General features: G+C 43.4%; 1 protein-coding gene, 1 long non-coding RNA gene, 1 other non-coding gene and 1 pseudogene across 5 annotated transcripts in view; 3 read left to right on the top strand and 1 right to left on the bottom strand.

Annotated features, from left to right (window-relative positions):
• TOMM7 (translocase of outer mitochondrial membrane 7) overlaps positions 1–12,806 on the bottom strand; it is a 29,786-nt gene extending 16,980 nt beyond the window's left edge. The window contains exons 1-4 of one of the 3 annotated variants that reach the window (XR_003118535.1): positions 12,617–12,796; positions 8,030–8,078; positions 2,536–2,691; positions 787–795 (exon numbers count right to left, since the gene is read on the bottom strand). Coding sequence is in view for 1 of the 3 variants with exons in the window: in XM_025379143.1 (XP_025234928.1) it covers positions 2,676–2,691; positions 8,030–8,078; positions 12,617–12,719 (168 nt within the window). In the remaining 2 variants the exon portion in view is untranslated. Of the gene's footprint in view, positions 1–786; positions 796–2,476; positions 2,692–7,442; positions 8,079–12,616 lie in introns of those variants that run through there. The other 2 variants (XR_003118536.1, XM_025379143.1) reach the window with 2 other exon arrangements.
• Positions 12,807–43,416: 30,610 nt separating this feature from the next.
• Positions 43,417–50,352, top strand: LOC112621094. Its single transcript, XR_003118658.1, has 3 exons — positions 43,417–43,481; positions 45,687–45,721; positions 49,858–50,352. It is a non-coding gene; the product is annotated as an uncharacterized LOC112621094 (long non-coding RNA).
• On the top strand, positions 45,778–45,851 carry LOC112621957. The gene has a single exon (XR_003118877.1). It is a non-coding gene; the product is annotated as a small nucleolar RNA SNORD93 (small nucleolar RNA).
• Positions 50,353–70,943: 20,591 nt separating the features above from the next.
• LOC112621460 lies at positions 70,944–71,499 on the top strand (annotated as a pseudogene).
• The last annotated feature ends 590 nt before the right edge of the window (positions 71,500–72,089 follow it).

The raw sequence follows: 72,089 nt of genomic DNA, 5'->3' as shown, positions 1-72,089 counted from the left end.
ACCAGCTCAGTGTTTTTCCATAAGCTAATCAAGGTCAGGAATAATCTCAGTCATAACGACTCTCTAGTGTCTACCACAGAACAGAAATCAATAAATGCTTGAATTGTACTGTCCTAAAAACTAAAACTCATAAAATGTGGGAGCTTAAACATTTCACAAACTTTACAATATATATATACACATTAAATTGTGTAGTAGTCTCAGCTCTTAGGCTGTACCCTGAAGAAGTGCTTAAACTCTGTTCCTTAGCTTCCTTAGATGTGAGATCAGGGAGCTGGTTCCTTCCTAATTCTGGATGCCTTATTTTAAAATTTCTGAGGTTTTATAGACAGCTATAAGGTATGAAAGGAAAATAAATCTCAGGACCCCTCAAATCACTAAGCCAAAAGAAAAGTCAAGCTGGGAACTGTCAGGCCAACCTGCCTCCCACTTTATTCCTAAATGAGACAGCCACAAAGAAAAGAAGCTACATACCTCCCTCACAATTTGCCCACAGGAAATTCCCTGTGGACAAAGGATAGACAGAACTCAAAGTCATCCCTCTGAGACTCACCTGAGACACATGCATTATGATTGCTTCCTCTGCGCTATTTATGTAAAAAATGCAGACTCACTAAGCCAGACTAAATTGCGTATTCAGGCTGATCAAGGACTCAAAAGAATGCAACCTTTTGTCTAGGAAGCCCCCACTTCGAGTTGTCCCGCCTTACCAGACCAAACCAATGTACATCTTAGACATATTTATGTCTCATGTCTCCCTAAAATGTATAAAAGCAAACTACATACCCTGACCACCTTGGGCACACCGCCTCAGGACTTCCTGAGGCTGTGTCATGGGAGCATCCTTAACCTTGGCAAAATAAACTTTATAAATTGACTGAAACCTGTCTCAGACATTTGGCGTTCACAAAGGTCATCCTTAAAAGAACACAACCAGACCAGGCGTGGTGCCTCACACCCGTAATCCCAGCACTTTGGGAGGCCGAGGCGGGCAGATCACAAGGTCAGGAGATCGAGACCATCCTGGCCAACACGGTGAAACCCCATCTCTACTAAAATACAAAATATTGGCCAGGTATAGTGGCATGCGCCTATAGTCCCAGCTACTCGGGAGACTGAGGCAGGGGAATCACTTGAACCAGGGAGGCGGAGGTTGCAGTGAACCGAAATCACATCACTGCACTCCAGCCTGGCGACAGAGCGGGACTCCATCTAAAAAAAAAAAAAAAAAAAAAAAAAAAAACCACAACCAGTTATGTTTACCATTCACATTACTATTTAAACAAAACAGATACCTGACACAGCTTTCTCAATTTCTGAAAATCCCAAGTGAGAAACAGAAGAAAAACGTATAAACAAAATACTAAAGTTCCCTGACAATGCACTTGGCAAAAAGGATTGGGGGGAACCACAAACTTAAGCAATTCCATGGAATTTTAATACTGTGCTCAATTTTCAGCAAAATTACACACGCCTAGATTCACAGAGATGCTGAAGCAATTACATTAAGTACTTACCAAACTGATTTCCTGCAGTTAGCTCTCAAGAATTCCACTTTAAAATCCCCTTATGCAACAAGACACCACAATAGTCTTCTACGTCTCCATGGCAAAAGTAACAAGCCTTGAGGAAATAGGCTTAAATAGCTAAGAGGGTTTTACATTAGAAATAAGAACTTTCTGGTGATGGCAGCTCCCAGCACCTGAGAGGGATTATAGTCATGATCATGCCTAAATACTGGATGCTTAAAATATTCAACCCAATAGGCTCTTTCCAAACTGTTTGTTTCAGGTTCTGCTTTCTTGTATTAGTAACAATGGCCAAACGTAGTAAATAATGCTATTTTGTTAGAAGAATGGAAAAAAACTAAATAAAAGTAGGATTTAAATAGAGGTGAAGGTCCCAGGAAACCAGTATCTAGAACTGAAAACTAGTTTCCATTCATTAGCTGCCTTTCTTTCTACCAGAAAACAGTGCTACTATTCCATGTAGCTCTCCACGGGCTCTTGCCCAGCCAGCTCTAGTTTCCTAATATAACTGAGGGAAACTTTAGACTCACATTTAACCTACAAATAAATCACACAACTCTCCAGTGCCATTCCATCCCCTAGCAACAGAGCCACCAGGACCTTTATTTCTTGCGCTCAGAACTTTAATGCAGAGGAGGAAGTGACAGTTTGGTTTGTCACAAACTGAGAACTATCTGTGTTCTTACTACCTCGGAATACCCTAGAGGGAGTTATTAATTCACTGTAAAGGGAAACTGTAATCCATATGTTAGGTCAATGGGCAGGAATTAACATGGAAAATTTTTTTTATGTCATGATCCACCCACCTTTGTCTCCCAAAGTGCTAGGATTTACAAGTGTAAACAGCACCTAGGTACATACACAAATTCCCTGTTTTAAAAAAGTACCAAAAGGCTTAATTTTTACCTGATAATCCTAGCATGTTCAATTCAAAAAAGACTCAAGCATAACATTGTTAAAAACATTTATTCTGATACATTCTATCATAAGTTAGTACAAGTTCCACTCTGCTACAGATGCATCTGTGAAGAGCCTTGTGCCATCCAACTAGTGACTGAACGATGTCCCATCGCTTATCCAAGCCAGAGCACACATCTTCCATGCTGTCCGCTGATTGCCTCCAAATCCAGAAGACCAATTAATCCTTTATCCCCAAAGTAGGCTAAAATGTTTGTGAAGAGGAGAAAGAAATTAAATTCCAAAATAAAAATCTTCTACACATAACCTAAGACCTAGAAAATTTTATACATTTATGTTTGTTTCCTCATCTATCAAATTCAGAGTTATGAAAAGACAAGGATCAATCGCACCAAACAAACAAATTAAACATACAGAACTGTATTAAAATACACTTTACTTCTGAGTGCAGTTACTTATCATAAACAAAAACAAAAATGTGAACAGACACAAAATGAAGTCAATCAAAAGGAAAACGATTACTGATTTCCATTAACAGGTAAGCCTGATAAACCCAGAAAACAAAGCTATCTCATTATTAGATGCAACATCAGTAATACTAAAATAACATTTATTGAATGGTTTCTGTGCATTAGACACTGAGGAAAGTTCATAACTCCCAACTACGATCCCTATTTTAATGTGGAAATTGAGGATCTGAGATAATTATATCATTTAAGAGGGTAGAGTGGGATGTGGCCTAAGTGCTCTTACAACCATTAGGTTCCTAGGGAGCAATTAGCCTCCACTTCCACCTCAACTAACTCTTACCCCAAACATTCCAGTCACTAAGAAGCCCAACTCCCAAATCATTTGCTGACTCCAATAGAGTCTAAGAAGGAGCAAAGAGATGGTTTCATTTCTAAATCCGGCTGCTTAAAAAAGTGGCCCATTGAATAAAACTGCATTATTAAATGACAATGACAGTTTTGTAGTTTATTTTTAAAAAATATTTTCAGCCAAACTGAAAAGCGCAGTGAAAGGCGCAGTGGCTCACGCCTGTAATCCCAGCACTTTGGGAGGCCAAGGCGGGTGGATCACGAAGCCAGGAGATCAAGACTGTCCTGGCTAACACTGTGAAATCCCGTCTCTACTAAAAATACAAAAAAAAAAAATTAGCCGGGCGTGGTGGTGGGCGCCTGTAATCCCAGCTACTCGGGAGGCTGAGGCAGGAGAACAGCATGAACCCAGGAGGCGGAGCTTGCAGTGAGCCAAGATCACGCCACTGCACTCCAGCCTGGGTGACAGGGCGAGACTCCGTCGCAAAAAAAAAAAAACAAAAAAGAAATTTCCCTGTGCCTAAGAAGAAAACACACATCTATTTCCAATTTTCATTGTGTATTAAAATCTCCCCTTAAACTCTTAAGTATTTTTGCACACAGTGAAAATATAAAAATAAATTACTGACCAGGCATGATAGCTCATGCCTGTAATCCCAGCACTTTGGAGGCTGAGGCGGGTGGATCGCCTGAGCCCACGAGTACGAAACCAGCCTTGGAAACATGGTGAAACCCTGTCTCTTAAAAAAAAAAAAAAAAAGGCTGGGCGCAGTGGCTCACGCCTGTAATCCCAGCACTTTGGGAGGCCAAGGCGAGTCGATCACGAGGTCAGGAGATCGAGACCATCCTGGCTAACATGGTGAAACCCCGTCTCTACCAAAAACACACACACAAAAATTAGCTGGGCATTGTGGCAGGCACCTGTAGTCCCAGCTACTCGGCAGGAGAATGCAGTCAACCCGGGTGGCGGAGGTTGCAGTGAGTCGAGATCGCACCACTGCACTCCAGCTTGGGCAACACAGATCGAGACTCCATCTCAAAAAAAAAAAAAAAAACCAGCCTGACCAACATGGTGAAATCCTGTCTCCACTAAAAAAAAAAAAAAAATTAGCCGGGCTTCATGGTGCACGCCTGTAATCCCAGCTACTCAGGAGGCTGACACAGGAGAATCGCTTGAATCTGGGAGGTAGAGGCTGCAGTGTGCCGAGATTGGGCCATTGCACTCCAGCCTGGGCAACAGAGCAAGACTCCAAATCCAAAAAAAAAAAAGCCAGGCGTGGTAACGCGTGCCTGCTGTCCCGGCTACTCGGGAGGCTGAGGTGGGAGGACAACCTAAGCTCAGGAGGTCAAGGCTGCAGTGAGCCATGACTGTGCCACTGCACTCCAGCCTGGGTGACAGAAGAAAACACACAAAAAAAGATCTATAAAGGTCTCTTCTTCAATGGTAATGGGCAGCAAAAATATAAAAAGGAAATTTTGCTCAGCCTTATGCAGATAATGGAAATGATTCTCTTAACCGTGATATTCACATATTTTGCCTAAATATTTTACTAAAACACTGCCCCTTATATATTAAAGGACTTTTAAATAAGGTATTCATGTCAACCAACATTTGCTGACCACATACAATGAGCCATCCTGGGTGAAAGGGGATACTAAGATGAAAGTGGTCCTAATCTCAAAGAACCCAACAACTTGGCAAGGGAAACAAACTAGTAGATCCTTAACTGTATTATTTACATAAGTATTATATACACAATAAATATATGTAGAAACAATAGACTTTATATTAATAAACAAATTTTATGTTAATAAAAACCATAGCAGGTATAATTCTGTTCCTTTCATAGTACAGATCAGGCAGCTCAGATCTCTCTAGTTACTCTTCCCAGTGCGGGGAGCACAATACATGAAATTCCTTAACTGAGTAACCCTTTGCAGGCAGTCACTCAATTCTTTCCTAAAACACAAATGCCTCTGGAAGGAAACCAGAAGATGTTCTTAATGACAGAAAAGATCAAGAGGGTTAGCACCAGGAAGGAGAGAAGCCTCAAAAAAGGACAACAGAAAGACACATTCTCTCCCCACTTCTGTATCCTAAATCACCTAGGGCACAAAAAAATGTTACTTCCCAGCATGCTGGTCCAGCCTAAAATTTGTACAAGATGCGATGCTTTGTCAATTCCTGTCCAAAGGACCACCAAGATGGCCAGGTGCTGTGGCTCATGCTTGTAATCCTAGCCCCTTGGGAGGCCAGGTGGGAGGATTGTTTTTTGAGCCCAGAAGTTCAAGACCAGACTGGGCAACACAGTGAGACCCTGTCTCTACAAAAAAAAACTAAAATAAAATATAAAAAACCCACAGAAGACCATCAAGAGATGAGGGTCATTAAGTTAATTCAATACTTGTTGAGCAATTACTTTAGGTGCTTATGAGACAAAATATATTATAGCTACAAGGCAGAGAATGATAGATACAAAAGGATACTACAGGGCTGGACGCAGTGGCCCATGCCTATAACCTCAGCACTTGATCCCAGGAGTTTGAGACCAGACTAGGCAATATGGTGAGATCCTGCCTCTATAAAAATTAAAAAGAAAAAAAGAAAACTATGGAAACACAAAAAACAGAATAGTTTTAGCTAGGAGGAAAAAAGGAAGAGATTTACGGAAGGGGCAACATTTGAGATTAGGCTTTTCTAGAAGCAGATTTCCATCCAGTGGAAACTAAGGGGAAAAAGCATTCCAGGCTGACGGAGCACAAGCATAGGGGCAAAGGCATAAAAATATATATAGTTTATTCTGGGACTTAGCATGCAGTATCATATAGCTAGAGCACTGTTTTCATAGGATAAGGAAATGGGGATAAAAAAGATGACACTGAAAAGATTAAAAATTATTATTAATAGTTTACTGGTCACATATTACTTGACAAGTACTAATACTTTATATATAATATTCTTATTCAATGCTCATGGCTACCTTATTATGTAGGTATTATTATCCCCAACTGATAAAAAGGGGAAATGAAGCTTAGAAAGGTTAATGGTTTCTTGGAGAAAGGTATTTGATGATAATTTCCAGTACTTGGAAAATGCCACACAGCTTGACTCAGTAGCTCTCTCTCATGCTTCCCAAGGTAATGTTTCTCTAAGGAAATAACTGGTCTAAGGCCAAGGCCACTCAACTAGTAGGCAGCAGATATATTGCCTCAATCCCTATTTTACAGAAAAGGAAACGATAGATCAAAGAATAAGGGCTAAGAAAAAAGGACTTAGTGGGGAATCTCTGAAAGCAGTTTCTAAAAGTCATGCCATAAACAGTTAAAGGAAGAGAGGGAGGAGAGGAAGGTAGTGCGTGAAGATCATTTGTTGAAAAACTTTATCCGGGAAAAGAGAGTAACTGCAGAAGTGAACAATTTGAAGGCACATATTGTAGTACCCTTTGAGAATAAAAAAGACCTTCCTCTGAAAAAGAAAAGAGCAGCAAGGCAGATGTGGTGGAGCAAATTCATATCAGATGGCATTGTGCTAAGTAAAGGAAGAGGTAAAATTACTTGGGGAAGGCCACATGGACCCAGTGGAAAGAATGTGAGCTTTGGAAATAGAACATATTCCACCACCTACTGACTGTATAACCTGCTCTGAAGTGACAACTAGACACATTGTGTAAAAAGCACGTAAAGCAGTGGCTGACACATTGTAGGTGATAGTGAATAATGTATTTTCTGCCCAATCTAGAAAAACGTGGCTTACAGTAAAAGTTCGAAGAAAATGAATGAAGCCCTAGAAGTCAGTGAAAAGTCTGTGAGGGCAACCCACAAGAGATGTCTGAGACAGGATCAAGCAGAAATCCGATTCACTAGTGTGCAGTAGTCATGATCATCATAGTGCCAGAAGTATCAGTCCTTCCTCCAGAGCAAACCTGCCTGTTTGAGATTATACGTATACATACAATTTTCACAAGTATGCACATATATGCATACATGTGTATATGAGTATGTATACTGTGTGTGTGAAGTTTTCACGAGTGCTTACACATACCAGCAAGATCATTTCCGAGAAAGGAATTTGACAGTCAAGAGCCATAAATGTTCATATACTTTATTAATCCCATGACAATTTATAAGGAAATCAAAATCTATGAAAGCTATGTATACACAAATGTTAATTATTTACTTTTTTTCTTTTTTTTTGGTAGAGTTGGGTCTCGCTATGTTGCCCAGGCTGGTCTTGAACTCCTAGCCTCAAGCAATCCTCCCACGATCTTCCCACCTTGGCTTTCCAAAGTGCTGAGACTGCAGGTGTGAGCCACCACACCCTGCCCAAATGTTAATTATATTGTTGTATAAAATACTTAAAAATTGAAAAACCTAGGTAAAACCACAACTGGAAAATACATGGGATAGCAACTCAAATTTTAAGTGAAAACAAAATCCTGCATACCCTTGTCAGAATGATATAAAAGGTTGTATTCATCTGAATGAGGATAAGATGGGAATATGGGAAATTTAAAACAGTTCGCATTTTAAAGTGGTAGGATAATAAATTCTTTTTCTGTTAAAATGTGTTTCATTGTAGTTATAACATGGTACAGTAAAAACAAATTAGGAGGGGGAAGAGAAAGCAGTTGCAGTTTTCCAATAACCCAAAACTATACTGACTGATAAAGCTCCATTTCAAGGCCTGCCACTATTACTCTCTTACATCTTAGTGATTCAGTACTACTGTATGAACATTTGCCCTGAAATGTTTAAGAGCAGTACCTCAAAACAGTTGGTTCAGGCATTCCAGGATCTGCACCCCTCTTAAATCCTGAATCAAGGAAGACAGAAGAGAAAAAAGTATTAATTAAACCCCCAGCAGACAAAACATTTACAATCAAGACTTTCTCTTCTTTGTAATCAAACCTAGGATAGCTAGAATGATATCTACACCAACCAGCACTATCTAAATTTATCTGCACTACAGAAGTCTCCAATCTTCATTAGAGTATGAAATTGTGTCCAGGACTAATCAGTAGGAAGAACAAGCTATCTTACTCCTTTCTTTTTGAGACAGAGTCTCACTCTGTCACCCAGGCTGGAGTGTTGTGGCATGATCTCGACTCACTGCAACCTCTGTCACCTCTTCCTCCCAGGCTCAAGCTGTTCTCCTGTCTCAGCCTCCTGAGTAGCTAGGATTACAGGCAAGCGCTACCACGCTCAGCTAAATTTTTTTGTATTTTTAGTAGAGACAGGATCTCACTATGTTGGCCAGGCTCAAATGATCCTGACCTCAAATGATCCACCTGCCTCGGCTTTCCAAAGTGCTGGGATTACAGGTGTGAACCACCATGCCCAGACAAAAACAAACAACTTTCTCAGTGAGCCACTGCACACGGTCATTACATACACAATTGGCACAGTTGCCCTTAGCATGTTCTATCTTTCATTATTAGTCATTTACCCAGAAATAAGATACCACAACTCCAAAATTACACTGGATGAAAGACTATGAAGAGCAAAATGATTTTTGGAAAAACACATAACTAAGGTTTTAAATTTTTTTAGAGACAAGGTTTCACTACATTGCCGAGGCTGGTCTTGAACTCCTGGGCTCAAGCGCTCAGCCTCCTCAGCCTCCCAAAGTGCTGGGATTACAGTGAACCACCATGCCTGGAGGAAAAACTACCGAACTTTTTAAAAAACACAACTGAGGATATTTTATCCCTCATAAACCTCTCTTTTATAAAACAAAGACCAATGATAGAAAAGGGACAGGGTGGAGGGCGGGGGACGGCAGGGGATGGATCATCCAATACTTATTATTTAACAACCTAATTAAATCAACTCTTTACAAGTATGGTTATCTTTTACCATTTAAAATATATTTATAAATTAACCTGATGACATATATGCTCACTTGCTGAAGTAACTGATTAAGTTAGGGAAGTTTCAAGAACTATGAGGGGTCTGCAATTTTATCTTATTTAAAAGATAACAAAAAATAGTATGTGTAATAGGGAATAAAAGTTAATATTTTTTTTAAAATCTTCTGCGATTTAGACCATTAAAATAAATAAATAAAAGATAACAAACTGGCCTGCCAGTTTCACAGATGTTGGTATACACTTTTTTTTTTTTTTTTTTTTGAGAAGGAGTCTCGCTCTGTCGTCAGTCTGGAGTGTAGTGGTACAATCTCAGCTCACTGCAACCTCCGCCTCCTCCCGGGTTCAAGCTATTCTCCTGCCTCAGCCTTCCGAGTAGCTTGGGATTACAGGCATGCACCACTACGCCCAGCTAATTTTTGTATTTTCAGTAGAGACAGGGTTTATGCATGTTGGTCAGGCTGGTCTCAAACTCCTGACCTCTGGTGATCCACCCGCCTCAGCCTCCCAAAGTGCTGGGATGACAGGCGTGAGCCACTGCACCCAGCTGGTATAGAGAATATTCTAAGTCAGAAACAAAGAACACTTTATTACTTCCAGCAATAGACTGTGAGAGTATCATCATTTTTGCTTCAGTTCCTCAACTCCCAATTTCCATGCAAAGAGGTCCGGATGACACCTGCACATGTAGCGGATTGCACTGCAGGATATTAACTGGAGTTTAGGGAACCAGAATCTTTTATAATGGGCTGCAAGCGCATCACCCTTTCTCTGTCTGGAGGTACTATTTTCCAAGGCTGTTTGTTCTACAAACGCCCTCAAAAGATAACATGAAACAAAGGGTCATCAGAGCCTCTGCTTATAAGATGTGCAGAAATGCGAGAGACCATGGAGAATTGCCTTCCAACAAGCTAATTAAAACCTTGTTAGTAGATGTCCAGACAGATTCTCTATTATCGTGTCACTGCTTGTCATATTTTACAGCACTATACTACCCAAAGCACTGAAAGTTATGACTGAACCTAAATTACATACAAAGTTAAATCTGCAATTGCTGGTTTTAGTGAGAGTTGAGGTGGAGGAAGTAAAAGAACAACCTGGAGCCAGGTGTGGTGGCTCATTCCTATAATCCCAGCACTTTGGGAGGCCAAGATCGGAAGATTACTTGAAGCCAGAAGTTCAAGACCAGCCTAGGTAACACAGCAAGCCCCTGTCTCTATTTCAACGTGGGAACTGGTTTAGACATAAAATTAAATATACAGCATAAGGGAAAAGACAATGATAAACAAGTACTGGAAAGACAACCGTAACACCAATCTCACAGAACTTGAATTGAATGTTGGGGTGAAAATCACCATAATGGTAGTCCCAGGAAGGGAAGATAGCCAGTGTGCATAAAAAAAAAAATAAACTGTAGTATGGTAAAGGAATGCATTATCAACTCTTAGACGAAAGCCCCTGGCATGTAGATTGCAGCAACCAGCTATAGCTTTCTAGCAATAGAAATGGAATCTCAAAACAGGGAGGAGGAGGGAACAGTAGATGAAAAGACTTACAGAGAAGCAAAGAACCACAGGAACACAAAAAGCAAGAGAGAACCACAGGAACACAAAAAGCAAGAGAGAACCACAGGAACACAAAAAGCAAGAGCATGCTAAAATAGGACCTCGCATACACAATGAAAACAGAAGGTGGCACAAAGAAGGGGAAGAATCAAGCTTCCACACCTCTCTTAGCTAAAAGGAGAGCTAGTCTCAGTGTTTGACCAGCCAGAGTAGGCCCTTCTATCAGTAACTGAAAGAAGTGGGTGGGGGGAGGTGCTGCAAGAATAGTGGGGACAACACAACTGTCATATTTAATCCTTGGTACCCACACAAAGTCACTAAAATCTAGAAAAGCAATTTTTTTTAAAAAAAATTGCACCCAGAATAAGGTGCAATCTTTTTAAGTTCTATAATCCCAGGTTATAGCTGGCTTGCAACTCATGGAGAAATAGAAACCACAGCTGCTTAATTAGAGTGTACTTTATCTTATACAATGCATGACACCTAAATTAAATAGGAAGCAGCACCTTGTTAAAATCATAGCATTTTAAAATGTGAAACTGAGTTTTAGAATTGTCAAACTATATGATCAAACTGACACAGCTGGGATGAAAAACCTGCTCTTTCCCTTTCACGGTACTGCCTGAGTGGGGCAGTAAAATTAACAAAAAAAAACTACTGGCTGGACACGGTGATTCACACTTGTAATCCCAGCCCTTTGGGAGGCCGCGCGCAGGGCGGGGGCCGGCGAGAGGGGCGGTAGCTAACTGGAGGCCAGAAGTTTGAGACCAGACTGGTCAACAACATAGCAAAACCCCGTCTCTACTAAAATTATAAAAATTAGTCGCGAGAGGTGGCTGCAAGTCTGTAATCCCAGCTACTCGGGAGGCTAATAGTGGAAGGATCGCTTGATCCCAAGAGGCAGAGATTGCGGTGGGCAGAGATCGTGCCACTACACTCCAGCCTGGGCACAGAGCGAGACTATGTCTCAAAAAAAAAAAAAAAAAGGAAAAAAAGAAAAGAGAAAATAAAAAACTACAGAATAGGTCCCAGTCTGCAGCCCTAACTGAAAAATGTTAACAAATCTTTGCAGTAAGTGACGGAGCCTGGTGGCACGAGCCTATAGTCCCAGCTACTTGAGAGACTGAGCTCAGTGGAAGGATCGCTAGAGCACAGTGGGCGGAGGTTGCAATAAGCCGTGATAGCGCCACTGCACTCCAGTCTGGGTTGACAGAGCGAGACTCTGTCTCAAAAACAAATACAAAAACAAACAAACAAAAAAACCCCAAATCCTTTAAGTACCCTATAGTGGTTAAGACTATGGGCTCTGATGCCCCACTGCCTGAGCCCATAATTCCCTCAGTCAGCATAGCTGCGCGACCTTGGCAAAAGTTTCTCTACGGCTGTTTCCTCACCTGTAAAATGGGGGCAGTAATAGAAACCATCCAAACCCTTCATTGTACAGGTAAGAAAGCAGAGGCATCCAACGATTATTCTTATAATTATGCTTTCATGGCAGTGGTACTTTCACGAGGGGGTCTAGATTCCCAGAACAGGCCTCTTTCCACTTAGGACCACATGGAGAGGTGAGGACAAACACCCCGAGAACCCACCTAGTGCTAAAGAGTGCATTAGTCGCTTTCACATCCACTGGGGTCATCCAACCCTCCCAGCAATACCGAGAAGTATGACCTCCACTTTAAGGATGCAAAAATAGAAAAGGAGGGATTGCAAGACTGGTTAAAGACCATGCAACTATAAAGCGACGGAACGGGAACTTGAACTCAGGTTAGATCGGCCCCACTTGACCAGACAGCTTCAGGGGCCGTGCACGGCGGTGTCCCCTGTTTTTCTCTCCCTCCCTCGATGGCCAAAAATGGGACAGCAGTCTCCGCCACCCTCTTCCCTCCAGTCACTTTCCCGGTTCTTCTCCTACTGACCCAGGTAAATCACAAGAGGGATAAAGCCCCAGCGGATGGCAAACTGGCCCCCCTTGAAGAGCTGCTGCAGTCTCTGCTTGGCCTCCTTGCTCAGCTTCACCATAGCGACGGCCGCGTGGCGTAGGGAGAACCCCTTACTGCAACCACCTCTTCGGGAATCCGCAAGGGAAAGGAAGTGCGCAGGCGCCACACACGGCCTTTACGGCAGGAGTCGTGAGCGTCGCCAGCAGAGGTCGTAATTCATCACCTTTAACCTTCGCTGCTCTTCCGCCGCGCTACCAGTAGTAGGTGCATGCGTGGTTGCGATCATGGCCGGTTGTAACTTTGCTTTTCTGTTACCCATGCTTAAAGCGCATCTTCAGGTTTTTCTTCCTTGACATAGAAGGAACATTAATTAAATTCAGAGGGACTGGATTTTAGTCCCAACTCTTATTCTGACTGGCCATGTAACCGTGAACAAGTTATTTAACTTCTCAGAATCAGGTTGTTTGTTCAAACCTGAGGTTGAACTGCAAGAAAGGTTACGAAGTGACACTCAGTAGGCCCCGAATCCATGTTTTCTTTGATCCCAATCTTTTTTTAAAAATTTTTTTTTAATTACTTGCCAACATTTTAGAATTTGGGAAATCTCACATGAAATTCTGGACTTTTGAAGCTGAGAAATTCCATTGCAACAATCAAGGAGACTACATAGGAAATGACACTTCTGTTTGGCCATCTTGCCCTCATTGGTTTAGAATGGCAGCGGTTCTCAACCCTGGCTGCACATTAGAATCAGTTTAGGAGAGGTAAAATCATACTCATGCTGGAACTAGAACTCCTAGAAATTCTGATGAGTTTGGGGCTGGGAACTGGCCATTGATCTGCCTTTGAAGTTCCCCAAGTGATTCCCAACCGCTGATGTAATAAATTTCTGGCTGCTGTCATATTTGAGGTTTGATCCCCCAGGTCTAAGACTTAATTGATTTTTAAGGCTGCACAACATTTCTAAGGCTTTGACTTTTAAGACTTTCCTGCCTCACTCTGAAGGTACATAGTAGTTTTCTGTGCCCAGTGGCTGTGCTCCTAAAAATTTCCCCTTGCTAACCTCTGTGGCTTGCGCCTGTAATTCTGGCTATTTGGGAGGCTGAGGCCAGAGGACCACCTGAGTTTGATGCTGCAGTGAGCTGTGATTGGGTCACTCAATGTAACCTCCCAACGGGTTCACCTTGCCCGCTGCCTGGACAGAGCCGATTCATCAACACAGGGGAATTACAATAAAGAGGAATTCACACAGAGCTGGCTGTGCGGGAGACCAGAGTTTTGTTATTACTCAAATCAGTATCCCATAGCATTCGGGGATCAGAGTTTTTAAGGACAATTTGGTGCGTGGGGAGACAGCCAGTAAGTCGGAAGTGCTGACTGGTTGGGTCAGAGATGAACTCACAGGGAGTGGTAGCTGTCTTGTATTGGATCAATTCCTGGGTTGGGGCCACGAGATCAGATGAGCCAGTTTGCCAATCTGGGTGGTGCCAGCTGATCCATTTTGCAGGCTCTACAAAATATCTCAAGCACTGATGTTAGGCTTTACAGTAGTGTTATTTCCAGGAGCAATTTGGGAAGGGTCAGAATCTTAGTTCCTGGGTTGGGACCACAAGATCAGATGTGCCAGTTTACCGATCTGGGTGGTGCCAGCTGATCCATTTCGCGGGGTCTGCAAAATATCTCAAACACTGCGTTAGACTTTACAGTAGTGTTGTTATCCCCAGGAGCAATTTGGGGAGGGTCAGAATCTTGTAGCCTCCAGCTGCATGACTCCTAAACCATAATGTCTAATCTTTTGGCTACTCTGTTAGCCTATATACCAAAACCTGCAATGCACCCGGTGAAACTAAAGTAAAAGTTGGAAAGAAAAAAAGAAGAAATAGTTTCTGTTTTGGTGGAGCTCAGATAACAGCAAGGGACAATATAATGACTAAAAGCACAAACCAACTGTGTGATCTTTCATCAATTATTTAATATCTCTGAATCTCAGGTTCCTTATCTGTAAAATGAAGCCTACTATATATATTTAAATCCTTGCAAGAATTAGTAAAATAAGCTATAATGCAATGCAATCTTACAAGTTCCTGTAAGGATTAAAAGAATATTTTTTAGGCAAGAAGGGGATTTGTTTTAGGAAAGGGCTGTTATCATCTTTGTTTTAAGCTAAAAACTAAAAGTTCCTTCCAAAGTTAGTTCAGCCTATGCCCAGGAGTGAACAAGAACAGTTTGGAGGTTAGAAGCAAGATGGAGTTGGGGTGAGGTCAGATGTCTTTTGCCATCTCAGTTATAATTTTACAGTGGCAGTTTCATCACTACAATCCAGCCTGGGAAACAAGAGTGAGACCATGTCTTTAAAAACAAGAAGAAAAATTCCCTTCGCATTATGGTATTCTTCTGCTAGGCTCATCATCATTAATAATAACAACCTGTGTCTACTATGTCTGTCATTGTGTTAAGTGCTGAAAAATAGTTCTTTTAATCCTTACAGGAATTTGTAAGATTGCACTGCATTATAGCTTATTTTACTAATTCTTAGTAAGGATATATATAGCTTCATTCTACAGATAAGAAAACTGAGATTCAGAGATATTAAATAATTGATCAAAGATCACACAGTTGGTTGCTGTTAGTCATTATATTGTCCCTTGCTGTTACCCGAGCTCCTCCAAAACAGAAGCTATTTCTTTTTTCTTTTTTTTTTTTTTTCTTTCCAACTTTTACTTTAGTTTCAGGGAGTGCATGTGCAGGTTTGGTATATGAGTAAATTGCATGTTGCAGGGGTTTGGTGCACAGATTATTTTTTCACCCAGGCAATAAGCATAGTACCTGATAGGTAGTTTTTGGATCCTCACCCTCTTCCCACCCTCAAGTTGGCCGCCATGTACATTGCTCCCTTCTTAGTGTCCATGTATTCAATGCAGAAACTGTTTCTTTCTCATCTTTTAAATTCAAATACCTGATACACAGTAAGAATGCAGTGAATGTGGCACTATCCTGCCAGTTGGGCTAAAAATACCAGTCATTTGCCTTTCTCAAACATTCATTGAGCCTTGTTATATGCCAGGCACTAGAGATATAAGATTTTTTTTTTAAACTGCCCTTAAGAATATCATGGTTGAATGGAGAAACATGAGTAAACAGATAATTCCAATGTAATGTGAATATATCTACTAAGTCCCACAATAAAGTTATGCTCAAAATTTGACAGAAAGGCAGAAGAAAGACAACTAACACTGCCTAGAGGAGTCAGGGAACTTTTGAGGAACCCCACGCAGTTAAAACTAGAGAGAGGAGTAAATTTGAAAACCATTAAGAAGGTGAACTCAGCAGGACTTGTTGGCCAAATGAATATGAAGGGCAACATTGAAAGAGGTAGTCAAGGATGACTGTCAAGTTTTGAGCTTGTGTAACACACTGAGTTAATCTTACTCCTTGACCTCCACAAAGTCTAAATTATGTAGATTTGATCCAGGACAGGTGAGCCCCAAAGTGGGTCTTAGCCTGTGGGTTCTTGGCTTTACCCAGGGAAGAATGCAAGGCCAAGCTGGTGGTAAAAGAAAACAGCTTTATTAAAGAGGTGTTACAGCTCCACGACTGCTCCTGCAGAAATAGCAGCTCAGGGCAGTTTTACAGTCATATTTATACCTACTTTTAATTACATGTAGAATAAGGGACAGTTTATGCAGTAATTTCTAGGGAAAGGGTACTAACTTTTGGGTTGTCAGGTCACTGCCATGGAAAGGGGTGGTAGCTCCCCAGTGTTACCAGGGCAATGGTAAACTGACATGGCACATGGCACACTGGGAGGCATGACTTATGGAAAACTGCTTCCACCCTGTCCCTGTTTTAGCTAGTCCTCAATTTTGTCCAGTGTCCGAGCCCTGCCTCTGGAGCTCAGTCCTGCCTCCTACCTCACAATAGAGATTCACCTCTACAGTAATTCCCACACATAGAGTTGGAAATGGAGACAACATCATAATGGCCAAAGGTATGTTATATTCCTTGGATACATTTCTTATTGAAGGAAAAAAGGTTGAGAACCTCTCTTCTATTCTTGATGTGCCCTCCTAGTTCAGGCCCTTATAGCCTAAACTATAATAGCTGGAAGCTATCTGGTGTACCAGCCTCTAGTCTCCACCTTTGCTACATACTGTATACACTATAGTTAAGATCAGGCTTAAATCATTGCTCTGCTCATGTCACTCCCCTTTTCAAACACCTCCAGTGAGCTACCAAGGGCTACCTCCCTAAATCTGTTTATCTTCTGAAAATAAGTGTACTTTAAAGATCTTTGCAAATTTTAGAGTATTAGATACATAGTAAGTAATATCATAGTCAATGATAAAAGATAGTACCCAGAAAATGCTAAATGAGTGGAATCAACAAAAAATCATTAAATGTGTTAAGAGGAGAGAGCTAACCTTGTGAGCTGAAATATTCAGGAAAAACTTCACAGAGAGCATAGTTGGTCCTGATGAGTGTTTACAGGTCCAGAAACTCACCTTTATCTGATTGAGACAAGATTGAGGTAGGAGGCAGGACTTGATTCCAGAGGTGGGGCTTGAACTCTAGACCAGATTGAAGACTAACTTGAAACAGGGAAGAGGCAAAATCTCCTCTCCCTAAGACATGCCCACAAGTACCATGTCAGTTTACCATTGCTATAGCAACACCTGGAAGTCACCTCCCCTTTCTGTGGCAATAACCCAGAGGTACCACCTTCTTTTCTAGAAACTTCTGAATATCCACCCCTTAATTTTGCATATAATTAAAACTGGGTATAAATATTACTGTGAAACTGCTCCTGAGCTGCTACTCTGGGCATGCTGCCTGTGGATTGGCCCTTCTGTGGAAGGAGCAATACCTCTGCTGCTCCTGTACACTGCTGCTTCAGTGGTAGTTGCTGTCTAAAACCACCAGCTCACTCTTGACTTCTTTACTGTGTGAAGCCAAAAACCCTCTTGGGCTAAGCTCCAATTTGGGGGCTTGTGTGCCCTACATCAAGATGGTCTCCTTTCCTTCGGCCTTGACCCTCCAGTTTCCAGTTTTGCCTCTAAACTTAATGTCCCGGAAAAAGAAAAAGGAAAAGAAAGAAAGAGAAAGAGAAAGGGAAGGAAGGGAGGAACAGAGGGAGGGAGGGAGGGAGGGAGGGAGGAAGGAAGGAAGGAAGGAAGGAAGGAAGGAAGGAAGGAAGGAAGGAAGGAAGGAAGGAAGGAAGGAAGGAAAAGAAAAGAAAACCTCCAGTACTAAATCATGGCCTAGCGTGGTGGCTCATGCCTGTAATCTCAGCACTTTGGGAGGCTGAGGCGGGTGGATCAGCTGAGGTCAGGAGTTTGACACTGGCCTGGCCAACATGGCGAAATCCCATCTCTACTAAAAATATAAAAATTAGCCAGGTGTGATGGTGTGTGCCTGTAATCCCAGGCTACTTGGGAGGCTGAGGCATGAGAATCACTTAAACCTGGGAGGTAGAGGTCGCAGTGAACCGAGATCGCGCCATTGCACTCCAGCCTGGATGGCAGAGTGAGACTCCATCATAAAAAAAAAAAAGAAAGAAAGAAAAAGAAAAAAAGAAAGAAAAAGAAAACCTCCAGTACTAAATCATTAAAAGATATTTAAAAAAAAAAAAACCACGTGCATGACCAGGTGCAGCGGCTCACGCCTGTAATCCCAGCACTTTGGAAGGCCAAGTTGGGTGGATCACCTGAGGTCAGGAGTTCAAGACCAGCCTGGCCAACATGGCAAAACCCCATCTCTACTAAAAATACAAAAATTAGCTGGGTGTGGTGGCATGTGCCCCAGCTACTCAGGAGGCTGAGGCAGGAGAATCGCTGGAACTCGTGAGGCAGGGGCTGCAGTGAGCCAAGATCGCACCACTGCACTCCAGCCTGCGCGACAGAGCAAGACTCCGTCTCAAAAAACAAACAAACAAAAAATACATATAAGCAATTCCTATATTAGCAATAACAATAATGAAATTATGATATATTTGTTGTTAATATGTGCATAGAAAGAAATCTAGAAAAAATGTACTCTAAACTGTCAGTAGGAGTAATTATCTCAGGAGATGAGGAAGGGAATTACTGGAGATCTTTATATATGTATATATACTTTATATATACACATATATATACACACATACCCACACACATATGTATCTAGATAAATGTATATATTTATAATGTGTTCATTGCTTTTTATAATGAGCATATATGATTTGTCATCAGAAATAAAAAACAATAAAGGTAGATAGATCTTTAAACCAAATAAAACCTTCCAAGGGCTCTTTATTGTCTTTAGGACAAAAGATTAAAATCCATTTACAACCTCCATGGTCCCTGAAGGCACCATGCAGTCTCATCTCTGCTATTACCTCTGCCAGAAATGCCTTCCCATACCCCTTGCTTTTTATGATTCACTCAAGTATCTCCTCCAAGATGTCATCCCTGACCTGACCCTAACCCTGCACCCCAGCCTAGAGCAAATTGACCACTTCCTCCATGGTGATTCCTACTCTATATTATTCTCACTACCATCTCAAGCTAACTTAGATACTTGACTATCTCCCCCAAGTAAACTACAGATAGAGACTCTGTCTCACTCATTTCATATCCCTGTTGACTGTGTATGTAACACTTGTGGAACTGGTGAATGAATTTCATCAGAAACTAACAGCCTTAGTTTACCATGCTACTTAATCTTCCATAAAGTGGGTATCTAAAATGCTTATTTGTAACTGTACCCTTAGAGATATCCTGAGAATAAAACTGGCATTCTTCATTCTGATGGGCAAGAACACTCAGGCAACCAAGTATAGTGTTAACTTCCCGGGTGTTTACTAGTAGTATATGACGCACTGTGTTAAGGCCTCACATGCATTAACTCATGGAATCTTCACAGCCCTGTGAGGCAGGGGCTGTATTATCATTCTCATTTTATAGATGAGGAGCTGAGGCATGGGAAGGTGAAGTAAATTTGTTTTGTCCAAGGTCATGTAGCTAGCTAGTAAGTGGTAAAGACAGAATGGAAACTCCGGCGGTTTTACTGCAGAACCTCAATGTTAACCATAACACTATTTTGCCTATAGGTGAGAAATAAGCATAGAAATAGAAGACAAACCTTTGTATGTTCTCAAAGAATATTTTCCTTTAGCTGCGATAGATAAGAGACCTGTTTTTCACAGTACTATAGTGGCACATATGATTAGACCAAAAGCTGGCTGGGAACCTAAGGGGTAGGTGCTGACTACCTGAACCAATCAGATCCACTCTAAGTGAGATTTGTACTCAAGATAGAAAGAAATACGTTTGACTGAAGCTAGTTCGACGGATAGACGAGAAGACGTGAAGCAATAGAATCCACCGTGGGTAGAGAATACTGAGTTATAGTGATATCAAAGCACAAGGATAGAGAATAATGTGCTTTCTGGGCAGCAAGATAATTCCACCCTAGAATTTGCTATATGCTGAGCAACCTTTCACTCCCCGGCTATGTTCCAAAGTTGGTAAGTCTGGCTGTGACATCATTCTTGGGAGTTTTTTTGGTTTTGTTTTTTGTTTTTTGTTTTTGAGACAGAATCTCACCCAGGCTGGAGTGCAGTGGCGCGATCTGGGCTCACTGCAACCTCCACCTCCCAGGTTCTAGCTATTCTCCTGCCTCAGCCTCCTGAGCATCTGGGATTAAGGCACACACCACCACGCCTGGCTAATTTTTGTATTTTTAGTAGAGATGGGGTTTCACCATGTTGGCAAGGCTAGTCTTGAACTCCTGACCACAGGTGATCTGCCCACCTCGGCCTCCCAAAGTGCTGGGATTACAGGTGTGAGCCACCATGCCCAGCCAATTCCTGTTTGTTTTGATGTAGAGAAAAGTAGAATTTCTCTACTAGTACATCAAGTATTGAATATGTAATTAAGTACATTATAACCCCATGGTCTCTGCTAATTATAAAATAACAGAAGAGAGGTGAAGGCATCAAGGTGAGAAACCCAGGTGGGGAATCAGCTGTCAGGATTTCACTAGCACTATCCAAGGAAAAGATGCTACCAGTTCTGTTGTATTGTTTTAAAAAATACGGCTGGGCACGGAGGCTCCCACCTGCAATTCCAGCACTTTGGGAGGCCAAGGCAGGTGGATCACCTGAGGTCAGGAGTTCAAGACCAACCTGGCCAACACAGCAAAACCCCATCTTTACTACAAAAAATAAATAAATAAATAAATAATACAAAAATTAGCCAGGCATAGTGGCAGGTGCCTGTAATCCCAGCTACTCAGGAGGCTGAGGCAGGGAGAACTGCTTGAACCCAGGAGGCAGAGGTTGCAGTGAGCCAAGATCGTGCCATTGCACTCCAGTCTTGGCGACAAAGTGAGACTGTCTCAAAAAAACAAAACAAAACAAACAAAAAAAATAACAACAACAACAAAAAACACTTCTAGAGAGGATAAAATAGTTGAACTCTTTAGGTGGTAAGGAAAAAAGAAACCTGGAGAAATATGGCTGGATATTTCTGACTGCACAGACAGGCTTCACAGAAGAAAAGAAACCACTCCTTTGAATATCTATTTCCACATCTGCAAAATGGGAAGAGTAACTACCTGTTATAGACTGAATTGTATCCCTCCAAAATTTATATATTGAAGCTCTAACACCCACCCCCACAACGTGACAGTATTTGGAGTTAAGGGCTTTAAATAGGTAATTTCAGTTAAATGAGGTCATGAGAGTAGGGCCCTAATCCAATAGGAAAATATTTCTCTTTCCACACGTGCACAGAGAAAAGGCCATGTGAGGACACAATGAGAAGGCAGCCGTCTACAAGCCAGCAAGAGAGTCCTCACCAGAAACCAGCTCTGCTGGTACCTTGAACTTGGACTTCACACCTCCAGAACAGTGAGAAAATAAATTTCTGCTGTTTCAGCCACCCAGTCTGTGGTATTCTGTTATGGCAGCCCAAGCTGACTAATACACTACCTAATAGGATTATGAATGAGAAGAATTAAATCAGAAAATATAAATGCATTAATAAACAGTCCATGTATTGAGCACCTCCCTGTGCCAGGACCATCATCTCTAGTCCCCCAAAACACATGCTGTTTGTACCACATCATGCTGCCTGGCACATAGTTGGCTTGTTGTGTGTGTGTGTGTGTGTGTGTGTGTGTGTGAGAGAGAGAGAGAGAGAGAGATAAGATCTCACTCTGTCGCCCAGGCTGAAGTGCACTGGCATGATTACACTCATTGCAACCTCCAACTCCTGGGCTTAACAGATCCTCCTTCCTCAGTCTCTTGAGCAGCTATGACAATGGGCATGCACCACCACATCTGGCTAATTTTTTAAATGTTTTTGTAGAGACAGGGTCTCACTGTGTTATCCAGGCTAGTCTCAAAAGCCTGTCCTTAAGCAATCTCCGCACCTCAGCCTCCCAAAGTGCTGGGATTATAGGAGTGAGCCACAGCACCCAACCAGCTTGTTGAATTTGGGATATGAATATCATAGACTTATTAACACCATGTTTATAAGCCATAATTGTCTTTATGAATTTATTTATTTTGGAAAAGTAAGTACTAAGGATGTTCAGCTTTCTGTGCTATGGATTATTATGTGTGGAGAAACAAGAAAATGAGTCACAGTCCTCATTTAAATATTTTACCATCTAGTTAGAGATGAAGACAAGTATATTAAGAAGTTACTGGCCCATATGACTAATCTTTGGAAAAACAATCACATAAAGTCAAAATTCAGCACAGGGACCCAGGGTCCAAAAGATTTGCATTTGACTCCCAGCTCTATAACTTAGCTGTGTGATCACAGTCAAATTGCTTAGCCTCTCCCTTTTCTCATCTGCAAAACAGGGAAATCATAGCGCCCACCTCCATCATTTATTATATACAAAGAGATAATATGCCTGAAATATATCTAGCTAAGTAAAGACCTAATCAAATGTAAGCTATGACTATTACTGTTTGTTGTTTGCTTCCTGCTTTTTACTATTACAATTTTCAAGATCAGTCTTTTTCAAAAGATTTTTCTCTCATCTTAAGGCTACCTGGGAACTGACTGCACCTGCTACATACACCATAACATGTATGTACTACATACAGCCATAATATGGGGCAAGGAAAGAAAATGGAATATGCAATATAAGAATAATGGCATATAGTGCTCAAAGACTGTATTTTATATTTGATCTCCATTAGATATTAACACAGTGCTATGTAGTGGAGGAAACCCAACAAATATTTTTTGCCTTGAAGAAAAGAACACAAACTCAGAAGTCACATGGATCTAAGATAAGACCTGCAAAGATTTGAATTCAATTCTGCCATTTACTTCACATGAAGACCTTGAGAACCAGTTGATAACATTTCAGAAAAGCTAATTAATTTGCCATGGTTACCAGGAAAACAGGACCTAGTCTCCAAAATGCAGCCAAATAGAGGAGCCAAATAAAAAAGAGGGAAAATTTTTATCATGCATCTTGTTTTTCTGAAGTGTTAGATTTTAAAATATATCAATATTCAAAACACCATGTGCTTTATTGAGTTTTAACTCTTAACTGTGTCCTCTTTTTTCTGCTAGGGTGTTTTTGAGCAGACAAACAATTTCTTATTGCCAGGATACAGCCTGGAACTCTTAAGCACACTAGGCAAGCATATGTATGAAATAAAATTTCTATAAAGATTCGTCAAAAAGGTTCACTGGGACATCAACCAAGTGTAAGTCTCTGTGAGGAAAAGGGAATTTCAGAAAACTGTCACACCCAGCCACTGCCGGTGAGGATATGGTAATCTTCTTTGGGGACAGAGCGCACATTCCCCTGATAAGTCTAGAAAGCATAGGATTAGGGCCCAGTGTCAGGCAGACAATACATATTACAGGAATTTAGGAGAGAGGCAAGTCACAAAAGGCTGAAGAGTTCAGGGAAAACTTCACAGAGGTGAGCCAGGGATGATTTCTGATGGCTAGAGAAGAGGAAGAGAAGAAATGTCACAAAGTGAACCATTATGAGAAAAAAGACAGAGAGTCAAACACTTTAAGTGGAACAGAAAGCTCCAGTCAGGAAATAATGAGATCGAATTATAAAAAGAAACAAAATGTCAAGTTAAGAAATTTGGAACTGAGCCAGAGAGTAGCTGGAAAGCTGCTGAATATTTTAGAGGGAAAAAAATTACAAAGTGAAAGCATTTTTTGGATTTAATTTTTTCAGTTTTCTTTATTTTGCTGAAAAGGAAATAAGTTCACATAGCCTAAATTGAAAAAGTACAATAAATAGTGAAAGGTCTCCCTCCCACTTCGGTCCCCTGCTGCCTATTTTTCTCCCTGGAGGCAAACCAATGTTAACAGTTTCTTACATATCCTTCCAGAGATAACTATGCCTATGGAAATAAAGATGCACATAAATTCTTCCCTCCTCCTTTGTAAGTGAGATGAATAGACACTTATTTACCTTGCATTTTTCACTCAAAAATATAACTTACAGATTATTTTGCATGAATACGTGAAAAGTGTCCTCATTCACTTTTTTAAATTATGCTATGAAAATTCAACATTCACTTTTTTAAAATAGATGGATTGGTACAAAAGAATATACAGGCAAAATTCTCTCTACCTTTCTGCAACTTGCTGCACTGGTCTCCCTGGAGGCAAAGTGTCTAGTTTCTTATATATCCCTCCAGAGATATTCTAGGCATATGGAAATAAATACACACACATCCTTCCCCTCTCTTTTAAAATAAACAAATAGGATGCAAACTATACACTCAGTATAACACCTTTCCTTTTTATTTAAAAATATTTTGAGAAACCCAAATAAAGTCTTTATTTGAATTAATAGTATTGCACCATGTTAATTTCCTGGCTTGGACAATGTATCATGGTTATGTATAATGTTATCATTTGGGGAAGCAGAGTGAAGGACACACAAGGACTCTCTGTACTATTTTTGAAATTTCCTGAGTCTTGAAGTATCAAAATAAAATGTATTATAAATATTTCCTGGTGATTATTCCATATCAACACATAGCCTCCTTTTTTTATAGATGCACAGTACTGTTGCACCTTTAATAAATAATTTTTTAAATTTATCCTCTAACAAGGCAAACTATTTCAGATTTTCTTAGCACTGAAAATTGATGACAGTGTCCATCATTGTATGTCCCATCTTTGACTCCATAGTTAAGAGTTGTCTGTGGACCCAGTTATGTAACCACAATAAAAATTCTAACAAGAGCAGTGGCCAGGGAATCAGGGGCACCCAATTCTCCTCCTAGTCCAGCTGCTTGCTACTTGTTTGACATTGAGCATGTCACTTAGCCTCCTAGTCTTGGTTCCCTCACCTACGACACTGGGATTAACCACCTGGTTACTTCCCAATTAGGTTGAGTGTTCAATGAGATGATACCTATAACAGTTGTTTATTTGAGTTGAATCCACTGTGCAAATAAAAAATTTGGCAAGTATGATTTTCACCTAGAGGTTGTATCATAATCCTGTGTGTAGAATCACAGAAGTCACAGGATTTATCTCATGACAGATTCTATTTCAGTTTAAGGAGCATCAAAAAGAGCTGCACGCTAGTCCATATTATTTTTGTTTTACAAATAATATGGCTTTCTGGGCCCTTCTGTTTTCTAATCCAGTCACTAATGACTATCAGAAGGTGTGCTACACAGTAATAATGGTAAATAAAATACTTGCATGTGGTAGCCATTCTGCCTTAAAAGGATAATAACAATAGTAATAATAACGAACCCATCCAACAAGTTGACCCCTTTGTGGTAGTTCATTTAGTAGGAAAATCATTCTGCTGGACACATCAGGAAGCAATTTTCGGCCTGTAATCCCAACACTTTGGGAGCCGAGGCGGGCAGATTACCTGAGGTCAGGAGTTTGAGACCAGGCTAATTAATATGATGAAAACCTGTCTCTACGAAAAATACGAAAATGACCCAGGCATGGTAATGCATGCCTGTAATCACAGCTACTCAGGAGGCTGGGGCAGGAGAATCACTTGAACCCAGGAGGCAGAGGTTGCAGTGAGCAGAGATCATGCAACTACACTCCAGCCTGGATGACAAACTGAGATTTCATCTCAAAAAAAAAGGTGGGTGCTGAGGGTGGGCAGATCACCTGAGGTCAGGAGTTTGAGACCAGCCTACCAACATGGAGAAACCCGTCTCTACTAAAAATACAAAATTAGCCAGATATGGTGGCACACGCCTGTAATCCCAGCTGCTCGAGAGGCTGAAGCAGGAGAATCACTTGAACCCAGGAGGCAGAGGTTGTGGTGAGCTGAGACTGTGCATTGTACTCCAGTCTGGGCAACAAGAGCGAAACTCCATCTCAAAAAAAAAAAAAAAAAAAACAGATAAAGAAAAAGTAACTTTGTAATTTCACTTCAGCCTCTGATTGGTTGCTTTCCACAATCAGATGCTTGCACAGGGTGTAACCTTTGTAACTTCACTTCAGTCTCTGGTTGGTTGCTCTGATTGCGAGCCATTACTTCATTTACATAGGGTGTACACCAAGTAACCAATGGGAAACTTCTAGAGGGTATTTAAACCCAAGAAAATGCTGTAAAGGGGCTCTTGAGCCCCTATGCTCAGTTCCACTCCCACCCTGTGGAGTGTACTTCAGTTTTTCAATAAGTCTCTGCTTTTGTTGCTTCATTTTTTCCTTGCTTTGTTTGTGCATTTTGTCCAATTCTTTGTTCAAAACACCAAGAACCTGGGTACCCTCCACCGGTAACAGTAGTTAGTTCCTGGAAGCACTATGTGGCCACAGTGCCAGGTTCTGCAGATAAATTATTTAAGATGAGTACTGAGAACAAAACCACTGCTTTTGGAAATTAGGAAGTCACAAGTCACAATACTGGAAGACAATTTTGTGGGATTGAAAGTATATAAGCAGATCTCCAGGGACTAAGTGGGTGGAGGGTGAAAAACCAACGAAGTAAGCTCTTTTCTTTATTTCTTCCCCCACCCAGCTGCCTTGTATGTGACTACAGTCAGGTGGAGACATCTGCTTTGCTTCCAACAGAAGCAAAATTATTATCACTGAAATGAAAAGAAGTGGAAACAGTCCACTTAAGCTTTTTAAAAATTTTTCATAAGTGGTTTATGAATTAAAATATGAGGCCCAGGGAGGAAGTCGTGAGCAGGGCACAGAGCTAACACCAAAGGACTGGAGCCTGGGATAGGAAAGAAGAGAAAGAGGTGACCTCATCCCCTGCTCCTAGGAGACCTGGGGAAGGGATGAGGGAGGGGCAGGAGGAGGTCAGAGGTGGTGCCAGGAATGCAGGCCATGCACATCAAAGGGCCTGCTGAGAAGCATCAGCCTGTGGGGTTCATGCCAAGAGGTCATGTTCCCACCTTCCTAATGACCCCAAAAGTCAGGCTCCCACCTCGGGCCTTTTGCATTTTCTTTCTTTTTTTTTCTTTTTTTTTTTTTTTTGAGATGGAGATTCACTCTGTCGCCCAGGCTAGAGTGCAGTGGCGCAGTCTCGGCTCACTGCAACCTCTGCCTCCTGGGTTCAAGTGATTCTCCTGCCTCGGCCTCCCAAGTAGCTGGGACTATAGGCGCATGCCACCACACCCGGCTAATTTTTTATTTTTAGTAGAGACGCAGTTTCACCATGTTCGCCAGGCTGATCTTGAACTCCTGACCTCAGATGATCCACCGGCCTCAGCCTCCCAAAGTGCTGGGATTTACAGGCATGAGCCACCACACCCGGCCGGGGCTTTTGCATTTTCATTCCCTGTCTGGAATGCTCTTCCCATGGCTCAGCCCCTCATCTCCTTCAGGTTTCCTCATAAATATCAGCCTCTCAGAGGGGCCTCCCCAACCACCCTGTGTAAAATAAGACTTCTTTCCCCCATTGCTCTCAGTTTTATTTCCCTGGTTTTATTGACCTTTCCAACACCTACAATACACATCAAGGGGTACGTTGCCACCTGAGTTCCTATCTCTAACAAAACATAACAAAATATAAACACTAACACAAATATAAAATGTTTTGCAATGTCACTTACACATTTCTCTCTACTCTAAGGAATTTTGCAAAAAAAACAACTGAACCAAGTGATTAATAATAAAAGGTCTGGCAAGGAGAAGAGGGATTTTCCTCTCTGGCCAGATAGACCTAAACACGAAGTCAACATCCGCAGAGCAGTGTACACCACTGGGAGCACTTGGGAGGACAATTGATTTAACCATTTCTTTGCTGTGGGGGAAGGGTTTTCTGTCAATAGGGGCTTGCATGGTGCCTGTGGTTTCTCCAGCAAAAGGAAACACAGCCACACCCCAAGACTTTGCTGAGCCCATTCAAATTGTCATATATGAACTCATCTTTGGGTACCCCAGCATCCCTGAACACTAAGGGCCTTAATGCCCAAAGGGATGGAGCCCTAACACTTTACTTGGGTGGGGTTAAACAATAGTCAATCCCTCTCCTGCTACATGCCTGACTCACTTCCTTGCCCTGGGGGCTGATTATAACTCTCTATATTCAAACTAAGTAGCCAAATCTTGAATGCAAATTTTTCTGTTTTGTTTTGTTGTTTGTTTGTTTTTGTTTTTGTTTTGAGACAGAGTCTGGCTCTGTCGCCAAAACGGGAATACAGTGGCACAATCTTGGCTCACTGCAACCTCCACCTCCTGGGCTCAAGAGATTCTCCTGCCTCAGCCTCCCAAGTAACTGGGATTACAGGTGTGTGCCACCACACCTGGCTAATTTTGTATTTTTAGTAGAGACAGGTTTTCACCATGTTGGCCAGGCTGGTCTGGAACTCCTGACCTCAAGTGATGCACCCGCCTCAGCCTTCCGAAGTGCTGGGATTACAGTCGTGAGCCACCGCACCTGGTCAGGTCTTGAATCTAATCCTGCAAGTGGGGTGCTGTGCTGAGGCAGAGAGAGGAAAGTCAGAAGAAGAAGAAAGACGGAGGAAAGGCCATACTAGAATTCATCATGCTTCGAGTCTGATTCAAACTCAAAGCGATTGCTTTGAATTCAGAGCCTCTTATCAAGGGGGAAGCTCATTTCCAAGAGCAGTGACTCCTGCCACTAGTGGGGTGACCTGGGACATATTTGGGCAGATAAATTAGAATGAAAGCCTCCAGCTAGTAGCAGCCGCTAGCGTGGCAGAAGAGGACAGTCATGAGCGCCACAGTGCGGAGGGGAGAGCTAGCACAGGACAGCTCTCTCTCAAGTCATACAGAATGTGGGAAACTGGCTGCTTTTAAACGGTGAGAGCTGCTCATTATCATCTGCCTTCCCTAACTACACACACACACACACACACACACACACACACACACACACACGCGCGCGCGCGCGCGCGCGCGCGCGAAAGCAAGACTTCTTTAAGTCCTTCCCTCCGGCAATAGAAGATGTACCCTATGGGCCGGAAGCGGTGGCTCACGACTGTAATCCCAGCACTTTGGGAGGCCAAGGCAGGTGGATCACCTGAGGTCGGGAGTTCGAGACAAGCCTGACCAACATGGAGAAACCCTGTCTCTACTAAAAATACAAAATTAGCTGGGTATGGTGGTGCATGCCTGTAATCCCAGCTACTCGGGAGGCTGAGGCAGGAGAATCGCTAGAACCCAGGAGGTGGAGGTTGCAGTGAGTCGAGATTGTGCCATTGCACTCCAGCCTGGGCAACAAGAGCGAAATTCCATCTCAAAAAAAAAAAAAAAAAAAGATTTAACCCCTCGACCGTCCACATGCTGGGTCCTCAGAGCAGGAGAAGGAATTCTTGAGAGGTAACAGAAGGAAAAGGAAGGAACTTCTGAGAGTTAGGAGGTGAGGCTTTCCCCAGGACCAGGTCACCCAACGGGCTTGGTGGTCCTACAGTGGGGTAGTTTGAGGGTAGAAAAAAATCCCTTAAAGCCTAAGACCTAGTTCTCACTAGTTTAGGGATAGGAGAGCCCTAAGCAGAAGTAAAGAACCTTGAGAGGAACATGAACTTTTACTAGAGGGAGTGTGAAAGGGTGGTCATCTTTTTTGAAACATACTGTGTTTTTCTTTTTGTTTGTTTGTTTCTCAATACACTCATTTATTTATTCACTCAACCAATACAGTAGTTATTAAGTGCCTGCTATGTGTTAGGCATGGCTTAAAGACTAGAAAATATAACAATAAAAAAAGATAAAGTTTCTGCTTCCGTGGACTTTGTATTCTAATCGCAGATAATAGTAACAGTAAGCAGTCAATCATAATACCAGCAGCAAATACTTACATGGTGCTTTCCATGAGCCAGCCCCTTTCCTAAACTCTTTCTACACATTTACTCATTTTATCTTTATCACAACCTATACAACAGGTACTGCTATTATCCTTATTTTACAAATAAGGACATTAAGGCATAGGCAAACTAAGTAACTTGTTCAAGTATACAGAGCTAAAAAGTAACAGAATGGGGATTTGAATCCAGGCAGTTAAATTTTAGAGTTCATGTTTTTGATTAATATAGATACATACAGACATACATATAGATACATATAGGTGTAGATAGGGGGTCGGGGGAGAAAGACAGGGAGAGAGAGAGAGAAGGAAATAACTCCCCCACTGTTCTAGAGTATAGAAGACCTCTAAACAGAAATGATAATCTGCAAAGGTACTTAAGTTTTTAGCAGAAGTTAACTGAGAGACAAATAGATGGAGAGAGATAAGTGTAATAAAGAAAGCAGGGTAAGGAAATAGAAAGTAATGGAGGGGGCCGGGTGCGGTGGCTTATGCCTGTAATCCCAGCACTTTGGGAGGCCGAGGTGGGCAGATTACTTGAGGTCAGGAGTTCAAGACCAGCCTGGCCAACGTGGTGAAACCCCATCTCTACTAAAAATACAAAAGTTAGCAGGGCGTGGTAGCGCACACCTGTAGTCCCAGCTACTTGGGGAACTGAGTCAAAAGAATCACTTGAACCCAGGAAGTGGAGGTTGCAGTGAGCCAAGATCACTCCACTGCACTCCAGCCTGGGTCACTCCATCTAAAAGAGAGAGAGAGAGAGAGAGAGAAGGAAGGGAGGGAGGGAGGAAGGAGAAGGGAAGGGAAGAGAAGGGAAGGGAAGGGAAGGGAAGGGAAGAAGGAAGTAGAGAAAAGGAAGGAAGGAAAAAGAAAGAAGGAAAGAAGGAAGGAAGGAAGGAAAGAAAGGAAAGAGAGAAGAAAGAAAGAAAGAAAGAGAAAGAAAGAAAGAAAAAGAAAGAAAGAAAGAAAGAGAAAGAAAGAAAGAAAGAAAGAAAGAAAGAAAGAAAGAAAGAAAGAAAGAAAGAAAGAAAGAAAGAAAGAAAGAAAAATGGAGGGAGTTTTTGTTTGTTTTTGAGGCAGAGTCTCAGCTCACTGCAACCTCCGCCTCTGGGGTTCAAGCGATTCTTGTGCCTTGCGAATAGCTGGGATTACAGGTGCCTGCTACCAGGCCCAGCTAAATTTTGTATCTTTAGTAGAGACTGGGTTTCACCACGCTGTTCAGGCTAGTTTCGAACTCCCGACCTCAAGTGATCTGCCGGCCTTGGCCTCCCAAAGTGATGGGATCACAGGCCTGAGCCACTGCACCCGGCCAGAGGGAGCTTTTTTAAAGATAGAGTGGCCACAGCAGGCAACACTGGGGTTGTCCAGGGCAGATTCCCAAGGCCTGCCCAACCCAAGAGCCTGTGATCATGTCTCAGGTTTCAGCAGCAACCTCCGGAGAAGACTTAAGACTGGGAACAGTTGCATCTCAGTGGTCACTGTCCCAAGGGCAGTTCAGACCCCAGCAGAGGCCAGTGAGGATGTGCATCAACCCTGTAACCCTGTTTCCCTTCCTCTGCCGTAAGCACCTCCCTCCCCCTCCCACACACATGCACCAGATGCCATCTGGAGAGGCGAAGGGAAGGGAAGCAGAAATCCGAAAGACTAAGCCTTTAACATTTACCTCAAACGCCTGTTTAAATTATTGAATCTGAATAAATTACTTGACTGGACTAAAGTGTGAGACCTGCAAGGCACCTCAAGCCCTATCCAGCAGTACACGGGCTCAATAGGAAATGCAGACCAGCAACAGAAAAATACAGAGTAACTCTGCTCTCAAGCCAGCATTTGTGACGCTGCTGCCTCAACTTGAAGACTACATTTGGCAAGGAGAGGAGAAAGGACACAGGATGGAAGAAAAAGGAACCTAAACAGGCCCTGTTGCTTTTCTGGAAGGCAGGAAGTCATGCTCACACAGATGCTTAGGAATGTCACGGGTTAGGAACTAAATACACATTGTGTACTTCTCTGGAGAGAACAAAAGGATTATTCACTTTTCATTATAATTTCTCTAAAGCAAAAAGCATAGTTTAGGAGACGCCATTTGTGGCACTTCTGCATTCAATTACCCAGCACAGATCTGGATGGGCCTGGCAGCTATTTCCAGTCTCCCACATGTGGATCATAAATACGTGTTAATCAGAAAGGACAAAGCAACCAAGCGGCTTCACGTCATTTATTACCATTTCTGTGAGGGGCAATTGTTAGTAACTGCCTGCATGTGGCTCAGGCAGCCTGGGCTTTCTATGCAGAAATTAAGCAGTCACAATTCCTACCCTCTTCAAATCTAAACTTGGCAATGTTGATGTGAACAATTATGTAAAAAAAAGGAACCAAACAAAGCTTCACCTGCAATTATTCTCCCACACACCCACTCTGAGATCCAGCCACAGGGAAGCTCTTTCTCATGTCCACTCAGAAATTCTGTACACACTGTTCTCACTACCTGCAACTCCATCCAGATTACAGTAGATATTTGGAACGTGGTGCTGGCTTATACTCTTCCAGGAACTGAAAAGTGGGGAAATTGCTTTTCTTGTAAAACAGGAAGAGGCCCACACTGTTGGACACCTAGCCAATTGTTCATACTCCACGGTGTCTTTTCTACAAAATACTCTGTTTTTATTTACAGTGGTAACATGCCTAGCGTTTTGTTGTTGTTTTGAGACTGAGTTTCGCTCTTGTTGCCCAGGCTGGAATACTTACTGCAACCTCCGTCGCCCGGGTTCAAGCAATTCTTCTGCTTCAGCCTGCCAAGTAGCAAGGATTACAGGTATGCGCCACCACGCCCAGCTAATATTTGTATTTTTAGTAGAGATGGGGTTTCATCATGTTGGCCAGGCTGGTCTTGAACTTTTGACCTCAGGTGATCCGCTCACCTCAAGCCTCCCAAAGTGCTGAAATTATAGTCGTGAGCCACCGCACCAGGCATTGTTTTTTTGTTTTTGTTTTTTTTAATGTGTTTCTCAGTATCACTTTCAGCTAGAGGAGAACATGTAACACAGTTCTGGCCAATGAGATGTGAAGGGAATCACCAAATAGGGCTTCTAGGAAAACAGTTTTTAAAAGGGCTACCTCAGTTGACATTCACCTTTGCCCTTTGCCCTTCGCCCTTCTTGGTCTTCTTGAGAATACAGATGAGAATGCAGGATGTGTGACCACGAGGAGTTAATTAGAATGGCTAAAGCTATATCTTAAGGGTGGCTGAACAGGAGGAAAGATTCCGGGTCCCTTTGCACCAATTCTGAACTGTTGTGTAAGAAAAATGAGATCTCTATTTGGTTAAGCCCCTGTAGTCAGATTTTTATTATGTGTAGCCAAATGCAATCCTGAATTGGTTCTAGGAATGATAAAAGTGAGACTATATAAATTAGGTGGCCACTGTGGCTGGTGCTCACTTTTGGACACTGCTTTCTTCCTCTTGGGCACCTATAGTTGTCTGCAGAATTTGGAGCAATGGTAGCACAGTGGAGTTTTCCCCAGTTCAATCATGGGCACTTAACCATTTAAGTGGGGGCATAAGCTGCGCCAGATGCAGTGCTAGGTGCTGTGAGTACAAGCCTCTGCCCTCATGGTACTGATGTTCTACTCAGGGAAGAGGAACAAAAACAAACATACAAACAAGAAAAGGAAGTTAGGGCACTGTGAAGAGAAAAGCAGATTAAGGGGGACAGGCATGTTGGGTGAGATGAGGGGAGTTGGCACTTTATACGAGGCAGTTCTAACATGGTGTCTTAGTCGACTTGGGCTGTCATAACAAAGGACCACAGACTGGGGGCTTACATAACAGAAACTCTCTCACAGTTGTGAAAGCTCAAAGTCCAAGATCAAGGTACCAGCAGGGATGGTTGCTGGTGAGGCCTCTCTTCCTGGAGTACAGGCAGCTGCCTTCTCTCACTGCCTCACATGGTCTTTCCTCTGTTCATGTGTGCACGGGGAGAGAGAAAGACCTCTGGTATCTCTTCCTCTTCTTATAAGGACACTAGTCCTGTTGCATTAGGGCCCCACTCTCAAAACCTCATCTAACCTCCCTAAAGGCCGCATCTCCAAATACCGTCTAGTCAGTCACATGGAGGGTTAGGGTTTCAACCTATGCATTTTAGGGGAACACAATTCAGCCATAATAGGTGGCTTATGACTGGAGACCTCAAGGAAGAGACAATGCGGGCCAAAATGAAACCTGGAGGAAGAGCATTCTGGGCAGAGGAACAACAAGTGCTAAGACCCAGAGGCAGGCATGTTTGCTACATTCAAAATATAACAAGGAGGCCAGTGTAGAGGGAGCACATGTGAAAAGGACAGAGTGTCAGGAGGTAGGACAGACAGCAGATGGAGTCCACATCATGTGCAGCCATGTAAGCCGCTGAAAGGGCTTTGACTTTACACTGAAAGAAATGAGAGGCCACTCAAGAATTCTAGGCAGAGAAATAACATGATGACACTTACGTTTTAAGAGTTCACTCTGTCTGTGGTGTGGAGAATGACCTGCAGGTGCAAAGATGGAAGCAAAGCACCAGCTAGAGAGCTGTTAAAATCATCAGGAAGGGAGACCATGGAAAGTTGGACTAGGGTGGTTGAGAAGAGGTCAGATTTGGGGTTTAGAGGTAGAACTAGGACTGCTGCACTGGACAGATAGAAGGTGTAAGAGCAGGAGGGGAATCTGGGATGCTGCCCAGGTTTCTGCCACAGGCATCTAAAGAATGAAATAGCTATTTAATTCAGTGGGGTTACTGGTGGCAAGATCAGTTTTTGAGGGTGAAAAATCAAAAATTCAGTTTTGGATAAGTTAATTCTGAGATGCCTTTTAGAAACCCAAGTGCAAATGTTGAGTGGGCAGTTGGAGAGATGAGTCGGCAAGTCAGGAAATAGTCTAGGCCTGTGACAGAAATGGAAGATTCATCAAATAAAAATGTCATTTCACACCGTATGACTAAACGAAGTCATCACCTAGACAGGAGTAGATCAAGGAGAGCAGAGATCTGAGGACTGAGCCCTGGAGAGCTCTGCAGTAAAAGGTGGGCAAAATGAAAAGGATCCAGTCATAGAGGCAGAAAAGAGGCAGGCAGGAGGTTGGATAAAGACAGAGAAGGTGTGGAGACCAGGAAGCCAAATGAAGAGTGTTTCAAGGAGAGGGTGATCACACAACTGAGATGAAGGTTCACTAAGGCAAAGACCAAAATCACTGCTGCCCTCAAAAAGAGCTGTTCTTATGGAGTAGTGGACTGATTTATTACTTAGCCACTGCTGTGTAACAAGTTACCCCAAACTAACAGCTGAAAGCAATAAACTTTCATTATCTTCCAGCTTCTATTGGTCAGGAATCTGGGTGTGGCTTGGCTCATGGTCTTCCACAAGGATAGGATCCTCACGTTGGCTGGGGTGAGAGTGGTCTCAAGCTCGACAGGAAGGATCTGCTTCCAAGTTGCTCATGTGGCTTTTGGCAGGGCTCAGATCCCTGTTGGCTGCTGGCCTGAGACACCTATTCCATGCCAAGTGGGTCTCCCCATAAGGCAGCTCACAACGGGGCAGCTTGCTTCCCCTAGAGCAGTGGTACCCAAACTTTTTTTGCACCAGGGACCAGTTTCTTGGAAGACAATTTTTCCACAGACCCGCGGGGGTTCGGCATGGGGTGGGGTGGGGTGGGGTGGGGAGGTAGTGAAGAAACTGTCCCACTTCAGATTATTAGGCATTAGATTATCATAAGAAGTGTGCAACCTAGATCCCTCACATGTGCAGTTCATCATAGGGTTAGCACTCCTGTGAAAATCGAATGCCACGGCTGATCTGACAGGAGGCAGAGCTCAGGTGGTAATGCTCACTCACCCACCGTTCGCCTCCTGCCGTGCTGCCCGGTTCCTAACAGGCCTTGGACTGATATCAGTCCGCAGCCTGGGCGTTGGGGACCCCTGCCCTAGAGCAAGGAATCTACAAGAGAAAGAGAGGCAGCTCACAGTGGAGGCTATAGTCTTTTTCAACCTAATCTTGGAAGTGACATCAAATCACCATTTTTTTTTTTTTTTTTTTTTTTTTGAGACAGGGTCTTGCTCTATTGTCCAGACTGGAGTGCGGTGCTACAATCACATCTCACTGCAACCTCCAGCTTCTGGCTCAAGTGATCCTCCTGCCTCAGCCTCCTGAGTAGCTAAGACTACAGGTGTGTACCACCACACCTGGCTAATTTTCTAATTTTTTGTAGAGTTCTCACTATGTTGCCCAGGCTGGTCTTGAACTCCTGGCCTCAAGCAATCCTACTGCCTCAGCCTCTCAGGGATTACAGGTATGAGACATCACACCCAGCCCACATCATTTTTTTTTTTTTTTAAAGACTTCATTTTTTAGAGCAGTTTTAGGCTCACAGCAAAATTGAGCAGAAAATGGGGAATTCCCACATGCCCTCATCCCTCCTCTACACAGCCTCCCCTACCATGATATCCCACACCAGCATGGTGCATTTGTTACAGTTGGTGAAACACTGACACATCACTGATAACCCAAATCCATAGTTTACATCAGGGTTCACTCTGTGTTACACATTCTACAGGTTTTGACAACTATATAATGACATGTATCTACCCTTATAGTGTCATACAGAATAGTTTTACTGCTCTAAAAATTCTCTCTTCAGCTAGGTGTGGTGGCTTGCACCTGTAATCTCAGCTACTTGAGAGGCTGAGGTAGGAGGATCCTTGAGCCCAGGAATCTGAGGCTGTGTGAGCTATGATCTCATCACTGCACTACAGTCTAGGTGACAGGACAAGACCTCATCTCTAAAAATAAAATAAAAAAATAAAAATCCCCCTTTCCACTTATTCATCCCTCCCTATCCCCAGCCCCTGGCAACTACTGATCTTTTCACCATCTCCATAGCTTTACCTTTTCCAAAATGTTAGTTGGAATTACATAATACGTAGCCTTTCCAGATTGGCTTGTTTCACTTAGTAGTAGGCTTTTTTTTTTTTTCTTTTTCCCCTTTGGAGACACAGTTTCACTCTGTCACCCAGGTTGGAGTGCAGTGGTGTAGTCTCAGCTCACTGCAACCTCTGCCTCCCTGGTTCAAGTTATTCTCGTGCCTCAGCCTCCCTAATTAGCTGGGATTACAGACATGCAGCACCACACCCAGCTAATTTTTGTATTATTAGTAGAGGCAGGGTTTCATCATGTTGGCCAGGCTGGTCTTGAACTCCTGACCTCAAGTGATCCACCTACCTCGGCCATCCAAAGTGCTGGGATTACAGGTGTGAGCCACCGCACCAGACCTTTTTGGGTTTTTTTTCGTTTTTGTTTTTGTTTTTGGAGACAGGATCTCACTCTGTTGCCCAGGCTGGAATGCAGTGGTGCAATTTTGGTTCACTGCAGCCTCAACCTCCTGGGCTCAAGTGATCCTCCTGTCTCAGTCTCCTAAGTAGCTGGGACCACAGGTACCCACCACTATGCTGGGCTAATTTTAAAATTTTTTATAGAAATGGAGTCTCGCCATGCTGCCTAGGCTGGTCTTGGACTCCTGGGCTTGAGTGATCCTCCTGCCTCAGCCTCCCAAAGTGCTGATATTACAGGTGTGAGCCACGATATCTGGCAAGTAATAGGGCTTTAAGGCTCCTGCATGTCTTTTTGTGATTTGATAGAGCATTTGTTTTTAGCACTCAATAATATTCCATTGTCTGGATGTACCAGAGTTTATCCATTCACCTACTTAAGGACATTTTGGTTGCTTCCAAGTTTTGGCAATTATGAATAAAGCTAATACAAACATTCACATGCAAGACCTTGTGTCAACATAAGTTTTCAACTCCTTTGAGTAAATACCAAGGACCACAATTGCTGGATCTTATGGTAAGAGTTTGTTTAGTTTTCTAAGAAACCACCATACTGTCTTCCAAAGTGCCTGTACCATTTTGCATTCCCAGCAATGAATGAGGGTTCCTGTTGCTCCACATCCTCACTTACATTGGAACAGTTGGTGTTTTGAATTTCAGCCATTCTGGAAGGTATGTAGTGGTATCTGAGTGTTGTTTCAGTTTGCAATTCCCTAATGACTTACAATGCTTAGCATCTTTTCTAAGATGCCACCCCATCACTTCTGCTGTGCAGCCTGGACTCAAGGAGAAGGGATTCTACAAGAGCCTGAATAGCAGGAGATGGGGATTTTTAGGAACCATCTCAGAGGCTGCCCACCACAACCGGATTCAGATGAGAATGAAAGAGAGGCATTAGAGACAAATATAGACAACTCTTTTGAGGAGTTTTGCTGTAAGGAGAAACAAAGAAATAAGTGGTTCATTGCAGAAGGATATGGAGTTAAAAATGTTTGTATGTTATTTGTTTTACAACAAATGTCATCATTCTTATCAATTAAGGTGATATATTTGATATATTTAAATATCTAACTTATTCTGTTTTATACTGTATTCATGTATTTTCTAGAAGTATTGTGAACAACAGTGCTCAGGTTTGGAAATAACGAATATGTCGGGATTTTGTTAAACAGGCTATTTTGTACCTATATGAGGATCAGAAACAAAAGGCTATTTTGTACCCACGTGGGGATCAGAGCACTCATATCCCAAGGCTTCCAGGATACTCACATGTGTACCTTCTAATTGCTGAAATCAGCCACATGGGTTTATTGAAGCAGATGAAACCAATATGCTTCAGCAAGGGCAGACATTCTCTCTTGGCTTGAAAACAAGCCTACAGCTGCTTGGAAAAGGCAAGCTGTTGGGCAGAGACCTGCTCATGGCAAACAGCCCAATGACCCCAGTTAAAATGTTACCCAACTGGAGTGATCATTTAAATCATAAATAATGTCTGTAGTTGCTTTATATTCTGACTCTACACTGCAACAACACACTAAAATCTGCACTACACACAGACACAAGAGTAAATGAATGGGCCAATTCGTTCATGAAAGCAAATGTCTGAAGTTAGTCTATCGATAATATGTGAGTCTTAGATCCTCCTGGGGATGAGGATCAGGGAACTGTAGGATATGGGGAGGGTGAAAAATAATGCACTTTCCCTTCCTTTCACATTCAGAACCAACCCAGACATAAGACATGGAATGGAAATTAAGGTGCTAGCTTTATTACTGTTCAGATTGTGTCTTCAGAGCTGAGACACGCTACTCCCCATCCCAGTCTAGACCTTGGGCCATCATTGCCTTATGCTGGTTTTGGGCAGTGAGGGAAGAAAAGGGGAGTGAATCATCATAGCTGCAGCCTTCAAATAGATGTGTTTCTTTTTTAAGAAAGATGAGCCAGTGGATGTCACCTGCCAACAAAAGTGACGGCCAAAAATTTAAACTGGGTAAAATGCAGGATTATGTTATTGCAGGGTTAATGAGAGACTTTTTTTTTCTTTTCTTGAGACAGTCTCACTCTGTCACCCAGGCTGTGCAGTGGCACGATCTTGGTTCACTGCACCATCCACCTCCCGGGTTCAAGTGATTCTCCTGCCTCAGCCTCTCAAGTAGCTGGAATTACGGGCACCCGCCACCATGCCTGGCTAATTTTTTTGTACTTATAGTAGAGATGAGGTTTCACTATGTTGGCCAGCCTGGTTTTGAACTCTTCCCCTCATGTGATCCACCTACCTCGATCTCCCAAAGTGCTAAGATTACAGACGTAAGCCACTGTCCTAACCGAGAGACACTATTTTTAATACCGTTTTGACCATCAAAAAGCACAAAAGTGGAAGGCCATGTTGGCTCACACATGTAATCTCAGTGTTTTGGGGGGCCAAGGCAGGAAGATTGCTTGAACCCAGGAGTCAAGACTAGCTTGGGCAACATAGTGAGACCACGTCTCTACAAAAAACAAAAAATAAACAAAATCAGCCAGGCATGGTGTCACGCCACCTGTAGTCCCAGCTACTTAGAAGGCTTAGGCAGGAGGATTGCTTGAGCCCAGGAGGTCAAGGCTGCAGTGAGTTATGATTGTGCCATTGCACTCCAGCCTGGGCAACAGAGCAAGACCCTATCTCAAGAAAAAAAGAACAGCACAAAAGTTAAGGCAGTGACACTTATAATGTCCCCAATTGACTGAGTATACACTGAGCTGAGAAAACCCTCAGTGGCTTCCAGGATTATGTTATTGCAGGGTTAATGAGAGAGACTTTTTTTTTTTTTTTTTTTTTTGAGACGGAGTTTCACTTTTGTAGCCCAGGCTGGAGTGCAATGGCGCGATCTTGGCTCACCACAGCCTCCGCTTCCCGGGTTCAAGTGATTATCCTGCCTCAGCCTCCCGAGTAGCTGGGACTACAGGCATAGGTCACCACACCCAGCTAATTTTATATTTTTAGTAGAGATGGGGTTTCTCCATGTTGGTCAGGCTGGTCTCAAACTCCCGACCTCAGGTGATCCACCCGCCTCGGCCTCCCAAAGTGCTGGGAGAGACACTATTTTTAATTCCACTTTGACCATCGAAAAAGCACAAAAATGGCAGGGCACAGTTCACCCCACCCATTACCCCTAGTCCCATCAGAGAAAATAATAGTCTGCACCTGTTCACATTGAAAACAGGGGACAGGCAGAGGATGGAAGCCAACAGGACAGTTTGCATGATTTCAGCATTCACATTAGCACAGAATTGTACTGAAATTCCTTCCTTCTCTGGAAAGGAATGAGGAAAGAATAAGTAAAAGGCCCAGGCCATTGTCTGGGAGAAGCTCCTCTACAGAAAAGCATGGGACTGGGGGAAAAGACTCCCCACCAACAGCAGCAAAACAAGCCAGGGAAGTGCACAACGCCTCCCAATGCCCTGGGATTCCTACTCTCCAAGCACAGATGCTCCTCAGCTTATAATGGACCTACATTCTGATAACCCCACTGTGAGTTTAAAATATGGTAAGTTCAAAGTGCATTTAATACATCTACCTACCGAACATCCCAGTCTACTATTATCCCATTAGCCTAGTCTACTTCACATGTGCTCAGGACACCTACATTACACTGCTGTTAGACAAAACAATTGAACACAAATCCTATTTTAGAATAAAGTTTTGAATATCTCATGTAATTTATTGAACACTGTACTGAAAGTGAAAAACAGAATGGTTGTATGGATACTTGAAGCACACTTTCTACTGAGCTACATATTGCTTTTGCACCATCACAAAGTAAAAAAAAACAAAAACAAAACCAAAAAACCATAAATCAAACCATTGTAAGTCAGGGATGTCTGTAATTCACCACATATGTGAAAGACAAGTCAAATGGACAGCAAAAAAAAAGGAAATTCAGTAGGTTTTATCAAGCATTTAAAATGTGCAAAGCCCTAGGCCAGGTACTGGGAATACAGGAATAAATTCACACTCAAGGTGACCCAAGGAAGCCACAGCTTGGGATAAAACCCCACTACTGTCCCATTATCAGCCTTGAAGAGTTTTATGGTATGAATATTGAACTACTTTGGGAGAATAATCTCTTTCTCTGATAAGGATATTTAGATAAGGAGTTTTTTTCCCCCTTATCTAAATATATTCTAGGCATTTACACTGAATTCAGGGGATTCAGTAGAGAAGGAAACAGAGTTGTCATGGAGCCTACATTGCATCATCATGACAACTCTGCATGACAACACCCTAAGACCAGCTCCACCTACCAGAGAAAAGTCCTAGATGACCTATTAAAGTCCCCTGCACTCTATTATCCTGTGATTTTTCTGCAACTGTCTTGGCCTCTTTGCTTCTTTGCTCTCCTAAATTTCATACAGTATATGAGTTTCCTGCTGGTCATGCTACACTCATTGTACTATTAGGTACCTCTTCCTTCTGGAAGCCTTTCCTGTGGCCTTAGCAGGCTGGGCTTTGTGGCTTTATGCTGTGCCCTTGGCACTCTTCATGGGCTTCTATCGGTGGGTGAATCTCATTTTATATTCCTTGATCTAGGGCAGGGGCAATTTCTCATTGAACTTCACACCCTCCAACACCAATCACAGTACCTGGCATAGAATAGGTACTCAACAAGTATTTGCTGCACTGAGCAATCTGTAGGAGCCAACATGGAAAGTTTTCCCTTTGCCCTCTTAAGGTTCACTAAAAAATCAACTTGCAAAAGGCACATTAATTGGAGAAAAAGCATATAAATGTATTTAATGTGCATACCCGGGAGCCTTCAAATAAAGACCCAAAGATACAGGGGAAATTGTCCATTTTTATGCCTAGGTTCAACAAAGTATGGGCAGTGATGTAGAAATGTGATTGAACAAAAAGGGTATGATCTAAGACTAATAGACAGAGGGAGAAAACCCAGCAAGGCCTGTCTGTCTAGATTCTTCTTGGCCTCTCTGAGCATGCACTCTTTCCTTCTGGGTATGGGACAGGACTCCCTCTGGAATGGGGGTCTTATGACCTACAGTCAAACAAGGGAAGTCAAATAATGTCTTTATGGCCAGATTTTACACAGAACGGCAGAGGGAAAGTCTCCACAGTCATTGTATTAATTCCCTAGGGATGCCTTAACAAAGCACTCGGTGACTTGAAACAACAGAAACGTTTTATCTCACATTTCTGGTGGCTGGAAGTCCAAAATCAAAGTGTCAGCAGAAGCAAACACCAAGCTCCCTCTGAAATCTGCAGGGGAGGGTTCTTCCTTGTCTCTTCCTAGCCTCTCTCTGGTGGTGGCCGGCAATCCACTGCATTCCCGGGCTTACAGCTGCATCACTCTGATCTGCCCCTATCTCGCCACATATTCGTGTGCTTCTGTCTGTGTGATAAGGATATCACTCATGTTGAATTAGGAGGGTCCACCCCAGTGACCTCTTCTTGACTACATCTCTAAAGACACAGTTCCCACGTTAGGTCACATTCACAGGTGCTGGAGGTTAGGTCTTCAATATGTCTTTGGGAGTGGGGACACAATTCAGTCCACAACACTCATGTTCTGTATGGAGTGTGGCTTAGGCATCCAGCCAATAGACCTGTTTATTTTACTGCAGTCAAAATACCTTCTCCCCTTTCTCCTCACAGTCCAATGACACAGACGTGCTTTGGAGGCAAGACATTTGCAGGCCGTGGATATCATTCTAAGCATGCAGCACTCCAGGCACCAGGAGTCCTCCCTGTGCTTCAACCCCTCTTCAATGAGTTTGCACCCCCGACCTCCGCTAATGCCCAGATCTTTTAACGGGAGCCAGTCTTCTGCTACATAATTAGACGAGTCTTGAAATAAGCACCCAGGGGCGTGGCTGAAGACTTAAACACCAGGCACGGGAGGGGAGGGGGTACCAGAGACACCGAACATTATTTGAGTGGCAGGAGCTTCCTCTGACCTTCAACGAGGTAAAGAGACATCACAGCCAGCGACAGTTTGGGGCAGATTCCTCAGACTCGGAGGCCGGGGCAAAGTGGAAGCTGGGGCCCGTGTAGGGTGGGGGGACCCAAGGCGGGGAAGCCCCGGGCCGCCGGCAGGGGGCGCGCGAGGGCCTCCGGGCGCCGCGGGCGGGGCGCGTGCTGGGCCGGGAGGGGCCTTCCGGCAACTTTTTGGTTGGTGCCGCCCCGCCCAGGCCCCTTTTAAACTTGATCTCCGGGGTGCTCTCCCTTTTCGGCCGCGACGCGTGACTGGGTAAGTGGGCTCCGACCTTCTGGACTCGGGAACCGGCCACGTGGCTCCGGGGCTACACCGTGCCCTTCGTAGGCGCGCATATAAATGTATTTAATGTGCATACCCCTCGCTGCCCTGGTGCCCGCCTCGGCCTCGGCTCGGCGCCGCGGGGAAACCTCCGTTAGGGCCCCTCGGGGGTGGGGGCGTCCTCGTGGCGCCTGGGCCCTGCGTCCCGGGTTAGGACGGCCCGTGTCCTTGTGCGCTTGAAGGGGCCGCCCCCTTTCCTCGAGGATCCCACCCCCACTTAGCAGAAGCTGCCAGGCGCCGGTCGCCTCCAGTGCCTGAGTCCCTGCAGTCCACGGATCCGGCCTACAGGCAGCTTTCAGTCCTTTTTCAATTAAATGATTGCATTTTGAGGATCAAATTACGACCGCAGGCGGAGGCGCCGAGCCCCGGACGGTCTCTGGGTTTTTGGCGCACTCGAGGCTCCTGCCTGCCCAGTGGCTGTGGCCGCGCGGACGTAAGCCTATTTAGGAAGTGAGTGACATCTGATGTCTGAAGTGCTTTAAGTTTCCAAGCGGGGCAGTATAATAGCGGGGTTAGCAAACACACGGAGGCCACTTCACTCGCGCAGCCACCCCCCTCTGCCACCAGTGCCGTTCAGTTGCCACTGGCCCGCAGTCGGGTAATTTAAAGGCATGAACGGACGAGTCTTGCTGGAGCCGACGCCTGCAGCGAGTTTACAGTAGAATGCTGTGAGCCCTAAGAAGAGAGCCTGCGGTTTCCTCCCCAAGATCCGCTTTTTCAGGAGTGGCCAGAGCGTTGTTAACAGCACAGGGTCCGCTTCCAGCGTTTAATCAGGGTGTGAGGAGGCCCTTCTTGGTTTTCTGTCCTGGGAAAAGTCTGAACTACTGGGCTCTGACTCGGACCAGGACAAGGTGTTGAACTTATGTCTACTGAGGTGTAGAAATAAGCAAGGCTGCCCCTAGACAACGTTTGTCTGGGGGACAATGTAAGTTTTTGGAGCGGCTCTCTTGAGCATAGGTGACCATACTAATTGTTCATTACTGGTACAAATTGCCATATAAAAGGGTACTTTGCGAATTTAGTAAAATTGATAAAGATCTAAAGTTACATTTGAGTCAACATATGAATCTTTGTGGCTATCACAGGTACCACAGTTCTGTTGAAATGTGAAGCTCATGGTTCACGTGTTTTCCTCAGTTGTGAAAGATTTGCTGCCTTTTTGATGAAACCAAATGGGACCCATTTTACCATGCTTTAATGAGGAAAGCTTGTACATTTGCAGCCTAGGTTCTAGGCACCTTTTTTCCAGATAGACCCAGAGTATGGACAATTTTCCCTCCCTGGAATACCTCCAGCTCTGGCGAAGAGCCCTACAGACAGCACAGGAAGATAGCAGTGCTAAGGCTTTGTTTTACAATTGCTTTAGGTGTTGAGATTCTTACTGAGCCCATTTTATTTTTATTTTTTTGAGTCAGAGTCTCGCTCTGTCACCCAGGCTGGTGTGCAATGGTGCAATCTTGTCTCACTGCAACCTTGGCCTCCTCAGTGGCTGGGATTACAGGCGTCCACTACCACGCCCAACCTTTTTTTTTTTTTTTTAGTAGAGACCGGGTTTCACCATGTTGGCCAGGCTGGTCTCGAACTCCTAAACTGGTGATCCGCCCATCTTGGCCTCTCACAGTCCTGAGATACAGGCATGAGCCAGCGCACCCGGCCCGCCAATTTTTTAACTATTCAGTTTAAACTGTGAGAGAGATGTCAAGGAAGCAGTGTGAGCTAGCGTCTAAGGATTGTGAAAACTGAGCAAGTGCCCAGGACTAGAAACTTGTCAGCCCCCTGAAGTCAGCCTCAGGGTAAGCGAGTTTAGTAGTGCTTCCTTTGATTTTTAAATCTGGAAGGTTTCAGTTTTTCCTAGACAAATATTGTTGGGATAGTGTTTCTTTTCAAACATGGATAGCATTCAATGCTCATCAATGGGAAGATAGTGACTCCTGACCATTTTCCTCCTAGCTGGAAACTACAGAAGACTCCCAAGTATCAGGAAATTTGGAGGTTGTAGCTTTGTACAGGAATTATATACAGAGATAGCAATTTATTTACTCATTAAAGGTAGCTAGTGGATAGCCACGATAAAGACCACTCCTTAAAAAACAAAATTGCGTGATATTCTTAACATTCTCTTTCACTTTTTTTAACCAGGCTTGGTGGAGTTTCAAGATGCTGATGAACTTAAGGTATGGGCCAAGTGGAAAGAATTTGGTTTAAGTTATTAATAGTTGAATTGAAATCCTGGCCAAGGATGAGAACTCTAATCTGATTTCATATGCTTCTGCTGTGATGGATTAAAGGATTTACCTGAGGCCAACTTGGTATGCAGGAATTTATTAAATGGAATCATACCACCCCCCCTTTTAAAATCATGCTTTTGGTAAAAAGGGGAAAAAGCTCTTGGTAAATGGATAATACTACTAAGCCAAGAGAAAAACAGGAGTTTGAGTAAAAACATAAATTTAGATGTCACAACATTACTAAAGCAACAATGTGTAAGATATTGGGGGATTTTATTTATTTACCTGTAGTTTTTGTAAACATAGTCTAGACAGTACTGTATTTTGCTATTTAGTAATACCTCCTGTGATACTTCTTTTACAGGTCTGGCACTTGAAAGAATCAGTGAAGCTTTTCAAGTAGAGGATATATATTTGAATATGTAACCTTTAGTATCTACAGAACACAGGTTGCTTTTTTTTTTTTTGGTCCCTTTCATAGCGGTAGCAAGGGTGAATTTTGAGATGGCCCCAATCTATAGGAATATTATCTGACAGTTTGGAGGCACAAAACTGCCTTATCGCTGAGTGGATCCTGTAGAAATTTTCTATGCAATTCAATTCTTTTTTTTTTTTTTTTTGAGACGGAGTCTCGCTTTGACACCCAGGCTGGAGTGCAGTGGTGCGACCTGGCTCACTGCAAGCTCCACCTCCTGGGTTCACACCATTCTTCTGCCTCAGCCTCCCAAGTAGCTGGGACTACAGGCGCCCGCAACCATGCCCGGCTACTTTTTTGGTATTTTTAGTAGATACTGGGTTTCACCTTGTTAGCCAGGATGGTCTCAGTCTCCTGACCTCATGATCCGCCCACCTCGGCCCCTGCAAAGACAATTCTATTATTTAAAGTAGTTTTTCTATGAAACAGCTGTGGTCTGTAATTTGACAGTGTTAATAAAACAAATAGCAATACCTTCATCATGCTTAATCATGGTTCACATACTCTACAATGATATGACTTAACTCTAAAGATTTTAAACACAATTTCACTCTTGTTGCCCAGGCTGGAGTGCAATGGTGCAATCTTGGCTTACTGCACCCCCCCCCCCCCCCCCCCGCTTCCCAGATTCAAGCGATTCTCCTGCCTTAGCCACCGGAGTAGCTGGGATTACAGGCGTGTGTCACCACACCCAGCTAATTTTGTATTTTTACACATTTTTGTTTGAGGTGGAGTCCCGCTGTTGCCCAGTCTGGAGTGCGGTGGCACAATCTCAGCTCACCGCAACCTCCACCTCCTGGGTCCAGACGATTCTCCCACCTCAGCCTCCCAAGTAGCTGGGATTACAGGCTAATTTTTGTAGAGATGGCCATGTTGGCCAAGCTGGTCTCGAACTCCTGACCTCAGGCAATCTGCCTGCCTCAGCCTCCCAAAGTGCTGGAATTATGGGGGTGAGCCACCATGCCCACCCAGTATATTCTTAAATATTACTGTTGAGCCATATATACGACAGTGGTGGACTTTGAATGTCTGCACATCTGTAGTAAAATGCAATGCTACCTTCATTTTTTGTTGGTATGCTAAAGAAATTTTAAAGTATCTCACTTTTTTAAAAATTGGTTTGTGTATTTTATGTGTTTACACATTTTTCTATAGTACTGTAGATCATTTTAGTGATGAAATTTGATACTTTCGACAGAAAAACAGGTCAATGAGTTTTGGGATCAAAAAGGGGTTGATTACAAAAGGGCAGGAGGGAATTGTTAGAGTGATTCTGCAGTTCCGCATCTTGATAATGGTATGACTACGCATTTGTTGAACCTTAACAAGATGAATTTTACTGAATGTAAAATCATACTTCAATAAACATGACTTTAGCCCTCCTTGGCATTTCAATGGTGTTTCCAGTGAAATCTATGGCAAGATGGTTTGGGGTCACTATTTACATGAACTGCCAAGTTGGAAAAGCAAAAATACATCGAAATCACTCTTGGGACATAAATCACAGAAGTGACTCATGCACACAATACCTGAGAAGCAGGACCAGACGGCAGTTGTGTATTGGCACGCTCATCAGTGCTGCAAGTTTCCCTTCTGGATAGCAACAACACTGATGTATCCACTTCACAGCAGCATTTTAAATCTCACCTGTGATGTGTCCATTGTAGTGGGCATGAGATAGCAGAAAGTGGGATATGGAAAATCTGTTGCCATGTGCCACTCCAAATACTACTGTGGTTTCCCTGCAGCATTGTTTTCCATATTGACTTTTCCATTTCAAGAAAGCTTAAGATGTCCTTAGCAAATACTGGCTAATCAAGAAATTTGAGAAATGAAAGGAGGCTGAGTATTGGTCTTGGGTTGAAATGGGTTGATGCTGATTAAGCCACATGGTTGACTGAAAAGCTGGCTAAAAAGAGCCAGTCTGTATTCCTTGTCCTCATTCCCTTGGAGTAATCAAGGGTGCTTCTTAAAAGGGATAGATTCAAGTATAGCTTGTGAGTCATTGTTCTTTTCTCTATTTGGTAGGTCTAACCACAGGGCCTGTTGAGCCCTGCCCTGGTGACCAAGAGCATTTTCTGACATGAACAGAGTTGTGCCATCTTGCCCATACGAGCAAAGTTCTTCAGACGTCCCTTATGATTCTAGGTTTGATACCTTCCCTGCCACTCCCCCACTACCAAATCCCCTTACCCTATACCCTAGCAATGTAGAGTTGTCCAATACAGAACCTCGGTTAAACATAGCATCACCCAGGAAAATGGGATGAGTGGTTGCAGTTGTACCACAGTTCTGTAGTGCCTGCCTTAGTACATTGCATGTCTACGTGTTTAGCAGAGCTAAAAGCAGGAGTGGACTATTGAACTACCATTCTTTTGTGCTCAAGTGCCATGAAGAGAAGCAAACCTGGAGTTGAATGAAATGTTTTCAAAGAGGGCTTCCAAGTGAGGAACTTGGGCATGTGAATCTTTAATTATGACTATAAAAGAAATTGTGATTGGAAACAGAATTTTTATGCTAATGGTTATTTCACTGAAAATAGAAAGTCTTATTTAAGAACTGGTCACCAAACCTCCCCGGATAGTGATGTAAAACCCAGTGTAACAATTGTGGCAATGACATGTCAGTTCATGTAGACTGAGTCACAATTTGATTTCGAAAATGGCCATATCCCATTTTGTCTTACTCTGTGGTGTTCCTAAGCACTTGAATACAAATAGATTGTTTCCTTAAAGTAGCCAAATCTTTGTAGTTCAAGTGAATATTCCAGACTAAAATATGTGTCTTTTTGAAGGTCCTTAAGCCTTAGATATTTAATTGTGTAATTTGGCAAATATTTGCTGTTTTGTTGTGTCAAGTCCCATGATACAGACAGTTCTTACCTTTCTGGAGCTTTCACAGTGTGACTCATTTCAGTATGTAAGTCAGAGCCAGTTTTAATAGAATGTTCCTTGGTTGACTTCTGTTGTAAGGAATCATTTCATTTCGTGTCTGGGTCAATATCTGAAAGATTAAATTATTAGGGCAAGCTGAAAAATCTAGCGCCCCCCCCCAACATTCCCAAAATAATTTAGGGTGGTTTATAACAAATATCAAGCAACAATAATTAGAAGCAGATAAAAGCTCAGCAAGTAGAGGGCAAGAATAAAAAACTAAGCCGTTAGATCTCATGCTGTAGGCTGCAGCCAAGTTGACTCTGAGCTTCCTAAGAGCAAAGAGCCAGAACTGGCAAGTTAGTAATCAGGCAATTGCCATTATTTTCTAATGGAGGAGGGGAGGGGTCATGTGCATTCCAAGCTCCTTAAAGCCGAGGAGGCGGCTTTCTTTCCTTCATGATCTCAAATACTCCACTCTGAAGGAAGGAATGGAACACAGAACATGTCTGCATAACTAAATGGGGATCTACCGAAAGTGGAGACTGCCTCTGGAGCAGGGAGGTGAGTTCACAGATCAGATTCTGTGAACAGATAGCCAGAGATGTGTTTGAAAGGCTTACTTTTATTTTGTAGTAGAAAAGATTGTCTTTCCAAAATGTACCTTGTATTCATAAACTGGAAAGTTCTGATGGCAATATTTTGTTATAAAATTGTCATTAATCACAATCCAGGATTATGCCACCATGACTAGAAGACCCCCTAATGGAGTTTATCTGCACTGCAAGGGGCCAGTTGTCTCGGAATCATCCTCTATTGATATCTGCATCTCCAGGACAGCTCCACACCAATCTGTTTCAAAGACAGACAAAATCCGGTCAGATCAGTGTGATGTATGTTTCCGGGAACAGAGCCGAATGTTGTAGCTGATGGAATGGAGTCTCATACCATTGATTTTTGCAGCTGGACAAGTGCCCTGCCCTGTTACTGCCACTCTTTAAGGCAGAATAGAGCACACTGTATAATTTATAGGCCTCTCAGTGAGAAATACATGGAACTATGGGAATCAGAATCTAAAACTGCAGTCCAATGGGGTAGCCACAATTCACATGTGCTACTGAGCACCCAAAATGTGGCTAGACCAAGTTGACATGTGCTGAAGGGTGAAAAACATCAGGAGTGTAAACTATCTCAATTTTACATTAATTACAAATTAAATGTTTTGAATATATTGAGTTAAATGAAATACATTTTTAAATGATACCTGATGTGTATTATATTTCTGTTGGACAGTACTGATCTAAAACAGTTGATTCACCATCCAGTAGATAGAAAGGTATTGCTGTTTTACCATATATGACCTTCAGGGAAAAGAATAAAATTAGCACTTGAAAATGCAAAAGTTACAGGTAAGCAGCTATTTTTTGAAGGGCAGAAAGTGCAGGGGTAGTCAGCACTACTTAGATTTGACATAAATGCTACACTCAAGCTGCTAGGACTTCTGGAGATTTTAAATGAGAGACTTCAGAGTGTATTTAGCAAACACTCTGCTATGCCCACTCTGCAAGCATCTGTGTGTTCATTAAAATAATCAAGAGCAGGCCAGGTGCAGTGGTTCACACAGTGGCTCCCACCCAGCACTTTGGGAGGCCAAAGCGGGCAGATTGCTTGAACTCAGGAGTTTCAGACCAACCTGGGCAACAAGGCAAGACCCCATCTCTAAATAAATGTAAAAATTTTTTTTTTTTTTGAGATAGAGTCTTGCTCTGTCACCCAGGCTGGAGTGTAGTGTTGGTCTCAGCTCACTCCAACCTCCACCTCCTGGGTCCAAGCAATTTTTCTGGCTTCCGATAGCTGGGATTACAGATGTGCACCACCATGTCTGGCTAATTTTTGTACTTTTAGTAGAGACGGGGTTTCACCATGTTGGTCAGGCTGGTCTCAAACTCCTGACCTCAAGTGATCCACCCACCTCGGCCTCCCGAACTGCTGGGATTCCAGGTATGAACCACCATGCCTGACCCCAAATTTTTTTAGGTAAGAAAAAAATGAAGAGCAAAAGGATTCGGTATGCTACATTTCGTCAAAATGCAACTTCCTTAATGGAAAACCATATGAAGGATAGTTCTAGTTTCTTGATCCCTGATCTAGTTGTGTATGTACTAAAGTGTCTTTCAGGGTTTTGGTTTTATTATTTTTATTTTTTCTTAATGGAAGGGGAGAGACTGTGGGAAGTGGCACCATAAATATTACCTTATATAAAGCACTCTTTTTAAAGATTACCTTATGTTAAGCAAAATGTTCCATAAAATTCTCCTTTTCCTGTCTTCACTTTGTGATCTAAAAAACAGGTCTGTGTAAATTCTCCTTTTGTAGTTTCCTTGCTACTAACAATGACATTTTGTCTTTTTGTGTTTAACAGTAATTGAATTATTCCCTTAGTTTTCACATTTCTCTTAAGTAGTTGTTCTTCAATGAGATTACTTGGACTCTGGAAGGGGAACATCATACACCAGGGCCTATTATGGGGAGGGGGGAGGGGGAGGGATGGCATTGGGAGTTATACCTGATGTAAATGATGAGTTGATGGGTGCTGACGAGTTGATGGGTGCAGCACACCAACATGGCACAAGTATACATATGTAACAAACTTGCATGTTGTGTGCATGTACCCTAGAACTTAAAGTATAATTAAAAAAAAAAAAAAGAAAAAGAAATGAAATAAACAGTGGTAAGGCAATAGGTTCAAAAGAGCATACTATGTTATAATCAGTCACAAAACATATTTTAAAAATCAGTATGATCTGTGGTGACTCAGCTAAAATTCACTGAAAGCAACTGAAAAGGAATAAAATTAGTTAAAACTGAAGAAATAAAGAGAAAAGAGACTGCATTTTAGGAAAGACAAAAAAAAAAAAAAAGCAGTTGTTCTTAATAGGGACTGGGGCCGGGGGAAAAATATGTCCCCCTCAGGGTGGACAAACTGGGAAAAGAACCAAAATCCCACACCCAATGAATTGAGACCAGACATCATTGACCACACTCCACCTCTCTAATTTTAACATTGAGCAGAATATTCTGACTAATTTTATTTATTTAATTATTTATATAATTTTTTCAGAGATAAGATCTCACTCTGTTCCCCAGGCTGGAGTGCAGTGGCACCATCGTAGCTCACTGCAGCCTTAAACTTCTGAGCACAGGCAATCCTCTTGCTTCAGCCTCCTGAGTAGCTCAGACTACAGGCACGTGCCAACATGCCCAACTGATTTTTTAAAAATTTGTAGAGATGGATTCTTGCTATGTTGTTCAGGCTTGTCTCAAACTCCTGGCCTAAAGTGAATTTCCCACCTGGGTCTACCAAAGTGTTAGGATTACAGGCGTGAGCATAGCACCCAGCCAATACTGACTAATTTTAAAACCTGAAGAACAATAAGAACCTGAAAACATTGAGTTATTATATTGGCAAAAGCAAAACAAGCCCCTTCAAGATGTCTGGGGTGGAATCTCTGACTTTGGCTAATGAGTATGCCAGGAGTCAGACCCCTTTCAAACTCTGGATAGCGCCACCACTCCCAAGATACATTTAATGCAGTTGATGCTTTTGGCAAAAGGCAATGACACAATTGCTCTCAAATGTAGCAAAGCACCAGGTAGACACACAGCAGCAACACAGGAAAATCACTGAAAACAGTATGAGATGGTGCCAGTGTTACCTGAGCTCTGAGAAGCCAGAGGTGCTGCCTACTTCTTAGGTTAAAGGCATCCAAATGCCTTTCATTGTCTTATTTGCATGGATATTTTTAATCTTATACTTTCTTGCATAAAAATAAAAAAAAGTACATCTCATGCCCTATGGTTCCAAACAGTTTGGAGATGAGACCAGCATGCCAAACTGCTGGGGCTGTGGGGCCAGCATGATGAGGATGAAGTGGATGTGGTCTGATATGATCTGGTTCTGTGTCCCCACCTGAATCTCATCTCGAATTACAATCCGAATTGTAATCCCCATGTGTTGGAGGGGGGACCTCGTGGGAGGTGATTAGATCATGGGGGCAGTTTCCCCCATGCTGTTTTCATGATAGTGAGTTCTCACGAGATCTGATGGTTTTATAAGTGTCTGGCATTTCCCCTGCTGGCACTTATTCTCTCTTCTGCAGCCCTGTGAAGAGTGCCTGCCACCATGATTGTAAGTTTCCTGAGGCTTCCCCAGCCATACAGAACTGGGAGTCTACTAAACCTCTTTTCTTTATAAATTACAGGTATGGCTTTCTTAGCGTGAGAATAGACTAATACAAGGTCCATAGATTGTTCAGGGAGCACTGCACACCGTCCACAGCCCCTCACTCCACTTCTGAAACATTGTCCCAAAGAAGCTGAGTCACAGTGAGGGCAAAGGCCCAGAGGCCAGCAGGGCAGCAGTGTAGGCTACGAATGAATCTGAATAGAAATCAGAAGACCTTGGTGACAATTCTGGCTCTGGCATTGACTAGCCCTGTTGCCTTGGGCGCCTTTTTGTTGCTGTTTCCTCATCTGTGAAATACGAATATTTCAGGTGCCATCTCATTGGAAGATTCTATGACAGTATTATTAAAATGTGTAGCCCTGTACCTGGACATCTGTACATGGTAGTAACTGTCATAATTTGTGACATTATATTTATCTTTTATGAATCACCATCACCATTATCTCAGATGCACTCTAACTTCATTTAGAGGTATTTATTTATGCCCCCACTTCATTACAAAAATGTTTAAGACACGTTTAAGACAAAGAGAAAAGATTGAGCTTCCAATCTGGTTCCAATTCTAGATGTTTCCTCTTCCTTTCCTGGTTTAGCAGGGGAAAAACTGGCCTCCTTTTTTCCCCATGTCCCCAACCCCCTTCAACCACATGAAGAGGTGCTATTTGATTACACTTCAGAAGCAGGCTCCAAACCTACTGTGCAGGCATCAAATAGGACAGAAGTGAGCTGTGGCAATGACCAAGTCCTCACATGACAACATCTCCCCTGGAGCTCTTGTGCCTGCTCCCAAGGGACCCACTCCTAGCTTCTGCCTGCCTGATTGGTTTCTCAGCCAGCTGAGCTTCTAGATTCTCCCTGAGATCCACCTCCAGCCCTGCCAAGGCCTCCTGGTTGCCTCTGTCCTGATCCCTGCACTTAGCTCTGAAGAATAATTTGGAGATAATGTGCTGTGTCCTCCAGTGTCTGCCTTTGCAGAGTACCAGACAGTCCCTTTGTCCTCCCAGGCTGCTCCAGCCACCCTGCTGGGGCTACCACATGGAGGTCTAGATCAGGTCCCCCATCCTTCATCCTCCTCGGCTGTCCTGACCACTCTGGCTGGCCTCCATGTCTCTCGGGGCTTGGCCTGCGAAGGACCTCGATTCACTCTGGACTCTGACCCAGAGTTCGCCTGTAAAATTCCCACTTGATCTTAGCAAGCAGTGCTTACAAAGTTAGGAAGTATTTGTAAAATGCTGCCATGGTATAATGTGAAGCGCTCAAAGAAGTCAGGGTTAATGATGCACTGAGAATTATTTCTAAACTGAGGGCATAAAGAGTTACAGTTCAATTTTAAAATGCAAAGTGACTCAATGCATCAAATCTTACTGTAGCCAAAGTACTGTAACTTAGTTTCCATCAGAATGGAAATAAGTAGTTACTGAGCAAGCAGCTAGATGAGCCCCTGCTTGGTGATACACACTGAATACCAAGGTAGGCCTCAAGCCACCTCTCCCAGGGAGAGGATCCATCATCACAGCCACCAGGCCCAATAGTGTTAGCCATGCTAACAAATGAAATGATTCATCATTTACAGCACTGGTGCCTTTTTTTTTTTTTTTTTTTTTTTTTTTTTGAGAAGGAGTTTTGCTCTTGTCGCCCAGACTGGAGTGCAATGGCGTGATCTTGGCTCACTGCAACCTCCACCTCCCAGGTTCAAACCATTCTCCTGCCTCAGCCTCCCGAGTAGCTACACTTACAGGTGCCACCACGATGCCTGGCTTTTTTTGGGGGGGGGGGCGGGGGGGACAAAGTCTCGCTCTGTCAGGGTGCAGTGGCATTATCCTGGTGTATTTACAAACCTTGAGCTAGACACAGGGTGCTGATTGGTGTATTTACAATCCCTTAGCTAGACATAAAGGTTCTCCAAGTCCCAATAGACTCAGGAGCCCAGCTGCCTTCACCTAGTGGATCCGACACCGGGGCTGCAGGCAGAGCTGCCCTCCAGTCCCATGCTGTGCGCCCGCACTCCTCAGCCCTTGGGCAGTCGATGGCTGGGGCGCCACGGAGCAGGGAGCGGCGTCCCCATCCGGCGGCGGGGGAGCCCACGGCGGAGAGGAGGGCTGGGACATGGCGGGCTGCAGGTCCCGAACCCTGCCCCGCGGGGAGGCGGCTGAGGCCCGGCGAGAGAGCGGTACATGGGGGCCAGCAGTGCTGGGAGACCCGGCGCAACCTCCGCAGCTGCTGGCCCGGGTGCTAAGCCCCTCATTGCCTTGGGCTGGCGGCGCCGGCTGGCTGCTCCGAGTGCTGGGCCCGCTGAGCCCGCGCCCGCCAGAACTGGCGCTAGTCTGTGAGCGCTGCACGCAGCCCCGGTTGCCCTCCGCGCCTCTTCTTCCACACCTCCCGGCAAGCAGAGGGAGCCCGCTCCGGCCTAGGTCAGCCCAGAGAGGTGCTCCCACAGTGCAGTGGCGGGTTGAAGGGCTCCTCAAGCGCCGCCACAGTGGATGTCGAGGCCGAGGAGGCAGCGAGAGTGAGGGATGTTAACACATTATCACCTCTCATTACTACCCACCCTGCACCCCAGACCTCACACAGCAACACTTGTGAAAGCCACCAAAATTGTAACAAAAATATGATGACAATGAGGACAAGTCTTTCCTCTGAGAAAGTTCTGTGCTAAACATGTTACCTATGGAAATTGTTTCAGTGTATCCTCTGATTTCCCTGATAAGTAACTACCATTATTATTCTTATCCCCATCTTATGGAAAAGGAAATAGTGACATGGAGTTTCGGTAACTTGCCAACATCATCAGACAGTATGGCCCCGGGGCCTGAGCTTTATCCCTCATGAGTGTTGAGAGTGTACTGTGTTTCTGCTGGGCACTGTGCACATGCCTGTAGTCCCAGCCACCAGGGAGGCTGAGGTGGGAGGATTGCTTGAGCCCAGGAGTTTGAGAAGAGTCTGAGTAACACAGCAAGAAGCCATCTCAAAAAAAAAAAAAAAAAAAATTAATCCAAATATCTTGCAGAGTAAAACCATAAAACAAAAAATTAAAAGATTTCTATGACTCTGGAATCCTCATTCTGGATACAAAAAGAAAGATTACTTACTGCAATAGAGAAAACGCCAAGTGTCTCTTATACTGAATGTTTTTCCGGATCGCAGGCACTGCAGTGAGCTTTGGTGTTTTCCAAATGTGATCATTTCCTTTGTGTCAGTAAGAGCCAAATTATCCTAGTAAACGGGAGTTGCTAGTGGACTTTTATTTTTTCGTTTTAAGCTAAATACTTTAATGTAATATAATGTGAATTGCACAAATTTTAAATGGCTAATCTGTTCTTCAGTTTTGTGCAATTAAAGACTAGAAGTGCAAGTCAAATACCCCAATAAAGGATAATCTACCCATCAGGTACCCAACTTAAAGTATTTTAGAGGCTAGATAATCTCTTCATGAAAGAATAGGTTTTTAAATCATTTGGAATTAGGAGCACAGTTTTTTTCTCATACATGCATATTCCATCAAAGGAAGGAGACTCCCAGGCTAGCTCATGGTTTTCTAACCTCATTAATTGAGGCTACAACATTCTTATTTCCTCTCTCCCAGTATTTCAAAGCTTCTGTAGACCAAGGGGTTCTGGGTCGCCACAGCAGAAGTCAGGAACACCTTCCCAAACCCCATGGTCCCACCCCACTGTGGCCTCAGAGATTAGAAGGTGCGGCTCTGAGTTCTAGGAGGGCAGGGACCTTGCTTCAACTCAGTGCCTGGGGTAGAGAATGTGGTGCATGGAAGAGGTGTGGGAAGGGCTGGTGAATGAGGGGGTTTTTGATCTACAACTTCCACCACTCACCGCCACAGTTTCCACTCTCCCCACCCTGTTTCTAGCCTGGGGGTAAGGAATCCCTGGCTCTGAGCTGTGGCCTCAGAGAGGGGCTTTGCAGGTGGTGACTTTGAACTGAGGAGGAAGGAAAAGGCTCAAAGAAATGATGTTTTCTTGGCAGAAACCTGATTGTGGGGATTCCATGTCAAACAGCATGGCCCAGTCTCTTCACAGGTTGGGAATCTGCAGGTCTAATCACTAGGGCCAGTGTGCTATTAAGTGGTTTCTATCACCATCACCATTGATCCCAAACATGTCACTTTTGGAGTTGGCAGGCATCAAATGACCAACATTTTTTAAATATTTGTTTTTAATATACTCACTTGCAAAACCAGATATGTCCTTGCTGCCAAGTATGAACGACACATACTTGATGGCAGAGTTCAGACAACAAGTATTTGGAGCAGACCGGGAGCAAAGACAGGTACTTGGGGTAGGCAGTACAAGCTTTAACGCAAGGTAGGGTTAGGAGGTACAAGGTTTAAAATCCAGATAAGCTTCAAGTCAGTGCCTGTCCATCTCCCCTCAACCCATCCCCAGTCTCATCTGCTTTGTTGGACAATTCCTGTGTACACTGATGGCCTCCTAACCCAAGTACCTTGTAGACTCTCAAGGCTAGACACACTGTTCTTGGGGAAGAATTGCACTACCCTCCCCCAGGCAGCTAAGGAAAGACTTGCCATTCCCCCCGCAAGCTGCTCTCTTTCCTCTCTCCTTATCCCAGTTCTGCAGAAAAAGGACTCAGGTCAATATAGTTCTTTAATGTAGACATCATCTGTAGCATTTACATGCTTGACACCCAGGAAATAACTATTTTCACTTCCCCGCATCTCCCAGTGTTCACCTTTGCACCACTGCCTCTGGCTTGCCTGGAACAGTCTGCCCCGTCACCTGCCTAACTTGCTCTTTAGGGATTTCTTAATTGTGCCTCTTTCTAGGAAGGCTTCCCTAACCCACAAGGCCACATTTGGTATCCCTCCCAGGTGTCCCCAATGCTTTGCTCTTCCCTATCAAAGCTCCTGTCACTCTGTGTTGTTGACTATTGTTAACTACTTACTTATTGGTCAGACTGTAAACTCCATAGTGCTAACACTCTGTGTGATCAAATAACTCTTGTATCCCCACTGTCTAACACAGTTCCGGTCACATAACAGGCTCTGCATGAATGAATGATGAAGACACAATAGTACAGTGGTAAGGCCATCAAATGCTTCTAAGATTGCACTTAGCAACATCGCAAGCTGCAGAATCCCTTGCCACATATGATCTGCTGTTCACCGATTCTTGCCAGGATCACAACTGAGAAGAGGAAGATAATGGAGATGGAAGACTCAGAATGCTCAGGGTCCTGCTGGCCTTCAAACAGCAGGACTCTGAGTGTCCCAAGTCTTACCATGAGTTGCTAAAAGAGAACCAGACACATGTTTATCCCTTTGAAAGAAACGTGAACCAAGCCACTCCTCTGGACCGTTCTTCCATCCACTGGACCAACAACTCATGGTTTGAAGGATTTTTGCTTAATGGAAGTGACAAAACAGCCAGATCAAAAGGATTTCCAGGAGCAAAGACAGAAAACATGCACAGCGTTAGACAACCTAAATGGAACTGGCTAGATATGACTCCGGTTGTGACTAAGCCATAGTGCCCCCTAAGTTGGGTGAAGAGAATGGTGCCCATCAGGCCAGAGAAAGTTGAAAGGGCCATGAGGATGCTAAGCAGGGATTCTCCAACCTCTTGGGTGTAGGCATAGCCAGTGATGATACAGCCAGACCCCAGAACTGTCATGTAGAGGAAGACTAAGCCCAAGCCAGCTAAGAAGACCGTCTGCCTGCAGTAGGCTTCCCATCCCTCATGGCACATGCAGAGAAAGTGAAAAGGAAAACCTGAGGTTGTGGTCTGTTCTTCAAGGTTAAACTTGTGGTCCTTTGGCTTTTCCAAAGTCCTGGGCTTGTAGATGAATCCATCACTGATTACCCAACAGTCCCTTTCACCCAAAATAAAATCCAAACAAGCTTTAAGTCAGTGCCTGTTCATCTCCCCTCAACCCATCCCCAGTGTTATCTGCTTCTTTGTTGGACAATTCCTGTGTACACTGATGGCCTCCTACCCTAAGCACCTGTGTCTCTTTGCCTGAAGATCCCTCTCCAGCCACAGGAACATGAGGGGTGAGCTGTAAGTTGCCCTGAGAACAACTCTCAACCAAAAACAGACAAGAGTTGGTCGATAAACATCCTAGTTTCCTTGGGCCTTGGTGGGACAGTTCTGAGGTGTATCCTACACGGTTTCTCAAAAGGTCCCCAAAAGGATTGAGCCCAGTGGCCATCAGCAGTAACCTATATATTAACACACCTTTTATTGGCTTTTCTCCCTTCTCTGTCTCACTTCCCATTCCCTCACCATGCTTCCTGGAATCACCTTCCAAATATTAATAGATTAATTTTCACCCCAAATCTTTGTCTCTGGGATTACTCTTGAGAGAACCCAAACTAAAACACAGTCAAGCCAGGAAGATGGCACTGAAAGAAGGAGGAAGAGGAGGACACATTTTGTAGAAGACAAAATGCTACATGCTTGGAACTCAGTCATGAGCTCCAGGAAATAGTGATAGATATTTCCTTTAGTTATTTTTCTGAAGAAACAGACACTTATGTGAAAAAAGCTAAATACTTTTCAGTCTTCCAGGATAAAATAAACAACAATTATAAGCAGATTAAAAATATATAACCGCCGAGTGTGGTGACTCATGCCTATAATCCCAGCACTTTGGGAGGCCGAGGCGGGTGGATCACAAGGTCAGGAGTTCGAGATCAGCCTGACCAACACAGTGAAACCACGTCTCTACTAAAAATACAAAAGTTACCGGGCATGGTGGCACATGCCTGTAATCCCAGCTACTCGGGAGGCTGAGGCAGGAGAATCACTTGAACCCAGGAGGCGGAGGTTGCAGTGAGCTGAGATCACGCCACTGTACTGCAGCCTGGGCGATAGAGCGAGACTCCGTCTCAAAAATATATATATATATGTATATACGTATATTATATATATGTATATTATATATATGTATTTTATACACACACACACACACACACCATTGTGAGGGGTATTTAGTGCAAATTAAGACAAATCCTGCAAAGGACTAGAGGAACCAAATAGAACTGTGGAGGAAGAAGAAAGGGGCAGGTGGGCCAGATCCATTCTAGACCAAGAAGTGTGGGAAGGATTAAGCTCTTAATTGCAGAAATGAATGTATTGCCAGAACAATTTTTTAAAAGATCACAATGACAACAACAATGAAAAAAAATAGCTAACATTGACTTAAGTTTTACTATATGCCAGGGAGTAAAATTGGGCTTTACATAAACTATCTTATTTAATTGTCATAACATCCGTATGATATCACTTCTTTTGTGGTCCTTAATTTACAGATAGTAAGACAGAATGTGAATAAACTAACTTTGCATGGTCACACAGGTAATAGCCGCAGAGGGGAAGGATACAGCTTACTCTATCTATTCACCTATCTGCTTACATATCTATCTATTCATCCCTCATCTAAATATGTATCTCTATTTATCTGTCTCTGCAAATACATATATTTTATTTGTGTAATGAGATCTGGTGGACTTTAACTGCAAAATAACTTGAGAGAAAAGAGAATGAATTATAGGAAGTACAGAAAAAGAAACTGAGAGCAGAAGCAATTCCTGGACTGTGCCGTACCAGGCAGATGGGCAACACAGCCAGTATGCAGTGCTGGCTCTTTCTTTGGGAGATTGAGGTCATATCTACTGGCAAAGCCCCCTTTCTTTTATTGCCACCATACTGTTTGGGAATTTCTGATTTAAAAAAAAATACTGTTGATAACAGGAATGACCAATCATCATATTGTCTTGACCAAAGAGCAGCCCATACTCTGACACAGTTGCCTCTCTAGTATCTTTGGGGAGGATGTTCGTAAGTGAGATTGGAAGAGTAATTGCCCCCAGGACTGTGGGATAGGTTGTGCACGTTGTATACTGCACAGTCCCATGGTGGTGTCAGTCTCTCTGAATGGAGTCCCCAGACAGGGCACAACCTATGTATAAGGCAGCCCTGCCTGCCCCACCAATAAGATCAGCCCTATGAACTGCATGACCAATGGCAAAGCTGGAGCCCTCTCATTTGTCACTGTTTCTAGGCACATTTGCAGATAAAATATTGAGATTATGATCAGATTATGATCAGAACTTTCAAGAGTTCTGGAAAGAAGAGTTCTGGAAAAAAAACACTGACATAAAGGAGAGAAAAAGAACAGGAACTCCCTCTGAGTTTGCATTACCTTGAATGTTCACAGCCTCCTGTTGCCTTTCTAGGAAGTGCCCCTCTGTGTGTTGCTGGGGTTTTATAGCCAATCGGTGAACTAGCTGATAAACCCTGGACAGAAATAGAAACTACAAGAAGTGAAACAAAGTTCCATCCAAGAATGAAACGACAACTGATCACATGAGATGTACATGTCATCACTTGACCCACAGACAGGGGAGCAAATATATTGATGATCTGGTCCTTCTGCTGGACTGTTGCATTTATCCCTGTAAGTGAGAGGAAGGAAACATTGCAACTTAGTGGGTGAGTCCTTCCTTCTGGTGAATTTAACATCATGCATTTACTAGATTTGCTAGCCATGTAATTATGGTGAAAACAAGAAAGATCCCTTTGGATTTAACTATAGATTAGCCGTAGGATTTGCAACCAGGAAAAGACCTTCAAGATCAATTCTATTGGAACTTGGACAATTAACAGATAAATAAACTGAGAAACAGAGAGACTGTGTTACTTGTAGCTAATTATTTTAACTCCCATCTCAGCACTCTTTCCCAACACAACCCATTATCTTAACAACTATAGTAGTATTAACGCCATTATTATAACCAACATGTTTGTCAGGGGAGCAAGGTGACAAGAGGAGGGTAGAGGACAGAATTAGTTGAACACTTACTCTGTGCCAGGCAATAGTTCTAAGCTTTCTACATCTATTCATTTCAATCCTCGCAACAACTCTTACAGGTCAATAGTGTTTCCTTTTTACAAGTTAGGAAACTGGGGCACAGAGAGGTGATTTTACTTGTTCAAAGTCACAGAGAGGGCACATGGCTGAGCTGAGAATCCAACCCAAGCAGTGTGACTATGAAGCTTATTAGCTTCACTATTCCATCATCATCGAAGGATATATTTACAATATTATTTTTTTAATTGTAATAAATTCTGTGCTTTATCTTTTTTTTTTTAATTTAATTAACAAAGAATAGGAAGACTTTCCTCACCCAGAGACAGAGGACACCATGTTACTTGGCTTTTATCCACATAGCTGTTTTATTTTAGGTGCTGTTATTTAAGCCAGAGTACATCCAAATAAGTGTAGTTTAAAAGAAAACATGATTATAAAGGGTTCCTAGTCTTTGCAAGGCATGATTTCTATAGACTCCTCTTTAATAGCTTCCTTTATCTTGGCCATCCATGATCACACACCTTTTCTAGCAGAGTACCACCCACACAAATAGAGAGTAGGATGAGATCTTCAGCTTTAAGTTGGCAATGTGTATATATCTCAATGTGAATGATCCAAGTTTTGCAAATGGGAGAAAAAGCAAAAATGCCAGATTCTTTCGTTTAGCTCCATTATTAAAAAAAAATATTTTTTTACCTTTATTATCAATGACAATTCACAGTTACACTTGAAGATTTTTTTTTTTTTTTTTGAAAGTGGAAGCTTATCACTGGCCCGAATTAAGAAATATATATATATATATATTTTAGATAGAGTTTTGCTCTTGTTGCCTAGGCTGGAGTGCAATGGTGCGATCTTGGCTCACCACAACCTCTACCTCCCAGGTTCAAGCAATTCTCCTACCTCAGCCTCCCGAGTAGCTGGGATAACAGGCATGTGCCACCACACCTGGCTAATTTTGTATTCTTAGTAGAAATGGGGTTTCTGCATGTGGTCAGGCTATTCTCAAACTCCTGACCTCAGATGATCCGCCTGCCTCAGCCTCCCAAAGTGCTCGGATTACAGATGTGAGCCACCACACACGGCCTTCTTTTTTCTTTTGTAGAGACCATGTATCCCTATGTTGCCCAGGCTGGCCTTGAACTCCTGGCCTCAAGCCATCCTCCCACCTTGGCCTCCCAAAATTCCAGGATTACAGCCATGAGCCACCAAGCCTGGCCAATAAATCTTTTAATTTACTTATTTTCTAGGCCTAAAATTGCCAAGGTACCTCTGTGATACATTTTTAGAGCCTTCTCTCCTAAAAATACAGTCTATATATTCTTTTTCTTTTCTTTTTTTTTTTTTTTTTGAGACAGTCTTGCTCTGTTGGCCAGGCTGGAGTGCAGTGGTGCGATCTCGGCTCACTGCAACCTCCACCTCCTGAGTTCAAGCAATTCTCTTGCCTCAGCCTCCCGCGTGGCTGGGACTACAGGTGCGTGCCCACGCCCCATTAATTTTTGTATTTTTAGTAGAGACAGGGTTTCACCATGTTGGCCAGGATGGTCTTGATCTCCTGATCTCATGGTCTGCCCGTCTTGGCCTCCCAAAGCGTTGGGATTAGAGGCGTGAGCCACCGCGCCCAGCCTATATATTCTTTAGATAATACAGTACCAATCATGTCTTAGGTGATTCCTACATGCAGATATAGTGTTAAGTGCTTTCCAAATCCTGTATCTCATAGAATCCTTCCCACAGCTGAGCTGTGTGTGTGTGTGTGTGTGTGTGTGTGTATGTGACTTTATTTCCCTCATTCTACAGTTGAGGAAAATCACGTAACTTGCCCTGGAGTATGCATCTAGTAAGAGGCACAGCTGGTTTTAGCTGAATTCAAACTCAAACCCAGGTCTCGTTGACTCCAAATAACATGTTCTTAAAGCCTGTTGTCAGCCTCTCTCAGAGCCCTGATTGCCTTGTCAGCTCTCTACTTCTCAGCTGATCAGAGGATCAGTACCCAGGGCGGTACCACTCACCAACCAGCCGGCCTCTGTTGTCACCCGTCAGCTCACGATCCAGTCCCTCTGAATGGTGATGGTCAGTGCCATGCCAGCCAGGTTTGCCAAGGCCACTAGGGTGGTCACCAGTGCACAGCAGGCCACCTACTGAAGGAGGGGAAAGGAAGTTTGGAACCCGAGAATAGATTTTCCCGCCCCACTGCAGTGCATACAGTTATTTATCTGACAGCTCAAGGAACATCTAGATGAACACAAAGACCTTAGAGAGAAAAAGATTCAATGTAGGTTTGGAGCCCAGTGCTATTGTGTTAATGCTAAGCATTTTCTTCCTCCCACCCCATCAGAGCCAGAGCCGACGCTAATTTGTACCTTGCAGACACAGATTCTGCTGTTCTATTGCCTTCATGTCAGTGGGATTTCAGCTCAGACTCACAAATTAGGGGAGAGGAGGACACTGAGGAAGGATTAGCCTGATCCAAAATCAGTGAGCTGGGCCACAAAGAAAACATTAACTGGTGGACATTCAGGGTGACTGTGACACCCTGTGTCTGTGACACAGGGACACGGGAGACACTCACAGTGAGCCAGCCATCCCAGATTTGTTCCATCTGCCTCTTGAAGGGGAGCACAAGCATCAGGACAGTGCAACAGGTGGTGACGGAGGCGTTCTGCGTGAAGAGCGAGGCATAAGCAACTGTGAATGGAAACACCCAGCCCAATCTTTACTCTCGGTTTTAACAGGCAGCTCACAGCTATATCATCATTTAATGCAGAGCAGACTGGGTGCGGTGGCTCACAACTGTAATCCCAGCACTTTGGGAGGCCAAGGCGGGCCGATCACTTGAGGTCAGGAGTTCCAGACAAGCCTGGCCAACATGGCGAAACCCTGTCTCTCCTAAAAATACAAAAATTAGCCAGGCGCGGTGGCACACACCTGTAATTCCAGCTACTCGTGAGGCTGAAGCACAAGAATCACTTGAACCTGGAAAGTGGAGGTTGCAGTGAGCCAAGATCGTGCCACTGCACTCCAGCCTGGGCGATAGATCGAGACCCTGTCTCAAAAAAATAAAATAGAATAAAAAAAATGCAGAGTAGTTGCATTTGACCTAATCCCTGTGCAACCAGGGTTAGCATTTCCATCAGTGATCACGGGCTTAAGAGGCAAAGAGCAGACTCTTGAACTCACTAAAGACAAAGCTTTTGCAACCAAAAGAGAAAAAAGCTGGACTTCGCAAGTGAATGAAAACATATTTGAGAGACGGATTCTCAAATATATGAAAAGCTGGATTCTAGGTAAGTCAAGAAACTTAAAATGTTCTAGTGCTACATTACATTCTTCTGGACTTAATTTGTAACTGAAGTTACCAATTTAGCCTAAAGACCACACACCAGATTTTCAATCAGCTAGTCTTTTCAATGGTGTGGCTTCAGAGAAGCCTACATTTATATAGCCTACATTCTTATTGGACAAAGAAGCTTAAAGAGATAGTATGGCCAAAAGCTAAAAGTAGATCTACATTTAAACAAATAAGTCTCCAGATATTAATGAATAGTTTAGACAGATCACCCGGTACCAAAAAAAATCATTTACACAAATAAATTGCTTCTAATAAAAACAACACAAGCATATTATGCATAAGTAATGCCAAAATATTAAAAAGAAAGCATTTTTCAGGAATTTGATATTAAAAACCTATACTTAGCAAAAATCTAAAACATCTTACATGTAGAATCAGAGAATGATGACACAAAGCTGTATAACTTTGTCTAGAGTTTTTAACTTATGCTCTTTTGCTATTCAGTTCATAGCAATTTATGAATTTTATTTCACTAAATAAACCAAAAAAGCCAGTGAAGTCATAATGTACCACATAAATATGTATGTCACAGGTAAGAGTATTACCTTTATTTCTTGGTTTCTTTTCAATCCAATCACCAATTAAGACCCCAAATATTAATACATATCCAGCCACCACTAAGCCAAACACCGCCGATAAAAGCAGATTATGTCCATATAATTCTGTCAGGAAGATAGACATGGCAAAGTGCCACATTTGGTCTCCCTGCAAAGTAGTAGTGCAGGCAAAGCATGTTTTCATCATTGACCTAAAAGATGGATCCAAGTTAAAATCCAGAAAGATGCATTTATCCCCAGGGACATGTAATATGCAGGATTACAAGACAGAATGTCAAATTATACGTTTATGCAGTACATCTATAACTTTGTTTTTATGCAATATAGTTATAAATTTTAAAAGCTAGAGAGAATATATGTTAAAATCCTAAAAGCTCCAAAGAGTCAACAAGCTAATGAAAAAATATCAGACAAACACTTAGAAGAACATGAGACCTCCAAGAACAAAGCCCACAGTGCCCTGAGGACATCTGCTGATTCTGAAGCAACAGCTGTGAAATACAACAGCAGGTTCGTTGTCCTCAGAAAGACAGACTATGCAAGTCCATGCTACCAAAGATGGGGACTAAGATAAACCAGTTCCCATTTTAAGCTGAGATCCCATGTAATTACATCTTAAATGTAAGTAAGGGTAAACCTGAAGTAAACTGATGCTCACGTGGACTTGTAGTCCAGTTCTACCTCATCCGAATGGGCAGGGAATCTCAAACCTTGAACATGGATTAAAGTGTTACAAAATGACTAGTGTCCACTATGCATCTGGTGGGAGCTAGTTAAAATTATCTCTAAAGGAAGATGCCACCATCTTAGGCTTCAAAGTATTCCTACAATAATAATAATAAAATAAAAATTTTATAAAATAATATACAAATTATTATCATTATTATGTTGAGACTGGATCTCACTCTGTCTCCCAGGCTGAGTGCAATGGTACAATCATAGCTCACTGCAGCCTCAACTTCCCAGGCTCAAGACATCCTCCCACCTCAGTCTCCCAAGTAGCCGGGACTACAGGCATGCACCATGATGCCTAGCTAGTTTTTTTTTTTTTTTTAATTTGTAAAGATGGGGTCTCACTATGTTGCCCAGGGTGGTCTCCTGGGCTCAAGCAATACTCCCACCTCAGCCTCCCAAAGTGTTGGGATTACAAGTGTGAGCAACCACACTCAGCCTTTATAATTATTTATTACATTTATTCCAACACATATGTTTTTATGCGCCTGCCTTTTTTTTTTTTTTTTTTTTTTTTTAAGATGGAGTACTCTGTTGCCCAGGCTGGAGGGCAATGGCACGATCTCAGCTTGCTGCAACCTCCACCTCCTGGGTTCAAATGATTCTCCTGCCTCAGATTCCTAAATAACTGGGATTACAGGCATGTGCCACCATGCCCAGCTAATTTTTGTATTTTTAATAGAGATGGGGTTGGCCAGGTGTGCTGGCTCACACCTGTAGTCCCAGCACTTTGAGAGGCTGAGGCAGGCGGATCATGAGGTCAGGACACTGAGGCCATCCTGGCTAATACGGTGAAACCCGTCTCTACTAAAAATGTAAAACATTAGCCAGCTTTGTTGGCACGCACCTGTAGTCCCAGCTATTCCGGAGGCTGAGGCAGGAAAATTGCTTGAGGCAGAGGTTGCAGTGAGCTGAGATAGTGCCACTGCACTCTAACCTGGGTAACAGAGCGAGACTCCATCTCAAACAAAAAAAAAGAAAAAATAGAGATGGGGTTTCACCATGTTGGCCAGGCTGGTCTTGAACTCCTGACCTCAAGTGATCCTCCCGCCTTGGCCTCCCAAAGTGCTGGGATTACAGGAATGAGCCACCAGACCCAGCCATCTTCCTCTATTTGTTCTATATTTGATAATTCACACATATTTTTTAAAAATACACATTTTTGCATCTAATATTTTGAGACATCCTAATGTCCTTAATATTGCAGTTCTCTTAACCATCCAAAGACAAAACATTAACTTCATTTTGATTCCTCTTTTACCCATATTCATAAGGCACAACTTACAAAATTAAAAAACTTGGACTCATGAGGTAGATCAAAGTTGCTCCTAAAACACATGTATTTAAACCATAAGCATTGTTAAATAATAAATATATATACATATTTATTTGGAGCAAATTTTGCCAGCTAACCAGAAAGACTAAAATGCTGTTTAGCATGAATTTGCTTTTGGAGAGTACACCAGTGCTGGATAAAAATACAAGCACCAAGTTAGGGGATACTCAGGGATTTTGTTTTCTTTTGACAAAGTTGTCTTCATTCATTTGTCACTGAGGGACCGCTGGGGAAATATCCATCTCTTTCCCTTTCCTTAAGTCTAGAAATAGAGAAATAAGGCATTTCTGTTGACATATGTGCCATAAGGGAAGTAGCCCAGAATGCAATGGAAGAATATAGAAATGGCAGGAAGTCGCCCCAGGGCAAAATCTGAGGACCAAGAAGGAACTGAACTAGCAAGTGAGGATCAGGGGTGGAAACAGCTCTCCAGGTTGGGAGAACAGTGGGTACAGAGGCCTGTTGAAAAAAGAAAGGATAACTGCAGACAAAATCCAGAGGTTGGGGTGTAAGGTGCAAAACTCGGAGAGGGATAAGAAAGGGAAGGGATGAAGCAAGTCTGAAGAGAGACTCCCCTTTACCTGGGAGGAGCAGGAAGGAGCGGTGGATCACCAAAGCTGCTGTGCCCTGATATGATTTGGCTGTGTCCCCATCCGAATCTCGAATTGTATCTCCCAGAATTTCCACGTGTTGTGGTAGGGACCCAGGGGGAGGTAATTGAATCATGGAGGGGCCAGTCTTTCCCATGCTATTCTCATGGTAGTGAATAAGTCTCACAAGATCTCATGGGTTTATTAGGGGTTTCTGCTTTTGCTTCTTCCTCATTTTTCTCTTGCTGCCACCATGTAAGACGTGCCTTTCACCTCCCACCGTGATTCTGAGGCCTCCCCAGTCATGTGGAACAGTAAGTCCAATTAAACCTCTTTTTCTTCCCAGTCTCAGGTATGTCTTTATTAGCAGTGTGAAAACGGACTAATACAGCCTTGTGTGGATTCCCAGCTGCAGGGGGCCTCCTCTCCAACCTTTCAACACACCCACCCCGCACCTTCCCCACAGAGCTGGGGGCCAGGGCCTGTCTCAGCTACTCACCAGGACTCCTTTCCTGCTTCCTCTTGCCCATCCGGACCATCACTCCTTATTTTCACCTTTCTGATGCCCATCAGAATGGGGGTCAGAAATGGGGTTCTGATTTAGATCTTTAGTGCCACAGGAAACACAGTCATCAGTGCAGAGTGAGTGTGGGAAAGTTTTCAGGAGAGAAGAGAGGTCATTTAGGAGAGTGGATCAGACCCCCATCTGGCCAGGCACTGGCATCCCAGTCTTCCTGGTTATGCCCTACAATCTCACATGTGTCTTCCTGAGACATCCTAATGTCCTTAATTTTAGAGAGCCCTGTTGAAAGCCCTCTTTATGGCACTCACTACCTTCTACCCTACCTCATTGCTACATCCTCTATGGAAGCTACCACTGATTCAGATCCATGATTGCAATCCTCATTGGAATAGCCCTACTATAGTGGCAGGGATTCCATGTCTGCCCTTCCTTCCTTCCTCCCCTCGTCCCTTCCTTCCTCCCCTCCTCCTTTCCTTTCTTTCTTTCCTTTCCCTTCTTTTTTCCTTCCTTCCCTTTTCCTTCCTCCCATCCTTCCTTCCTACCTGCCCTCTTGTATGTATTCATGTATTCAGGTATTTTGCCAGGCACTGGGGATAAAGTGGTAAGAAAGTTGGAGAGGGTTCTTACACTTACAGCCCAGGGATAACAGACAATAGACCATGAAATACAACCCAGTGTGATGAGTTTCAACTTAGACAGGGTGAGGTGCCACCCCATCACCCCAGAAGCTGGTCATGGAGAAACCATGGCAGGTCACTCAAAAGGCCCTCTGGAACCTGAAGGTTGGCATATGGCACTAAGGAAGGACATCAACGCTGGACACGTCAACCCCTGACACAGAAGCATTACCCAGCCACCCACCCCAACACTGAAACAAGTGCCTGGGGTCATTCACACCCGCAGAGGTCACCAACACTGTGGCCTCTCCCCAGGTGCACCCTGTGTGCTTCAGCACTTCAGCCATCCCTGAGGCATCAGGGTTTTGCTCTCACTCCACATCCCAGCACTGGACAAATCCTCCAGTGACAGAAACTGCATTAAAGTGCTGGAACCACAGTCTGCTCAAGCCAACGCCACTGGCCCATCGCTGGTGGAAAGAGCTTCTTGGGAGCTAGCCTGCCACATCAGGAATTCTCTGGAATGTGTCAGGATCTTCCATCTCACCCAGCCTTGGGAGAGGGTCTGGCCAGGAGAAGATCTCCCCTCACTGACTAGTCTCCCTTCAAAGTCTCAGCACCAAGTTGGTCTTTGGGCTGGGCTGCCATTGGACTGCATTTCTCTTGTCCATTGACATTCCCACTTCCCTAAAAGACGTCTCTTCTCTCCTAAAAACTTTCCCACACTCACTCTGCACTGATGACTGTGTTTCCTGTATCACTAACGATCTAAAAACCATGGGAGAGGACTTGCTTGAGTTCTCATCCCCACACCTGCTCCTCTGCCTGCACCCAGGCCCTGGGCTCTGCCTCCCCTCCTGTCTCCAGGCTCCTGGCACATGCCAGTTCCTCCCCATATCTCTCTTCCCTCCAGTCTTTCTTCTCCTCTGCTCGTGTGTCCTCAAACTTTCTCTTTACTAGGTCCTACAAACAAGTTGTTAATCCAAGCATCTCTTCAAAAAACAGCAACAAGGCTTTCGGCTTTCAGCTGGGAGGAGGCCAAGGTGCAACTTTCTTCCGTCATCCTGAATCTAGCCGCCTCTGCCATGCTGCCAAAGTTTTACCCCAATGAGATCAAAGTCATATACCTGAGGTGCACCGGGGGTGAAGTGGGTGCCACGTCTGTGTTGGCCCCCAAGATCGGCCCCCTGGGTCTGTTTCCAAAAAAGGTTGGTGATAACATTGCTAAAGCAACCAGTGACTGAAAGGATCTGAGGATTACAGTGAAACTGACCATTCAGAACAGACAGGCCCAGATTGAGGTGGTGCCTTCTGCCTCCGCCCTGATCATCAAAGCCCTCAAGGAACCGCCAAGAGACAGAAACAGAAAAATATTAAACACAGTGGAAATATCACTTTTGATGAGATCGTCAACATTGCTCAACACATGTGGCACTGATCTTTAGCCAGAGAACTCTCTGGAATCATTAAAGAGATACTGGGGACTCTCGAGTCTGTGGGCTGCAATGTTGATGGCCGCCACCCTCATGACATCATAAATGACATCAACGGTGGTGCTGTGGAATGCCCAACTAGTTAAGATGCACAATGGAAAATATTTCAATAAGGATCATTTGAAAAACAAAAAAACAAAAACAGCAACAACAACTTTCTCTTGGTCTTGCTGTTCTTCTCTTGGCTACTACACCAGCTCTCTACTCACCTTTATATCTTGAAAGGATCATTTGTTCTTGCTTCAATTCTCCCTTGAACCCACTGTGAACAACTTTCACCCCCATCTCTCAACATATCTACTCCTCACAAGGTCATCAATTACCCACCACAGGGTTCAATCCAGCTGTCAGTTCTGAGTGCTCATGTCTGCATGGGACACCTTGCTCCCTTCCTCCTTTGTGAACCCTGCCTCACTAGGCTTCATGCACCCCCTTCTCCTGGCTTTTCTAACACTGGCTGCTCCTTCTATTGCCTCCTTTACCAACCTCCTATCTGGTCTTGGACCCTCTCCTCTCCCCTCTCCTCCCCTTCCCTTTCTGGACAGCATCTCACTCTGGTTGCTGAGGCTGAGGTACAGTGGTGCAATCTCAGCTCACTGCAGCCTTGAGCTCCCGGGCTCAGGTGATTCTCCCACCTCAACCTCCTGAGTAGCTGGGATTACAGGCACGCACTGCC

This window comes from Theropithecus gelada, chromosome 3 (genome assembly GCF_003255815.1).
Source record: "Theropithecus gelada isolate Dixy chromosome 3, Tgel_1.0, whole genome shotgun sequence".
Lineage (NCBI taxonomy): Eukaryota > Metazoa > Chordata > Mammalia > Primates > Cercopithecidae > Theropithecus > Theropithecus gelada.
This window is presented reverse-complemented; position numbering and strand designations above follow the sequence as displayed.